Source organism: Urtica dioica, chromosome 7, assembly GCF_054948205.1.
Source record: "Urtica dioica subsp. dioica isolate 48M chromosome 7, U.dioica_male_clone48M_v1_H2, whole genome shotgun sequence".
Classification (NCBI taxonomy): Eukaryota; Viridiplantae; Streptophyta; class Magnoliopsida; order Rosales; family Urticaceae; genus Urtica; species Urtica dioica.
In genome coordinates, this window is record NC_142762.1 from 30,066,940 (window position 1) to 30,138,410 (window position 71,471).

The 71,471-nt window shown below is 38.8% G+C and overlaps 5 protein-coding genes and 1 pseudogene across 6 annotated transcripts in view; 2 read left to right on the forward strand and 4 right to left on the reverse strand.

The window, feature by feature from the left end:
* LOC149390729 (ephrin type-B receptor) overlaps positions 1-6,222 on the forward strand; it is a 10,118-nt gene extending 3,896 nt beyond the window's left edge. The window contains exons 7-22 of the mRNA XM_089618917.1: positions 227-282; positions 432-531; positions 612-729; positions 886-1,095; positions 1,710-2,046; positions 2,346-2,439; positions 2,596-2,704; positions 2,985-3,256; positions 3,553-3,680; positions 3,853-4,087; positions 4,227-4,415; positions 4,638-4,918; positions 5,028-5,241; positions 5,349-5,591; positions 5,717-5,799; positions 5,881-6,222. Coding sequence (XP_089475043.1) covers positions 227-282; positions 432-531; positions 612-729; positions 886-1,095; positions 1,710-2,046; positions 2,346-2,439; positions 2,596-2,704; positions 2,985-3,256; positions 3,553-3,680; positions 3,853-4,087; positions 4,227-4,415; positions 4,638-4,918; positions 5,028-5,241; positions 5,349-5,591; positions 5,717-5,799; positions 5,881-6,028 — 2,817 coding nt within the window. The 3' untranslated portion in view covers positions 6,029-6,222. The remainder of the gene's footprint in view (positions 1-226; positions 283-431; positions 532-611; positions 730-885; positions 1,096-1,709; positions 2,047-2,345; positions 2,440-2,595; positions 2,705-2,984; positions 3,257-3,552; positions 3,681-3,852; positions 4,088-4,226; positions 4,416-4,637; positions 4,919-5,027; positions 5,242-5,348; positions 5,592-5,716; positions 5,800-5,880) is intronic.
* A 13,653-nt stretch (positions 6,223-19,875) lies between these two features.
* On the reverse strand, positions 19,876-21,367 carry LOC149390730 (glutamyl-tRNA(Gln) amidotransferase subunit C, chloroplastic/mitochondrial-like). Its single transcript, XM_089620585.1, has 5 exons — positions 21,089-21,367; positions 20,553-20,593; positions 20,419-20,474; positions 20,286-20,337; positions 19,876-20,167 (listed from the first exon to the last, which is right to left on the reverse strand). Exons 1-5 carry the CDS (start codon positions 21,275-21,277, stop codon positions 20,092-20,094), a joined length of 414 nt encoding a protein of 137 aa, XP_089476711.1. The 5' UTR covers positions 21,278-21,367; the 3' UTR covers positions 19,876-20,091.
* Positions 21,368-24,565: 3,198 nt separating this feature from the next.
* Positions 24,566-27,057, forward strand: LOC149390731 (serine/threonine-protein kinase Aurora-2). The gene is made up of 9 exons (XM_089621171.1): positions 24,566-24,646; positions 24,967-25,083; positions 25,591-25,737; positions 25,836-25,931; positions 26,028-26,123; positions 26,201-26,297; positions 26,392-26,509; positions 26,590-26,662; positions 26,772-27,057. Exons 1-9 carry the CDS (start codon positions 24,614-24,616, stop codon positions 26,871-26,873), a joined length of 879 nt encoding a protein of 292 aa, XP_089477297.1. The 5' UTR covers positions 24,566-24,613; the 3' UTR covers positions 26,874-27,057.
* A 14,432-nt stretch (positions 27,058-41,489) lies between these two features.
* Positions 41,490-45,640, reverse strand: LOC149390732 (ATP-dependent 6-phosphofructokinase 6-like). Its single transcript, XM_089619029.1, has 13 exons — positions 45,425-45,640; positions 45,155-45,201; positions 44,972-45,011; positions 44,802-44,864; positions 44,578-44,715; positions 44,318-44,476; positions 44,140-44,193; positions 43,685-43,753; positions 43,458-43,587; positions 43,114-43,379; positions 42,725-42,773; positions 42,483-42,637; positions 41,490-42,003 (listed from the first exon to the last, which is right to left on the reverse strand). Exons 1-13 carry the CDS (start codon positions 45,530-45,532, stop codon positions 41,803-41,805), a joined length of 1,479 nt encoding a protein of 492 aa, XP_089475155.1. The 5' UTR covers positions 45,533-45,640; the 3' UTR covers positions 41,490-41,802.
* A 16,066-nt stretch (positions 45,641-61,706) lies between these two features.
* On the reverse strand, positions 61,707-62,701 carry LOC149390733 (uncharacterized). Its single transcript, XM_089620758.1, has 2 exons — positions 62,111-62,701; positions 61,707-61,970 (listed from the first exon to the last, which is right to left on the reverse strand). Exons 1-2 carry the CDS (start codon positions 62,598-62,600, stop codon positions 61,909-61,911), a joined length of 552 nt encoding a protein of 183 aa, XP_089476884.1. The 5' UTR covers positions 62,601-62,701; the 3' UTR covers positions 61,707-61,908.
* Positions 62,702-69,292: 6,591 nt separating this feature from the next.
* Positions 69,293-71,471, reverse strand: part of LOC149390734 (ABC transporter B family member 9-like) — a 4,870-nt pseudogene continuing 2,691 nt past the window's right edge. Inside the window, exons 6-9 of the transcript XR_016300140.1 lie at positions 71,441-71,471; positions 70,584-71,079; positions 70,228-70,491; positions 69,293-70,159 (exon numbers count right to left, since the gene is read on the reverse strand). The exon at positions 71,441-71,471 is cut by the window's right edge and continues 531 nt beyond it. The product of XR_016300140.1 is annotated as an ABC transporter B family member 9-like (transcript). The remainder of the gene's footprint in view (positions 70,160-70,227; positions 70,492-70,583; positions 71,080-71,440) is intronic.

Consider the following 71,471-nt stretch of genomic DNA (forward strand, 5'->3'; position numbering starts at 1 on the left):
AATAATTAACAATTCATGGCTCAATTTTTACTAGTAACTTGTAAGTTGCAAATTCGTACATAAACATCTTTCAGAATGTGGCTGCAAAATAATGTGTGTCCTACCATCTTTTTTCTTTTCCGCTACTGTGTTTTGAGCTGTGACAAGTGAATAGATCAGAGAGAATACTCTTATTCTTTCATGCTAAGCATGTTTGATAAACTTTGTTTTTCTTGTGTTCTCGAAGCTTGGGCCTGGATCCGTTCTGCGTGGTCCATTGGCAAATGCCTCTGCTGATTCTGTGTGAGTTTGACTTTTGTTGTCTTGCCAATGGTTAAAGAATGACTTTATTTAACCCTGTTTTAATTTGTGCGCTAGATGATATGATACAATGGATTTTGCCTTATTTGCATACCAGCTCGGTGCTTAAGATTCTCTCTTCAAATTTTCAGGACACCAAAATTATACTGTGAAAGTGAAGACTGTCCAGTTGAATTAATTCATCCACCCGAAGATTGCAACGTGAACTCATCACTTTCCTTCACACTTCAGGTTACTATCAAGTTATGCTGTTGGGAGTTTGAAGATTTTCCTACATAGATACGCTTGACATTTATTTTTATGCTTCTCAGATCTGCCGAGTGGAGGATATAACTGTTGAAGGCCTCGTCAAAGGATCTGTTGTCCACTTTCACAGGGCAAGAACCATTGTTGTCCAATCTTCTGGGCGAATAAGTGCAACAGGAATGGGTAATTTTTCTTCTTTTTACGAGAGAAATTTGAATCATCCTTGTTTTTCCAGTTATGATCAATTTTCTGGCCGAATGAAAGTGGAAGGAGCAGAATTTGAAATGCTTTCCTGTATGCTTCCTCATCGAGTAGAATTACAATGTTGTGTATGAACAGGATGCACCGGGGGTATTGGCAGAGCAAATGTTTTGGAAAACGGTATTTGGAGTGGTGGTGGACATGGAGGTAGAGGTGGCCCTGGATGTTACAATAGCAGTTGTGTTATGGGTGGTGTCTCATATGGGAATGCCGGTTTGCCATGTGAACTTGGCAGTGGAAGTGGAAATGGAAGTGCAGTGGGTTCTTCTGCAGGTGGTGGTATCATAGGTAAATAAGTTGATCTTCTTCCAGTGAACATTTATCTGGTCTCCTTTTCCCCCTTATTGGCAGCAATATAGCAATCATTTCTCTTCAGTTCATGCATGCGAGTAGAAATCAGGGTGAATCACTTGCACTTCTCAAATTTCTTAGGTAGGTTAGTGATTAGGGCTGGTTATATGTTTTATTTATCAAAGGAAAAAGCTCAAGGACGGGAAAGATATAGAGGAGGAGAAGGAGAAGACTCATGTGACTGCTGCTTGAGGAGTTCTTTCTATCTTCATCTTAATTAAGAGTGTTGTAATTAATAGGCTAATATCCACCTATCTGACTATTGATATCATAATTAGTTAGGATCTTTAGTATACCTTCAGGTAGATTGTGCGAGTGCGTGTTAAATATTTTAATCTGGGATTGGGCTGAGGAGATCCAGGGGTTTCTATAGTTACCCGGATTTGCTTCTGAATATTAAAAACCATTTTCTCATTTTTAAGTTTATAAGCTCTGAATACATAACTCATAACAACTAGCTGACTTTTGTGCTTTCTTCATTTGAAGATATCACATGTTTGATAGTTGAAAGTTTCACGTCCCTATTTGATGCATTCACGCTACTCATGCAGTAATGGGTTCACTGGAGCATCCATTGTCGGCCTTGTCAATTGAAGGATCAGTTACAGCTGATGGAGAGGGTGCTGAAGGAACTAGCCGAGGAAGGAAATATGCTGCTATAGATGGTCCAAGTGGAGATCCAGGTGGTGGGTCTGGTGGAACTATACTCATGTTTTTGCATACAATGGTTGTTGGAGATGCTGCTACTCTCTCTAGTGTTGGCGGGTTCGGAAGTCCTGTAGGTTCTGGTGGTGGTGGTGGTGGAAGAATCCACTTTCACTGGTCAGACATTCCGACAGGAGATGTGTACCAGCCCATTGCAAGTGTAAAAGGAAACATTTATGCGAGGTTTGTATCTGATTCTCTTGGTCCTGACTTAATGTGACACTGTATGCAGAGTAAATATCTCCAGTATATTTCAAAAGCTGGTGAACTTAATGCTTTCACTGGCGATGTTTGCCAAGCTATCTGGTTTATTATCATAAGATACTTTATCCTGTTGCGGTGGAAAAGCTTTAAGAAATATTCTATGTTATTTTCTTTTGTAAGTCTTGTTATCTAAACATGCTATTTATGCGCTTGGAATAAGAAATATTCAATATGGTCTTCTGATAGATTTTTGGCATCTTCATTTATTACTACTGTAGGGGAGGGGTTGGTGGAGGTCAGGGTGGCTCTGGGGATAATGGCACAATGACTGGAAGAGATTGTCCTAGGGGGCTCTATGGAACGTTTTGTGAGGTATGATTTTGCACATTTATGTTTCAAGGAACAAATGTATTTTGCATTGTCATGTCCCGAGGAGTCTCATTCCTTTCTCTCTCTCTCTCTCTCAATGTATTTTTCCCTCTGAAAATTCTTGCTGTTGAGTTGCATACCCTTTTGGATTCATTTCAGGAATGTCCGGTTGGTACTTATAAGAATGTTAGTGGATCAAATAAAGCTCTTTGTCATCGATGCCCTGGTCGAGAGCTTCCTAATCGTGCCGCTTATATTTCTGTTCGAGGTAATTAACCCTAGGATGTATATGCTTATGGGGAGGACTTAGAAATTGATTGCTCTAGAGTATTTTGAGTATTTGAAATGTTGATGTTTTTTTTCTCATCCTTTGTTAATTGGTATTTTGAATATTTGAAATGTTTCTAAATACAAATTTGTGTTTTCTTAGGTTACTTTATCATCCTTTATAGCTTCTTGCATATGCACATGCTATGTGCCCACAAATAATTTCATGAATTCTTCCCATCCAGAAAGGTAGTGAAATTTATTTGCTCTTATGTAAACAGGTGGTGTTGCCGAGACTCCTTGCCCATACAAATGTGTTTCAGACAGATACCACATGCCACACTGTTACACGGCTCTTGAAGAGTTGATTTACACTTTCGGCGGGCCGTGGTTATTTGGTCTTCTTCTTATAGCGCTTTTAATTCTTCTGGCTCTGGTGCTTAGTGTTGCACGCATGAAATTTGTTGGTGTTGACGAGTCGCCAGGTCCGGCTCCCACTCAGCATGGCTCTCAAATAGACCACTCATTTCCATTCCTCGAGTCGCTCAATGAGGTTTTTCTCAAAATTTCTATATTAATTTACATTGGGGGTGTTCCTCGGTTTGTTCAAATCTTTTCTGACTTGTTCAAATATTTGAATGGGGGGCTTTTTTCCTTTAGCAAAGTCACTTATTTAAAAGCATAGCAATGTTGAACTAGCACAATAACTTTGTTGTCTCTTGCATTTTATTGACTTATGGTTTCCCCTTTTTAATTTGTTTAAAGAATTCTATCTTTAGATCTCTTCTCTTTCTCTATTTTTCGCCCCTTCCCTGCTTTAGAAATTCATGGATCGGAGTCTCTTTTCAGGTTTTAGAAACAAACAGAGTTGAAGAATCCCAGACCCACGTGCATAGGATGTACTTCATGGGTCCTAATACTTTCAGTGATCCATGGCAGCTTCCCCATTCTCCTCCAGAGCAAATAAAAGATATTGTGTAAGTTGTCTGTTTTGTGGATTGATTAGAACAATAGCCGTGCTATGGAATTTTCATGGGTGATATCTTATTATATCATGCCTACCTCATAATTTATATCGTTCTTTCTCAAAGTTTATTATGTACAAAGTTCAGCATATTCGATGTTCCGCTAACTTGTTGGAGTTGGCAGATATGATGCTGCATTCAATGCGTTTGTTGATGAGATCAATGCAATAGCTACTTACCAATGGTGGGAAGGAGCTGCGTACAGTATTCTCTCTGTTTTGGTGTATCCTCTGGCATGGTCATGGCAGCAATGGCGGCGAAGATTGAAGTTGCAACGTTTGCGTGAATTCGTTCGATCAGGATATGACCATGCTTGCTTAAGATCTTGCCGATCCCGTGCTCTCTACGAAGGAATCAAGGTATTTTTCCAACTCCAAGGTTAAAATTGCTATTGGTTTTAAAACATTGCATGGTGTCTTATCCTTGTTACGGATCATGCATTCACCATTTCCAGTAATTTTTGGTAATCAGTAAGCTTGTATTTTTTATCTGCTTCAGGTTGCTGCGACTTCTGATCATATGCTAGCATATATAGACTTCTTCCTAGGTGGGGATGAAAAGAGAAGCGATCTCCCTCCACCCTTACATCAAAGATTTCCGATGTCATTACCATTTGGCGGTGATGGAAGTTTCTTGGCTCCGTTTGCGGTTCACAGCGATAATGTTGTCACAAGCCTTATGGGCCAGGTACTCTAATCATTGCTTTAACCCAATTAAAATATGTTTTGGTCCATAGCTACTTCCCTAAATGTGTACACAGTACGAAAGAGCTTAACCATTCTTATATGTTATTCCCATAGGAAAAAGAAATCATTTGCAGATTACACACTTAAATGAATGCATTATGTGAGAAAGCTCAACATCTGTTTATGTTAGTTGCTTATGAAATTTATCATCTCTTGTTTGTAGTCCGTCCCACCTACCACATGGTATCGTCTTGTGGCTGGTCTCAATGCACAGTTGCGGTTAGTACGTAGGGGACGCTTAAGAGTAACATTTCGACCAGTCCTTAGATGGCTTGAAACTTTTGCCAACCCTGCTTTGAAGGTTCACGGAATTCGTGTTGATTTGGCATGGTTTCAAGCCACGGCTTTGGGTTATTGTCATTATGGAGTTTTGGTATACTCTCTTGAAGAACAGAACAATTGGGGATCCATAATACGTCCCGATGGAGCAATTCAACAGCCAAGGTAACAGGTCTATTGATGGTGGCAAGGACTATCTTTTCTTGTACGTCTTTAATTTCACTGTAATGGAAAAGCATTGAATTCTGTTCTTTTGATCTTCTCTTGCATGCAGCGCAAAGAGCATTGTGAGAGACAATTTGTCTGCTCGCGTGACTGAAGAAACTCCATTAAATCAAATCCTCGAGGACACAGAGAGCTACACAAGGCCGAAAAAACCATATGGAGGGATATTAGATGCTAACAATTTACGGACACAAGAAGAGAAGAGAGATATGTTTTATCTTCTCTCTTTTATTCTTCATAACACTAAGCCTGTCGGGCACCAGGTATTATCTGTCGCTTCATTAGACTACTAACATTTTACCACGTGTCCCTCTCTGCTATCTTCTTATCTAAAATCTCTCTCTATCTGTCTCTTTTTTTTTTACTGCAGGATCTTGTCGGCTTAGTCATCTCGATGCTACTTTTAGGAGACTTTAGCTTAGTGTTGCTTGCGTTTCTCCAGTTGTATTCATTTTCACTGGTGGACGTGTTTCTGGTTTTGTTTGTTTTACCCCTTGGCATTCTTCTTCCTTTTCCCGCCGGAATCAATGCTCTGTTCAGCCATGGGCCTAGACGCTCCGCGGGCCTTGCGCGAGTCTATGGTGTATGGAACATGACATCTTTGGTTAATGTTGTAAGTTTGCGTTATCTTCGAACCGTTTCAATTTATGTCCTAATCCCAGAAAATAAATGAGATAACATCTTAAATTTATAAACTGGATCAGTGACTAACAAAAAACATGGTCATCTTTGCACCAGTTGGTTGCTTTTCTCTGTGGATATGTTCACTACAGCACTCAGTCGTCAAGTAAAAAGCATTCCAGTATTCAACCTTGGAGCATGTGAGTTATTTATTTGATTTAGAAATCTGAATTACCTATTTCCTCTACAAGTTGAAAAATGTTTGGTGGTTGTGATCACAGGGATGAAGGTGAATGGTGGCTGTTTCCGGCCGGACTTGTTTTGTGTAAAGTTTTTCAATCTCAACTCATCAACTGGCACGTCGCAAATCTGGAGATCCAAGACCGTTCCTTGTACAGCAACGATTTTGAGCTGTTCTGGCAAGCATGATAAGAAAGGATATTCCGGCTAAAGGATATACTACCCAAAATTAACATGTTTTTTTTTTTTTTCCTTCTTTTTTGGGTTCTTTTATCACATTGCCATTTCTCATCTGATCTTTTGAGTGTAGGCGAGTGATTAACAGCGTAGAGAGACAACTAAAGTCACCAAGCAAAAAAAAAAAAAAAAAAGTATAAGAAAAATTGGAAAGTGAGTGACATTCGTTATTGTAATCGCTTTAGAACGTTGTGCACCTGAGCTGGTTATATACGACAATGTAAATATCATCAATCAAGAAGCTACACTCTAGGAATTTACACTCAGATAGACATTCATTCTTGTAATAACTTCTGTCTACTCCTTCCATTAGCTCACCACATCAGTTTTTTTTTTTTTTTTTTTTTTTTGTATGTAATGAACGTTTCACTCCCAATCAATAACGTCGATGATTTTATATTGGATCCTTCTTCCGAGTTTCAGACATTTGTGATATTACATGCTAATATTTTAATGATCCATGTGATGCACTGAGATGTGAGAAACGTAACGTTGCCTTCATTTGTGGAGTTCCGTTCGTTGTACTTGATTGAAATGTTGTTTTCGGTTGTCATGGAATATAAAAAATTGATGGAAAACCTAACAAAAATGCCCGAAACCAGAAATCCTTGAGGCGGAAAACATAACGTAGATTATGAAGGCTTGAATTGTTTACTAGTATCCCCGAGCGCTAGTAGATGATAGAGCTTGAGATCCCGGGTTGCAGCATGTATTTTATTTTATTTTATTATAAGGTAAATGATAATAGTATTTGCACAAGTATCGTGCAAAATGAAAAAAAAAAAAAAAAAATTGAGAGAAAATTTTGAATATTTATAATTTTTTGAACTCTCAGGTCGTATATGCGCCTGTGCTTTTAGAGAATTTCTAATGCATTGCACCAAAACTCTATAAATAGAGTAAAAGCTCTCAAATGGTAAAAACTCTATATTTAGTTTAACTTTTACATCAAATGAACAATGTTGCACCAAATTTGGTGTAACACTATTCATTTGATGTAAATACTACACCAAATATTTAAGCATTATTTTAATCTAATTAATTCATAATCCTTAATTAAAAGTACATATTTTAATTAATTCAAGTTTAATAAATATGATTTTAACTGTTTGGAGCTTTGTTTATAATCCAAATTATTTTTTTTCTTCAATACCACTTAAATTAAGCCAATGATTAAAAAAATGTTGTATTATTTATGTAATGAAATTAGTTAATAATTTCATATCTAAGTTTTTTTAATGATTTTTTATTTATTCCCTAAAAAATGTTGTATTATCAATGTAATGAAATTTATTAATTGCATTTTTTTATTTTTGAATAATTATTGTTGATTTATACTATCTGTTACACATAATTAATAAATAAAATACAATAATTATATATATATATATATATATATATATATATATATATGTGTGTGTGTGTGTGTGTGTGTGTGTGTGTGTGTGTGTGTATGTAACTAGACATTACAAATAACTAATAAAATTAAGACATTTAATCTAATAGCATCTTAGATTAAAAAGGCTTGATAAAAAACATATTGGGGGGGTATAAAAATTCAAGTATTTAAATATTATTTCGGATGGGCTTTTTCCCAGCTAAAGCCCATAGTCAATTTGAAGACCGGCCCACGAAATCAATTATGGGCCTAGTTCGCTCTCGGCAGATCGGCCCAAGTCCAACAACGCTTTCCGGCCCAATGAAGAGCTCCAGCTCGGCCACGTCTTCCTGGTCAGAAGGATCGGTCAATCAAAGAGCAGACCGCGCCGCGAAGATCGGACCTCGGACGACTTCAGCCTTGGCGAGGAATGTGGATCGAATAACACGTGTCTTCGGCCAGAAGGTTCCATCTCGTCTATAAATAGAAGAGGAGATGACGATTTTCACACACGCAAGATCTCAGTCTCAGTTTCCAATTAATATTTCCTTTGTATTCTTATATTTGTGATCGTGAGCTCGACCTGCTGAGTTCGACACCTCGTCCCGTTGTAACCTCCTCTAAATTAATAAAATTAAAAAATATACATTTATTATTATAGTTCTTTATTATTAAATTGTTTCTTATACGACGTCTTTCTAAACCCTTTCAAAATATTTTATCATTTCACCTTTTATTTGTGATTGTTGATCGATCCAAAAATCGACATCAACAATTTGGCGCCGTCTGTGGGAAAATTCAGAAAGACCAATCTCGGAAGAAGCAGTTCGTAAAAAGAAAATTTTTATCATGTCTTCCACTCCGACTCATTACGAATCCGGAGAGGAGATCCCTCCGGGGATCAGGGCAATCCTGGATATGCTGACCAAAAAGATTGATGAGCAAGCCGAGACCAACCGTGCTCTTAATGACCGGTTGAATACTCTCTCGACTCCTCAAAACACCCCGGATCCTCAAGTGGGATCCGGAGATATGACCGCCTCTGAGTCAGCTCGCCAAGCAACCTCGGTTGCGCAAACAAGTTGAGCTATCCCTTCTGGAATCCGTCTGGATTTCTCTGGGATACAGATCGCCCGAGGAACAGACCAGTTTCCCATCACAAGCTTTCAGCTTGGGGGGGGCTGCTGGCGAGGTCGCGACAGAAGTCACGATCGATCCTTCCGGACTCCCTCCGCCTTCGCTCGGGGGAGCACCGTCCGGACCTTTCCCGATTGATTCGGGACCTCGCCCTCCTGCGATCTACCAAACATTCACCCCCCAACGTTTTGGCGGGATGAATCAGACCCGTCAGGGCCCAGTAAGTGCAACCGCGGTCAGTCCGGCACAATCGGGACCTCGCCTCTTTCATGGTGGCGAACCTAGTATGACCGAACTGGACAGGTTCAAGGAATCCATAACGGCCGAGCTGAGAGCTGTTCGTTCAGAATTTCATTCTGCGACCAGTTCGGCTCCCGAGATAGATCGTCTCGTAGAAGAAACGAGGCGAACTCCTTTTCGCCAGAAACATCACTGAAGTGCAACTGGGAGATACCGGAAAGGTTCGCCTTCCACGGTACAATGGCACCTCAAGTCCGAAAGCTTTCATATTGTCCTTCAGAGTCGCAATGGGACGGGTTATGCTCTCTGAAAGAGAATTAGAGGCGGGATATTGCCAACTATTCGCTGAAAGCTTGCCCGGACCCGCCTTGGAATGGTTCTCCAAACTCGAACCAAACTCCATTGATGGTTTCGATAAGCTATCAGCCGCATTCCTGAAATATTATTCGATGTTCGTGGAGGATGATCTGACCATAGCAGACTTATGGGGAATCCAATAGAGAGAGAGCGAATCTTTAAAGGATTTCATGATCCGTTACAAGGACGTACTCTCGAAAATCTCTAACGTATGCCACGAGTCTGCCATAACCTCTCTGAGGAACGGATTAAGGCACGACTCAAAACTGAAACTGGAGATGACTGTTAACCGTCCCTTCACACTAGAGGATGCAATTCATAAGGCCGCGAATTACGCAAAGGTCGAAGAAGAATTTGCTTCCTACGAGAGGCAATGCGCGGCCGAAAAGAAACCATCCTCCAATACTTGGGTGAGGCCCGTAAACACTGGGAATACCCCTCGAAGGACTAATCCCCACGACGCCGTACCTCACGCCAAAAAGCAACACGCCCCTCCTAATTATATGCTCAATGTCAGTGATGACATTAAGGAGGGAGGCCCCCAGGCTAAGAAATGGACGCGGGACCCCAATGCATTTTGCAGTTTCCACAAGGCTAACGGCCACGACACGGTCAACTGCGAAACCATGCGTAAGGCTTTAGCCGAGAGAAATACGCGAAGGGGGAACTAAAAGATGTTGATCTAGGACCCCCGCCAAAGAAGAAAGTCTTCAATAACAACAACAGGGGAATAGGCAACCCCTCCCCCAAGAGAGCGAGGCCCGAGGAGGAAGGGGAACCAAACTCCCCGCCGACTGTCGCAAAACACAGAGTTGACTTCATAATGGGCGGCTCAAAATTTTGCAACGAAACAGTTAACTCCATCAAAACTCATCAACGACGATTGAGTAACCAAAAAACCAAAATCAGATTAGAACAAGATGTTCAAATCTCGTTCTCCGAAAAAGAAGCAATTGAGACAACCGAACCACACGATGACGCACTCGTGATCACGATCGACGTGTCTAACTGTGAGGTTGTGAGAGTTCTAATCGATGGTGGCAGCTCTGTAGATCTTATTTTCAAGGATACCCTGGCAATGATGAGAATCGATGAAGACGAGATTGAAAGAGAACGAACTCATTTAACAGGTTTCAATGGGTCCACTACTCTATCCTTGGGAACAATCAGGTTGCCCGTAAAAACACATGGAATCAACAAAATAGTAGAGTTTCAAGTACTAGACTGTCTCTCCCCCTACAACATTATCTTGGGAAGACCATGGATACATATGATGAGGGTTGTGCCTTCAACCTTTCATCAATGTATTCGTTTCCCTACGCCTGAGAGAATAGGAGAGATCCGAGGTAATCAGGCAACCTCCCGCAGTTGCTATCTCACTAGCCACAAACATTGTGCCAAGACAATTAAAGAAGAGCAATAACAATTAATGAACGTGGAGTCGGCCGAGAGCGTTTCCGCACTAGAGGACCCCGACTCCCTTGATGCGCCAAGCACTGAGTTAACGGTCCAAGTACAGCTCGATGGCTCCGATCCTTCCAAGTGCGTAGGAATCAGAACTAAGCTTAAAGGTAGCATCAGGCGAGAACCGATCTGTTTCTTAAAACGAAACAAATCCACCTTCGCCTGGTCAACCGAAGATATGCCAGGAATAAGCATCGACGTCACGTCTCACCAACTTAACGTCGATCCCAGTTTTAAACCGATAAAACAAAAAAGACGAAAGCTCGGTCCCGATAGGGCACGGGTAGTCAACGACGAAGTCGAAAGACTGCTCAGTGCAGATTCAATCCGCGAAGTGAAATACCCGGATTGGCTGGCAAACACTGTCGTCGTAAAGAAAAAAAATGGAAAATGGAGGGTATGCGTCGATTTCACCGATCTAAATAAAGCATGCCCCAAAGACAGCTTCCCGTTGCCTCACATCGACCAGCTAGTCGAAGCGACCGCGGGGCATAAAATACTCTCATTCATGGACGCATTCTCAGGATATAACCAAATCCTGATGCATCCGGATGACCAAGAAAAAACAGCTTTCATCACCGACCGAGGCACGTATTGCTATAAGGTCATGCCATTTGGACTAAAGAACGCTGGCGCCACCTATCAAAGGTTAGTCAACGAAATGTTCAAGGAAAAGATAGGGAAGACGATGGAAGTGTATATCGACGATATGCTAGTAAAATCCCTAAGGGAGAACGACCAGATAGGGCATTTGGAGGAATGTTTCGAGGTACTGAATAAATATAAAATGAAACTCAATCCCACCAAATGTTCGTTCGGAGTATCATCCGGCAAGTTCCTGGGTATTTAGTTACCCAACGAGGAATTGAGGCCAACCCGGATCAATTACACGCTTTACGAGAGATGCCTTCGCCCCGTAATAGGTGAGAAGTTCAAAGGTTGACGGGACGCATCGCTGCCCTCAACCGCTTCATCTCTCGGTCAACAGATAAATGTCTTCCTTTCTATCGGCTCCTTAAAGGAAACAAGAAGCTCGAATGGGACGAAAAATGCGAAGAGGCGTTCAAAAAATTGAAAGAGTATCTATCGACACCCCCAATCCTGGCAAAACCCGTCGCGGGGGAGCCACTCTATCTATACGTCGCAGTGTCTCAAGCGGCAGTTAGTGGAGTACTCGTCAGAGAAGAGCAAGGGGACCAACGACCAATCTTTTATACAAGCAAGTCGTTAGTCGATGCTGAAACTCGATATCCTATTATGGAGAAACTGGCCTTGGCCGTCGTTTCCGCCGCGCGAAAACTTCGACCATACTTCCAATCTCACACCATAATAGTAATGACATCACATCCGCTCAGAAGTTTCCTACATAGCCCTAATCAATCAGGAAGATTAACCAAGTGGGCCGTGGAGCTGAGCGAATACGATATCGAGTATCGAGTGAAGACATCCGCAAAATCGCAAGTTTTAGCGGATTTCATCATCGAACTCCCGAGGGAAAGTCCCACCGTGACCGAAGTCGAAGGCACTTGGACACTTAAAGTGGACAGGGCATCATCAAAGCAAGGGGCTGGAGTAGGTATACACCTAACCTCCCCTCACGGTGAGACTATAGAACAGTCATTTAGGCTCGACTTCGTCGCATCAAACAACGAAGCCGAGTACGAAGCACTAGTCGCCGGACTTAGGTTGGCCACTGCAGTTGGATCAAAGAAAGTGGAAGCTTTCTGCGACTCCCAACTCGTAGCAAACCAATACTCCGGTGAATACGAGACTAGGGATGAGCGAATGGAAACTTACCTAAAAGTCGTAAAAGAACTAACAAAAAACTTCGAAGAATTCTCCCTGACAAGGATCCCTCGAGGCGAGAATACTTCGGCCGACGCATTGGCTGCCCTGGCGTCTACCTCGGATCCGGGCCTCAGGAGGATTATACCAGTCGAAACAATCAAACAACCTTCTATTACCACGACCGTCGCCGCTGTCATAACAATAGAAGGGGGGATTGGAGAGAGGAAATATTACATTACATCACGACTGGTACGGTCCCATCCGATAAGATGGCAAAACGCAAGCTCGTGCTGAGAAGCGCGAGATTTTGCATCATAGATGGAAGCCTGTTTAAAAGAAGCTTCGTAGGACCCTACCTCAAGTACGTCGGGACGTAGGAGTCTAGACGAATCCTGGAAGCCGTACATGAAGGAGAATGCGGAAATCACGCAGGCGGACGAGCGCTTGCCATCAAAATAAAGAGGCAAGGCTACTTTTGGCCGACCATGCTGGCAGACTGCGAGGCGCACTCGCGCCGCTGCGATCAATGTCAACGCCACGCCCCCAACATAAAAAGACCTGCGGAAGTATTGTCATCTATCTCGGCGCCATACCCATTCATGAAATGGTATATGGACATTGTGGTCCCAATGCCGGTCGCCCCTGGCGGGTTAAGATTTCTATTAATCTTAACAGACTATTTTTCTAAATAGGTGGAAGCTGGCGCCTTCGTCTTGATAAAGGACGTCGACGTCACAACATTTATCTGGAAAAATATAATCCGTCGACATGGAACTCCCCACGAGATCATAACAGACAACGGATCGCAATTCATATCAAAAAAGTTTAGAAAGTTTTGCTTCCATAACAACATTGAGGTAAGAATGTCGACACCACGATATCCTCAAGGAAATGGGTACGCGGAAGCAACAAATAAGACCATAGTTGACTCCATAAGGAAAAGGCTCGACGCCAAGAAAGGCGGTGGGCAGAAGAACTGCCAGGCGTGCTATGGGCATACCGAACCAGCCCGCGAAGGCCGACAGGGGAAACTCCGTTTTCCCTCGTCCATGGAGTCGAATCTGTCATCCCAATTGAGCATCAGGTGCAAACCCTTCTGGTAAAATACGCACCTGGGGATGGGCCAAAAAATGACAAAGCTCTATGCGATGCCTTAGACCTAGTGGAGGAAAAGCGAGATTCAGCCCTATCACGGTTATCCCGTTATAGGCAATCCATCGCTAGATTCTACAACAAAGATGTCAATACAAGAAGATTCGATGTAGGGGACTTGGTCCTCCGAAAAATCTTCCAAAACACTGCTGAGGCAAACGCCGGAAAACTCGGGGCAAAATGGGAAGGCCCCTATAGGGTCACCAGAGTGACCTATCCCGGCGTTTATGAACTTGAAACACTCAACGGAATCCCGGTTTTAAGATCATGGAACGTCTCGAACCTCAAAAAATACTACTGTTGAAACCAGTAAGAATTGAACTACGTCCGACTTGATCCCTGCATAAGAGTACGTAGGCAGCCTCTTACCACAAAGGCACAGTCCCCCCACCTTCTTGAGCCACGGAGCTCGCACCTCGGCCAATGACCCCGACCTCGGACAAGGCTAGCAATGCAAACGCCTCACGACTCTGGCGAGAGCCGACATCTCACAGCGTCATCAGAGATCGCACCCACGTGGTTTGACCTCGTCCGAAAATATTAAGGGAAACTTTTTAGGTCCACGACGATCTAAAAGACTTAAAATTTTCACCAAATTTGATTACGGACTTCGGTTTCAAATCTATAAGGGAAATGCTTCGGACAGGCGATAGTCCGAACAATTTAATAGATTTTTTACCACGAACCAATTCATAACCTCAGCCTAAGGGAAACTTTTTAGTTCTTTAGCGATCTAAAAGACTTAGCGAATCATTTGAAACTTTAAGGGAAACATTTTAGGCCGAATACAAGCGACCTAAAAGACTTGAACATATTATACTGACCTGAGCCGCCTCAGGAGCAAACAAAATAATGATATTCAGATCGGCAGGACGGACTGAATAAAAGAATAAACATCCATGCATTCATAATAGATTTTGGCGAGCTAAAAAACTTGGCAAAAATTAAAAAACGAAATTGCATAAAATAGTAACGCAAATTCAAATAAAATAGGGGTACCGAAGCCCCCTATAATTGTATCAAAAGCAATAAAAACTTCGCCCAAAACACACGGGCCCCCAAAAGATAAAAATAAAAATAATACAAAAAACACTTTATTGAACTCAAAAAAGAAAAAAATAATAATAGAGACGGGCCGAGAAGACTCAGGCTTGGTCGCGGGCCTCGACCTCGGCATCTCGATGCTCCGGAGCAGGCGTAAGCACCGCCGCCTCTTCGTTCCCCTCAGGGATAGAGTTAAGGACCTCGTTGACACGACCAAGCATTGAGCCGTTCTCGTTGATGGTAGAGGCCTCTCCATCGGCCGCTGGTGCATCGACGGGAGATCGGTCCGAGTACGGAGTGAACGGGACGTCATCGACCTCAGGAATGACGACGGCCCCATAATCGGCCTCGTACTGAGCGATATCGTCCTCAGTATCCTTCATCTCGGCCGCCCAGTCCGAGATCTCGCCCTTTAAGGCCTCAGAGATCAACTCCTTGTTCCCCCGGCACTGCTCGACCTTCTTGAGAATAAGGACGGCTTCGTCCATCTTATCTTTCTGCACACGATGCTTAAGTATCTGCTCCTGATACTTCAGCGAAGTCGCCCTCCTCGCCGCGCGCATCGCCCGATCTCGCTTCGCCCTCCTCGCCGCGCGCATATCGCCCGATCTCGCTCCGCCCTCTCCGTCCTTTTCATCTGGGCGATCTCCTCCAGAGCATCCTTCAGCTCTTTATCCCGCGCCTCAAGATTGGCCGCTAGCGTGTTCCTTTCACTCTCAAAGCCGCTGGAACGAGCTGCCCACCCTTTGATCTTCTCCTTCTTGTCGTCGAGGTCGACGGACAAGAATTGACATTTACCATTGAGGCGCTCGATCTTGCGGTACGACTTCTCCAGTAGGGCTTCCTTCGCCAGAAGATCGTCCTGGAGAGTGGCGATCTTGTCATTCATCCCCTGGAGTTCGGCCTGCAGAGACTCCGTCTCGTTCTGAACCTCGGCGAGCTTCTCCTGCTCGACCTTGGCATCATGAAGGCACTTTTCATAGCGAAAAACACCTCGGTTTAGTTGGGTGGACAGCTGAAATCAACCCAACTCTCATCAGTTCGACCACAACAAAAAATAATCATTTTTCGCAAGTATAACATATCGGTTATATACAAAAAAAAAAAAACTCACCCCGGTTATGGCCGATGCCATCATCCTGTACCAGTCCGCTTCGGTGAGATCAGGAACCTTTGGCAGGTCCATCCCAAAACACGTCACCTGACGAAGAAGTCCCGCTGAGGAATAAATATCGTCACACAGTAGGTGATCCCGAGCATAGTGAAAGTTGACGACATGTTTCTTCTTCCAGGTCGCGGATGGGGCGCAGTCACCTCGGCCCCCAGACTTCGACTTCGAGGAAGACTTGCTTCCTTCAGCGGCGGCTTTGTCTTTGTCCGCCCTAGTCGCTACGGACACGGGTGCCTCAGGGGTGGGTTCTTCCCCATCCCGGCCGACGAGGTCAGGAGCCGCCTCTTTCTTCTTCTTCTTCCTTTCTCCGGGAGCACCCCCCTCAGGGACTCGGTTCGCCGGCGTCTTCCTTTTTTTGGCCGCGCCAGCGACCTTGGCCCTCTCGGGGACCCGAACTCTCTCGCCCCCCTCAGGGGAGTCATCCTCAATCCTGGGGACTTGATCTTCCTCGGCCTCAGGAACCCCGGCTTCCTGAACGCCTGTTGGAGCGTCCTCGGCCGTCTCGGTTACCTCGTCGGAAGGCACCAAGACGACTGGGATGTCGGATACGAGACGAACCCCGATCACTTCGACCTCGGGAGTATCCGCCTGAAGAGGAATCGGGGCCGAAGTCGAAGCAGCACCCCCCTTCCCCTGTTTCCTCGCATCCCGGGCACTGATCGGAGTGTTCATATTATCTCCAGCGACTAAAAGAATAATAAATAATAATAATCAAAATTAATAACAGAGAAGATAATGTCGAAATCGTCGAACTAACCTTCTTCCTGGTGCTCTGAGAAATTTGGTGGGAAATGCCAAACTCTGGCCGATATGAATCAATATGGAGTGAAGCTCGACCACTCTGTTTCACCCAATTGTAGGAGCGTCAACTTCTCGGCGAACTCGACCCCCTGAGATGGCGCTTTGATTTTCTCTACAAAAAAAATCCAAAAAAATAATAATAATAATAAATAAATAAATAATGAGTATATATTTCACTGCAGAATATAAATGCAGGCGAACTGAATTCTTATGCATACTCGGCGAGCTCGCCCATTTTGACGAGAAAGAACGAGCTCGGTCCCCGAGTGAGTGCTCATTCACGGCGAAGTAAAAGTATCGCCTCCCCCAAAATTTTTCCTTTGAGGGTAGACCCGAGATCACACCCTTGCATGCGGCTTTCGAAAGGTAGAAACACTTCGGATCGTGTTTCGAATTCGCCTTAACCACACAAAGACGGACTAAATCCATCAGAGTGAGTTCGATCTTTTCCTCGTAGGCCACGACTATCAGGCCCATTACCATCCTAACGAAGTTTGGGCACATTTGGGGAAGGGTCAACCCTAGAGTCTGGGCGAAGTCGAACAGGAGAGGGTGGATAGGAAACATCAGCCCACATTTCTCTAGCCAGATCTCATATACGCAGCAGAAACCCTCCACTACGGTATCGGCTATAGCCCCAGGAGGAGGAAGAAGGATATTAATTTCTGGGGGGATCTGGTATTTTTAACGGATCCTCCTAAGGTCGATCGAGGTCACAGCAGAGGGTAATAAAATATCCTCGTTCCCTAGGGGTTGAGACCCCGATGGACAAAGTCCTGAGTTCGACATCTAGTTCTAATGTGTTATACGGACGAAGTGTTTAAATCTATGAATACGTTTGAGTTCGCTAGTCGAACTGATAGTTGATAATAGCCGAAGTGCAAGAAAGCTAAAGAACTTAGAGAGAGAACTCGAAGTCAGAAAGAAAGCGAGAAGTTTGAGAAGAAGAATTACATTTTTAATCGCGGATGATGAGAATATAAATGAAAAGAAGCGACTCTTCGGTCGGCTTATTTATATGTTTCATAATTACCCAAAATCCCGAAAAAATCTAATGATTTCGGAAATCAAATCGAATCAAATCTAAGATATTTCCCTCGATATCTGCAAAAGACAACAGATTCTCCGACTCTTCGACTTCGACCTACGAAATACAGTTACAACGCGCCACGTGTAAAGAAGACGTGCTCTCACATGACGCCACGTGGTCCCAAATCTTCGATTTCCCCCTTTTTATTTGAAACAATTCGAATTTTTAGCGCTGAATATTTTCAAAATATCTGGGGGCTAATTGTGGGGGTATAAAAATTCAAGTATTTAAATATTATTTCGGATGGGCTTTTTCCCAGCTAAAGCCCATAGTCAATTTGAAGACCGGCCCACGAAATCAATTATGGGCCTAGTTCGCTCTCGGAATATCGGCCCAAGTCCAACAACGCTTTCCGGCCCAATGAAGAGCTCCAGCTCGGCCACATCTTCCTGGTCAGAAGGATCGGTCAATCAAAGAGCAGACCGCGCCGCGAAGACCGGACCTCGGACGACTTCAGCCTTGGCGAGGAATGTGGATCGAATAACACGTGTCTTCAGCCAGAAGGTTCCATCTCGCCTATAAATAGAAGAGGAGATGACGATTTTCACACACGCAAGATCTCAGTCTCAGTTTCCAATTAATATTTCCTTTGTATTCTTATATTTGTGATCATGAGCTCGACCTGTTGAGTTCGACACCTCGTCCCGTTGTAACCTCCTCTAAATTAATAAAATTAATTAATATTCATATATTATTATAGTTCTTTATTGTTAAATTGTTTCTTATACGACGTCTTTCTAAACCCTTTCAAAATATTTTATCATTTCACCTTATATTTGTGATTGTTGATCGATCCAAAAATCGACATCAACACATATTATTAAAGTATTCTTTTTAGTGTAAGATATAGTGTAACACCACTGGAGGAAAAAAAATATTTTGTGTAAAAGTTACACCAAGTTTGGTGTATGCATTGGAGATGTTCTTAGTCCGTATTTGGAAGAAAATCTTATACAGTGACAAACGTGGTCTGAAAATTAAAGTTGGAAGAGACTTAACTTCTTATTATTTATGTTATAGATAAAACATACAAGATATTTAACTCTTTATTATCTATGCTATGGATAAATTATACATAGAAATTCTATTTCTGAGTTTGATATATGTTTAATTTTTTTTTCGTAGTCTTTTTTTTTTTTTTTAGTATTTAATGCCTAAAAACAAACTCATTTTCACACAAACTATCCATCGAAATAACTGAGCATAAATCTCTCTCTCATCAAAAGCAAACTGAGATTATACCACTCACCAATCCAAGCATAAATTATAAATTTACCCGTCTATTATTCTTCTTACAGATAGTAAGGGTAACAAAGAACCACCAAATTAAGAGGATTTTGTTAAACAACAACCCGAAACGTGACGAATGGCAAGGAGAACAACGATGAATTTTTCAATATTAAATTCAATGAGTAACAAATTTTTCAATCAGTTTATATATATATATTTTTTTACTGATTGAACTTTTAGGGCAAATATTAAATTTTAAGTGCGAATATTATTATAAGAATCTGTAATATTTGGTTTATTAGTATAATAATCAGATCATAAAACAATCTCACTGTCTAATATATTTGTTTATTCTAAGAGTTTTTAGAAATAAGCTATATTAATCACAGATTTTTTATTATTTATATATTTATTTATTTTTGTTTAAATAAGTCACGTAAGCTATATTCAATATGTACACAATGAAACATTCACATGAGTCAAAGAAAATTAAGTGAGGTGATGGAGGTTTGTAACACGGTATAAACTGAGGGGAGAGTTGTAACATAATGTCGACTGAAGTCAAACCTGTGAGAGACGAGAGAACAGAGCGATCGGATTGCAGAGAAACGAAACGCCAAACCAAAATCGAAAAAAATAAAGAAAGCATCAACGATGAAGTAGAACACGTCGAAGGAGAAAGAAACCATTAAATACACAAGGTCAGAGCGACTGGGAAGAAATTGTGCTGAGAAAGGATTCGGGAGAAAAGATTCAGGTCTAAACAAAGGACTAGAATTGCTCAAATGCAAAATAATAGTTTTGAATATTAAAAATGAGAAATGCTTTTATTCTAAAAAAGATTAAAAGCTTTGAGTAAGGTATCAGGTTTAATTTCCAAAAAAAAAAAAAAAAAAAATACTGAACTTAGCTTGATTATAGCTTTCATCGGTCCGAATCTGAGTAGCTCGCCAAAAAATCGGCCTATTTTCAAGCCGTTTGTCAATTCATAAATTTAGTCCTCTCAAGCTCAACATGTTCCTAAAAACTAAAGAGTTTTCTCCTCATATACAATAAATGCAATGTATAATTTTGAGGTACATCCTTGTTGATGAACAAAATTGTAAAAAATAGGGAAACAAGTACACAACATTGAAAAACATAATGAGTTACACAACACAACCTTATTCATTGTTTAGTACTTTGGGAACTCTGATATGTGGCTCCTCATACTTTGGTACTCCACCAATCATGGCATCCCTGGTTCACAATTACAAAATCACCTCAAAATTTTCAAGTACCAAAACTTCTTCATATCGACTGTGAAAATAAAATAAAAAAATCAACAATACACCCACAAAAAAGTTAGCACATAGACCTGTTCTCAAACGCGAGCGGAACATCATCGCGCAAATTGTCATCTTCAGTATCTGCATAATTAGAGGATGCGATTTTAATTGTTTTCTCGGTGCCTTAAAATTTGCGCACAACACAGTCACAGTCTCGCTAACCTGCTCTGATAGAGGGCTCAATGCTCTCAAGATCAACCGCCTGAAGTTGTCCAAACCTGAAAGCAATTACTAAATTCATTAATCCATGAAAGATAATAAAAGGAACAAAAAAACATGACGAATCAAAGGCGTACCAATCCACCACTTGTTGGATTTTGGGAGCGAATTCTTCGACCTGAAACGGATATAATCTTTTATGGAGTAATCAAAATGGAATCACAATAATCCCAGGAATCCTGATTTATTACTTTTAGCTGTAAAAAAGATTAACTTTCTAATTGTATTCCCAATAATGATGAATTAATAAGCTTGATAATGTTGTTGCTCATGTATTGAAAGTAACAACAAAAAGTAAACACATCAACGTGAAAAGAAATTGTTAGGCTTTAACAGTGCCTTTTTTCTTTTCTTTAAGAGACAAAAAATGAGTAATGTAAAAGACTCGGAACGTGATATGAGCACAGAACGAAAATTATGATAACAATAGGATAGGGAACATTAAATAACTAGCATTAAGATCAATAGATAAGAAAAATGCTTATAATCCAAAAGATGCATAAAAATGATAAGGCTGCTCATTCAAATCAGCTTGTACATATATATGTATCTATATATATATATATATATATATATATATATATATATAGAGAGAGAGAGAGAGAGAGAGAACCTCGTCAGGGGAGAGAGAGATTCGAGCGGTCTGAGCCAAGTGAGGGACGTTAGGAGGTTGCAGAGGCGAAGAGGATGAACATCGAAAGGCGGTTACGGAGTTACGCTTCACAGTGGTTCCATGGTATTTCAAGAACGCCAAACTCTTTGTGATTATTCCATTCCCCAATATCATTCCTCTGCTTCCCATTTTTCTTCCCTCACGCGATTGCAGATATGGACTTGATAAAAATAAATAAAAAAGATAGTGTTTATAGAGGCACAAATATCCAATATTTTTTTAATTGATACTCCTTCTCGCGAGAGTTTACCGGATTCTCCGAGAAAGAAATCCGCGTACTTTCAATAATAACTAAATATAAAATATGTTTTTTGTAATTTTATTTTTATGAAGTTTTTAACTAAGTCGTGGCAATCTTTTGCACTATGAGATTTTCTACCGATATTGACGTGGTGAATCCCGATTTATTGGGTATTTCACGGTTTTGTACGTTTCGTTACCGGGATCTGACGGTAAGCGATATAATGACCGGTAATTCACCAAACGTTAATTCACTCTTTTTTAGAAATTTTATCAAACACATCAAGTGCATAAACATATTTCAAATTAATTGTTTTTTATGCCAAACCTATCGGTAAGACTAATACCTTTTATATTTTACAAATACCAAACATTAATTCATTCTCTTTGTTGAAAATTTTATCGAACACCTCAAGTGGGGAAACATTTTAACAAAAATTCGATTTCTTTAAAGTCGTCTTTAAAATCTTGTTTGAGTCAGAACTCTATTTCTCACAAAAATTAGGTTATCTCTAAATATAGAGTTTCACTATTCACCAATTCAACTCTATTTCTCACGAGAATTAGATTATATTCAAATATAGAGTTTTACTAATCACTAATTCTGTATCTATAATAGAGTGAATACATAATATACTAAATTACTTAATATCAATATGATTAAAGACAAATTAGTTGTGAATATCGAAGGGCAAGAAATAGAGAGCTCGGGTCAAAAATCGTATGCATGTAGAGAAAAGATAAGTGCAAAAATCAGCCACCTGCTCTAATACTTGTAGCCCTTAAGGATGGTCGATGAGCTCCGTTCTTCAGGGATACGTCACGCTCCAGAATCGGACTCCCTTCAGTAGTTTTTTGCCACGAATCACGTCTGAGCTGGTCTTGGACGAAGGGTTGATGATATCATGCTTTGACTGGTTTTTGGCGTCCATGTCTTTAGGTAGCCGTTTGAAGGAATACTTGTCGGATCGTGCCGAGCTAATATAGAACTAGCTCGTGAAGATTTGATGCGAGCTGACATGTGGGAAGCTCAGTCATCTTTTATTTACTTGGATTGGGCTGAGACTCGGAGGCTTAAGTTCGATGTTTTTGTCATGGGCCGCTAATCCGGGCTTCAAGATTGCTTGTTGGGTCCGGACCAAATCACCTATTTGGGCCACAAGTACAATGTTAATGAACGACGAAGTCCAACATTAACACTTATCACTAAAAATTATAACAATTGCTATAAGTTATAACCAAGAGAAATTGGGACTCGCACACAAAGATTAGGGCTCAAGAAACATCTAAATTCTGAAGAGACGTCATCATAAAAAGCATTTGGTCCTCTAGACAAGGCCCAAACAAGACTCCCATGCCATCGACTGCTTACGCATAAGGGGGCCTTGGCTTTATCGAGCCCTCGACCTTGCCCGATCCCACCCAACATTTGACAATGATCAGGGCTAGGCCTCTCACCCTGCCGAGCCAAACCCCTCGACCTTGCCCGAGCCCAGCGCTCGGCAAGGGCCAAGGCCAAACCTTCTAGTCACGAGGGCTTGGGGCCTCAGCTATGCCTAAGCCCAACGATTGGCATGGGTCGAGGCTATCCACAACCGAATGAGCCAATGGCCTTGGTCATGTGGGCCAGCCCCATCATTCATCCAAAGGCCAATAAATACACACATCGTCTTCAAGGAAATATCATTAATTCTAAGCTCTCCAGGAATCACTCTGAAATCCTTTATCTCTCGATTATCTCAGCGTCGGAGAGCGCGTCATGCCCCAATAATTTACTTTATTTTCTTCTTATCGCAGGTTGCTATAGGGACCAAGGACACTCAAAGGAGCTCAGAGCTTAGGTTCCACGGTCAAACCTTGATCGAACTATTTGAGCTCTTCAATATTGCTCGAAAACAAGCGACAACAATGTCTAATTTATACTATAATTCAAATAGACCATATGCATAAAAGGTATCACAATACAAGCGATTTAACAATCCTTAGTAATATTGGGAAAACATTTGTTGTAGCTAAAAATTTTTCAAGAAAAAAATGGTATATCATCATTATTCTTGATGGTAATCTTATTACTCAAGAATTCCATATGTGGTACCAAGAAAATAAAAGTAAATAAATAAAGGCTTGAGTTGGGGTAGTTATCAACCTGGACATTCGGTACGGAAGTTAGCGGAAGGAAAGCTACCGTTTGTTTTTTTGTGCCTCACGGAAGTACCGCTTCCGCAGCTAACGGTATCGGAAGGAATTCTTCCAATAGCGTTTTGGAATTGGAAGAAGGCTATTAGAAGACATTCATTTCGCTAATTTACATTAGTCATTTGTATTTTTATTTTTTAATTAATTTTTTTTAATCGTTGATAATTAAGCATCTAGTAGTTGATATTATTTATCCCTTATTAATTAGATTTTATTATCAAATATTGCCATTAAGTAAAAAAATTGCCTAACAGAAATACCACTTTTGTTAACCTCTTAAAAAAAAATTTGTCTTAACGAAATTGACACTTCTGTTAAACAATGAAATTCACACTAATGGATAAAGAAAAAAAAATTCGATTAAAGAAAAAAAAATGATTTAAATTTTAATCGAAATTATTCGTACGGTTAATTTTAATTGAATTTTCGATTAAAATTAATCGTACGGTTAATTTTAATCAAATAAAAAACAATTAACCTAGGTTAATTGAAAAAAAAAATAATAGTTTATTGTAAAGTTGTTTGTTTTTTCACGGAACATTTACAAATTGCTCACTTTTCAGTTAAAACAATTAATTGCAATTAATTGTCCACTTTTCTATTTTGGTTACCAATTAACAGTGAGCAAAAAATTTAGTTATTGGTTACCAATTAACAGTGAGCAAAAAATTTAGTTAATGGTTAATTGAAGTTAACCGAATTTTCAACGTTAAGCTTCAACATTAGCTCAACGGAAGTGGTATTTTGACTCACTTTAAAAAAAAAAAAAAAAAAAAAAGTAGGTAGGACCCAGTACTGACCATCTAACGGCCATGAAGTCCAGTCAGTCACCAACACCTATGAAGAGGACAGAGACGAGATCTAAAAAAATTTGAAATTATTTTAAGAGCGGGGCCCTGCCACGTGGCGGCTCCTCCTCAATCGACCGTTGGGAGTTCTTCTTTATTCATTCAAAGCTCTTCTCTTCGGACCCTTGTCCCCTTCTCAAGGCCATCTCTCTCTCTCTCTCTCTCTCTCTCTCTCTCTCTCATGGCGATTTTAGGAGAAAATCAACAACAGAAGGTATTTCTTTCGTTTTTCCGTTACGATTTTCGTCCAGTTTCAAGATCTCTCAATTCCGTTCATTGTTTTGGGTTTTTTTTCAGAGCGTATTAGGTTTTTTTAGGTATCTTTGATTCGGAATAAACATGATTTTTTTTCCTTTTTAATTAAAAAGTAGTAAAGAGGTTTGGAAAATTGTGAAGGGCGATCTCTTTGTTGGTGTCAACTTCTTGGGTTTTCGGGATTCGAAAACTTGGCTGTGACGTGTGAATGGTTCCTGTATATGGTATCGAGTTTGATTTTTCATTTAGGGTTTATGTGGATTCGGCTCGTTTATGCAGATTTCTTCGGAGGTTACAGTTTCAGAGAAGAAACGATGGACGCTGAACGATTTCGATATCGGAAAACCTCTCGGGCGAGGAAAGTTCGGTCATGTGTATATGGCCAGAGAAAAAAGGGCAAGTGTTTCTTTGAGTTCAAATCTATGTTCATCAATAGTTTGGTTAGTTTAGGATGGATTTGGAGGGTAATATCTGGTTTGATGATGAGCATGTGAAAAGAAGGAATACTTTGCGATATGATATGCCATCAGAAATTACAGTAATTTTATGGGAAAATTCCAATAGAGATTTGAGCTTTGTCTTAAACTGATTGTATCTTTGTTTTTGAGATGGATAAAAGTTTAAAGCCCCCAATTTATGATTTGATAGCAAATGTAAGAAATGTGATCTCATACCCTTTAATAATTTTATGGGAAAATACAATCAGAAATTACAGTAATTTTATGGGAAAATTCCAATAGAGATTCGAGCTTTGTCTTAAACTGAATGTATTTTTGTTTTTGAGATGGATAAAAGTTTAAGGCCCCCAATTTATGATTTGATAGCAAATGTAAGAAATGTGATCTCATATCCACTTGTGTATAAATAACTTTTTTTTTTTCTTGTAATGTTTGATTCCAACAGAGTAATCACATTGTGGCGCTTAAAGTTCTCTTCAAGAGCCAACTTCAACAGTCACAAGTTGAGCATCAGCTCCGCCGAGAAGTGGAAATTCAGAGTCATCTAAGGCACCCCAATATTCTGCGTCTCTATGGCTACTTCTATGACCAGGTATTCATTTGCAAAAATGCCATCTTTCTCAAACAATTTGTACCTCATGCCCTTTGGGAAACTAAAATCAAATGGCTATTCTTGTCCACTTGTTGCAGAAACGAGTCTACCTGATACTAGAATATGCAGCAAAAGGCGAACTATACAAAGAGTTGCAGAAGTGCAAATACTTCAGTGAAAGACGCGCAGCTACTGTAAGTTATCTTTTGTTTGAATGCAGGATTATTTGTATACCTTTGTGCTCGGTCGCCCCATTTAGAGCTGACCGTTGTACCGTGATTTGTGCACAGTATGTGGCATCGTTAGCCCGGGCCCTCATATATTGTCATGGGAAACACGTAATTCACAGAGATATCAAACCAGAGAACCTTCTAATTGGCATACAGGTAATTGACTTTCTATCACACATGTCCTCGCTTGTTTCCAAGCCTTTATGTGCTAATTTTTGTGTGAACTGAACCAGGGTGAGCTCAAGATAGCAGATTTCGGGTGGTCAGTCCACACATTCAACCGCAGGCGAACCATGTGTGGCACACTGGACTATCTTCCCCCGGAAATGGGTAAGCTTGATGTGGCGAATAGGCATTGATTTAACAAGCAATGTTGCAATCTTTTGGTCGAGAATTTATGTGGTTTTTTGGTTGCTGAAAACAGTGGAAAGTGTAGAACACGATGCCAGCGTCGATATCTGGAGCCTCGGCATCTTGTGCTACGAGTTTCTCTATGGGGTCCCTCCTTTCGAAGCAAAAGAGCACTCTGATACATACAGAAGGTAATTGGACGGAGAAAAGAGCACTCTGATACATTTTCGTTTCACAGATGTTTTATATAGATCTTGTTCGAAAATTTCAGGATTGTACAAGTTGATCTCAAGTTTCCTCCCAAGCCAGTCGTATCTGCTTCTGCCAAAGACCTGATCAGTCAGGTATTTTTTTATCCTGTTTATAGTTGTTATTATATTTTTAATCTATTGCTCTCCTTGTCAATCAATGCAAAGGTAGTATTAATATTATTCTTGCAACTTTGAATCTTAGATGCTCGTCAAAGATTCCTCGGACCGCTTGCCACTTCACAAGCTACTGGAACATCCTTGGATTATTCAAAATGCCGAGCCCTCTGGAATATATAAGTATTAAAATTTCATTTGTTGATATAATCTTTAAATATTTGAACTCATTCTAGCAGTTCTTAAAGCAAATCTCTTATCAGACTGTTCCCATGTAACAAAAGTTTGAGTTGATCAAGTTTGTAATGGGAATCCTCAATGTATTCTGTGATAAATAATATTCATTCAATGAAAGTTACTTTAGTGTGCTTGATTTTGTCATGTGTGTCATCCAAGGAATCCAATTCCATGCAGTCTCCCAAAAGAGTAAATAAATAGAGTTTTATAGAGTAATTTTTCTTATGGTTTAAATGTTTTCTTGTTTTCTTTAAGTAAAATTACTGCTTACAAAATTTAATTTTGCCACATCGTATATATTTTCAGGTCATCGGCGGTGTAAATACTTTAAGTTTTTTATTTTATACATTTTTATACAACAATTTTTTTTTCTGCGGCAAAAATACTAACGTTATTAATTAGCACCATCTTTAACTTAAACACATTAAATGTCCATGTGGACTCGCAGAACTTAATAAATTTCCAATATTTAGAATCCAGGTTTAATAAAAACCACGAAAAGAATTCAAAATAAAATTAAAAGAAAACCCTCTAATCCAAAATCCCTAGAAATTCCTAATTCTCGTTTCTTCGTCTTCATGTTTTGTTCGCCCGTCGGCTTCTGCACAAATGTCAACGGTATGTGGTAGTGGGAGACGAGTTGGAATCGAAACTCATCTCGCACCAGCTCAGCAAGTCGTATTTTTCGAGGCTCGTCAAGTGGTCGCGAGTTGTGCAATTGTGGAGTGCAATCCGTTGAGAGTACCTCGTTGATAAAGTTAAACACTGGTAGAAGGTTCATGAATTGCTACAAGAAAAAAAGGGAGTTCATCAAGTCAAAATTGTTCATTTTGATTCGTATGTTCGAGGCTGCGATGTTAATTTTGATATATATATATATATATATATATATATATATATATATATATATATATATATATATATTAGTCTGAAGGTGGTTACAAATTTTTTCGTGGATTGATCCATATGTGTGCGATAGATCAAAAGAAAAAAAAATCTCAGAATTGCTTAGACGAGGCAATCAGCTAGAAGTTGAGATGTCATTGTCGTCTAAAGAATTGAAGATTGAAAAAAAATGGAGTGTCTAAGATGTCACTGGAAATCAGTTGTGGATACATTTTTTTTTATTGTTTTGATTCTGTTTGTGGTTGTTATTTTGGATATAATGGCGATTTGAATATATGATTGTATTGTGGCATAGTTTTGGTTGTATTTTGGCTCTGTTTGAGATGAATTCGAGTGTATGGTTGTTGAGTGTATTTTGGTTCTTGTTTGAGTTGAATTAGATTGTATTTTGGCATTGTTCTTGTTTTTGTTGCTTAATGTAAATTGAAAATGAAGCATACATCTTGCACTCAAACATAGCATAAATCTTTCACTATTTCATTCATATTGTAATTATTGTTTGCAAAAGAATTACATCCTTTTACAATTGCAAAACAGACAGAAAAGAGTTTCTATCATACTAATACCCAAAAACTGAGCTGTAACAAAATCATATTTAAACATAGCTAATGCAACCTTAACTTGGCTGTGTTTTGATTCCCGCAGTTATTGTCTTCTTCTTCTTTCATTTCCTTGAACTGTTGCTTCATATGGGTTATTCTTCACTGGTCTACCCCTTTTTCTTAGCTGTCTAACATGCAAACATGATAAACAAAATCTAATACACAAATACATAATCTACAATCAGATATGACTTGCTACAATCAAATATGACAAATATAATCCAATATTGGAATGATTCATATATTTAATACATATTCATATTACACAAACAGAGTCTAAACATATTTAATACACGTACCTCGACAACATCTTGATTGTGAAAAGTTTTTTTTGAGTGCCTTGCCTATTGCACTTGCTACAATGAGTGATTACACCTTTTTTGAGACTTTTGTTGCATGCACTGGATTTGGTCCAAACCATGCTGCAGGTTCATCGTTGCTCCAGTTTCTTATAGTCTTTGGTCTACCAGGTTATGCAACGTCTGGTGGTGTTGTCAATGGTGCCCACAAGAACAGTAGTAGTCTTTACTTATGTACATTTGATATAATAAAGTCTCACGAAGACTCTTGCTTGTAACTGCTGAATCATTAATAAAAGTTGAAACGTTCATTCGTTCTTCCTTGTCTGTTTGAAGCTATATGATAATCTATAGTCTTTAGTCCTCAAACAAACCTAACAACATATGAAGAGACAAATGTAGATTTGCATGAACAAACTCTTCATGGTTTGCTTAAAACAATATATTCGCAATCTAAGGATCAAAGGACTATTGATCTCAGTACGATTGTTAGGAGAATCTATGATGTCTGGTTATGGGACATCGAGTTGGAGACTCTATAGTTCTTCTAGATATCTTCTGAAGGTACTGAATTGACTAGTGCACTTGTAGAGACAGAATAAGAACAAACCATTTAACCTCGTACGTCTCGAAGTCACTACGTATGAATTGCATCATGCTTACCTGAATCCTGAAATGAGACATGTCATTTCATAGCTTACGTATTCTCATTTGAGAAAGTCAGAGTTCGGATTCACTATGTGATTCTGAACATGACCTATTGGTGAAGTACTAAGTTATGAAGATGTCATGAGTAACTTTGTGAAGATCTCATAGATATGGAATTCATATACAAGATTGCTGAAATGCAATGTATATCACCTCATGCTTTGTTCCTTGGAATGTGAATAAATAAACTCGCCAGTGTTCAAATTGAGTCATGACTCCTTTGGATGAATCAATATGACTTGTTAGCTCTTCGTCAATACATTGTTTCTAACTTATTCACAAGCGACAAAGGAGTTGAGGAAATAACAGTTAGAAGGGTAAAATGGTAATTTTGTAAATCTCATCTTGCTGATGATATTCATGAAGGGTAAACATAGATAATATTCAGTGGATCCATTCATCACAATTAAGTTGAATTCTTGAGTAGAAATTAAATTCATTTGAACCGAGAGATGTTGGAATTGATCTAGGGTTAAGAAAAGATTTAACACTTCGAGCAAGCGGCAGAATTTATAAATTTTCTTTTAAACAAATAAAACGATTTTACTAACCTAGACAAAGGGAAAACACATGTTTATATTTAAATTAAAACTATTAAAGAGCATTACTCGTTTACTAATCTTTGTGAAGCTTGAACATTGAGAAGCCCTAGGAATTACTAAAGACTATAGATTATCATAAAGCTTCAAACAGACAAGGAAGAATGAATGAACGTTTCAACTTTTATTAATAAATAAGCAGTTACAAACAAGAGTCTTCGTGAGACTATATTACATCAATTGCACATAAAAAGACATTACTACTTTTCTTGTGGGCACCATTGACAACAAGAGATTCTCAGTGTCAGCTCTTTAGTGGAGTCAGTTGACATTAAGCTAAACTTGGAAAAGGTTTGTGAACTTTTGAGTCCAAGTATGTTAGCTCAAGCTTTGTTCATTTGAATCCATGAGGTCATTGTCACAAGTCATTTCGAGTAGGATTATTTAAACTGGAAGCTAAGTCAAAACAATAACTATACAAGTTTTACGAAAATTGTCTAAAGGGTATTTGTGTCATTTTGGACATGGGATGGTATGAATGTCAATAAATAAGTTTTTTGACATTGTCATATGATGACAATTGAATTGATCCACACGCCAACTTAAAGAATTTGAGCCTTAAGGATTAATCTCATTTCATAGAATTTTACTTGAAAATTCTTAATGGGCTTTTCTTATGTTGTCATGAACAAATGAAGAAAAATCTAGAAGCCCCTTCTAGAAGGTGTTGCACGTCCAAACCCAAGGAAAGAGAGACTAATTTTGTGCATTGATGTATGAAGATACTTGCCAAAAGAAAAAGAGGAAACAAATTTCCTCTATGAGGAAAGGAAGTGGGCGACCAAGGTAAGAGAGGAAGCAAAAGAAGAAACAAATCCAAGGCCTTCTAGAAGACTCTTGGCCGTGTAACATAAGGAAGAGAGGGCAAATATTTGCTCATGAATATGTGATATTCTATAGAGAAAAGGAAACTACCTTTTGAAGGTAATCATTCTCCTATAAATAGAGCCCTCATTCTCATTGTTTCTCCATCCCAAAATTTTAGAGATTGAGAGCTTCTCTCTCTAGAATAGCCCCCCCCCCCCCCCCCCCCCCCCCCCTTCTCTGTCTCTGTCTCTCTCTCTCTCTCTCTCTCTCTCTTTCTCTCTCTCTCTCTCTTCAATTTTCGTTGTTGTTTTGGCACCTAGGTCCACATTTGACTTAGTGTTTTTTTAGCTCTTCGATTCTAAGACTTGTTCTTGAGTTGTTGTGTTTGAAAGTGTCCACACACTAATTCCTCCTTACCTCGAGTGATTTATGTGATAGAAACTTTCGTGGTTTCTCGAATTCCCGAAGAACGAAGAAAGACGAGTTGCGTGGGGGAGACGAGCGATTCAACCTCCACAAGCTTCTGAACGATCAAGCTTCATAAAGGTTGGTAAACGTGTAATCGCTCTTAGATAGTTTTAATTTAAAAATAACATGTGCTTGCTCTTTGTCTAGGTTAGTAAAAATCGTTTTACTTGTTTAAAGAAAATTTTTATTTTCCGCCGCTTGCTAGAAGCGTTAAATCTTTTCGTAATCCTAGATCTATTCCAACACGTCCAAGTTTCCGTATTTTCCTTCTCAACCACTGCCCATGACATTGGATATTGGGAATTGTTTGCATTAATCCCAAAAGCAGCCAATATCATTCGCTTGCAACTTCCCTTAAAAAACAGCCATCAAATCCTAGTATATGTCTACAGCCTTTGTTAAAACCATCTTTACATGCTTTCAAACTTATTTCGCTCAAATATTCTTTTGCCACATATAATTTCAACACAACATTGGTACCTGGATTTGTGGTCATCAATTGCTTGCAGTAATCGGCCAAGACTGCATATTGATCCTTGACTGACCCCTCCAATATCTGTCTAGTTTTTTCTTAGCCCTATAGAAAGTGATCTTCGACATGTTGCTGAACTTCTTGACATAGTTATTTCTCTGAAGCTCTGGTAATCCATGCTTGGATTCAATTTGAACTACTCTAGAAAGTGCTTCGATAGCCATGAACTTGTTACGTGCTTGTTGCTTAAAAAAATACCACAATCAAACTTATCTATAAGAGTATTAATCCTCACCATCCTATTGTCTTAATTTTGAACTCTTCCGTAAAGCACCCACTTACAGCCCAACCCTCAACATTTTTCTCTGAGTCTTGTTTGGTCGTTGAAGACATATACAAGCTCTTGATCACCCTTTATAAACTCTTCTCTCAAAAAATTCCTCAAGTGGTCCATAGAAGAAAAACCAATCCGTCGAGCTTGACTGCGGGTTGTACTCGTTCCAAGTCGTCTTGCTTGATGGCTTGTCCATGTCTCTACACAAGCTATCTAGGTCACTGCGTAACTCCATCAGATTTAGCGTCGCCTCTCTGTACATCAGTGCACACCTCATTTACCACAGAGCAACAAAGTCTGGGACTCGTCCATTTTGTTCAGTAAGTCATGTTCGTGCTCTCCTTCGTTGTTATACTCATCTTCTTGCAGGTCAAAATCTTCTTCGTCACTCCCTTACTATTGTTCGGCCATTATCGTTGGTTATCGTGAATTTTAGGGTTCACAATTTTGGGTATTTTCGTAGAGATGTAAACATGCATTGGGAATTTAGGGTTAGTGAATAATAAGTCAATAGTTTCAGCTTTTAAAACTGATATTCTTATATTAATTACCTAAAATCATTAAATTTTTTTTTGATATACTGAGTATTACGTGGGCATTTAACGTGTTTAAGCTAACGATGATACTAATGACTAACGTTAGGTATTTTTGCCGTAAAAATACAGTTTGGGTATTAAAGTGTATAAACTCGAAAAGTTGAGGTATTTATCCGATAATAACCCTATTTTTTTTTTAAGAGAAATTGCCCTATTTGCCACCAATTTCATAACATTTTTCCACTTTCCACCAAAAGATTAATTTGGTCCAAAATGCCACCATTTATGTCAACAATGTTGACATCTATTTTCATGAATGTCAATAATTACAGGTTTATATTGACATGAATGTCAATAATTACAGGTTTTTATTGACATGAATGTCAATAAACACAGGTTTTTATTGACATGAATGTCAATAAACACTTCTGTTTATTGACATGAATGTCAATAGGAACCTGTAACTATTGACATTCATGTCAATAAACACCTATAATTATTGAATGTCAATAAACATCTGTAAGTATTGACATGAATATAATAAAAAGACATGTGTATTTACCTGAGAATGCTTGTCATTACTCGTCGGTGACACCTTCGAGGCTTCTTTCGCTGCCACAGTGGATTTCATTGACTTTTTTTCACGACTTTCGACAATTCTTGCTTTCGCCGCCACAGTGGATGAGCGAAGTGGAGTGTAAACAATCTGGTACATTAATTCAAGAATATGATGAGTAAACAATGGTGATACATTAATCAAATGACATGTTACTAGATTTACTTGCGAGCTTGAGAAATCGATTTCTCGCATCTTTAGCGCAGAAACCTTAAACGTAGATTTCCATCGGAGCATGAGAGGAATGACCGTGTCGGAGACTTTGTGGAAGATTTTTTGCTCTGAGAGGATGGGAAAAGACTCGAATGCCCAAATTTGAAGAGGCAAAAAGAAACCTGGCAGTCTCACTTTACTTGTGTCCCTCGACCTTGACTTCTCAATGAAGGTTGTAATCTTTTCATGGAGGAAATTCCAAGCCACATTTCCCCACGGGTATCGGTTGAACTCGTCCAAGCTATCCACCAACTTGACATAGTTCATGTTCGGTACCTAAACAAAACACTATCAAGTTAGACATACAAAAAGGTTTATCGAAATGCAATACTCATAATTACTATCATTACCAAACAATTCGAGTTGTCGGAGATGAGCACGTTCAGCAAAAAATACAATATTTTAAACTTCGCCTTCTTCTCAGTCTGCCATTCTTCGCTCTCAGAGACCAATGACTGCACGACGTCCCTCTTATTTAAGGCACCCTTGTGGAAGGCAGTTTCGTAGAGACCATCCTTAACAACTTCCGAATAAGAACATTTAGTGTAGTCGTCAACAAACCGTAAGCCGGTGATCTCCGCAAAATTCTCCTTACTGAATGACCGAGGTTCACCGCCAATTTCAAAAAACAAAGCATCAGAAGATGAGTCCTTGTATTGTCCAGCCCGCGAGATAATATGGTTGACTATCGCCGAAGAATTGGCTATCTCGGGGACGTCAAGGAAATGCCCAAAACAAGACTGCCTGAATATATTGGTCTCTTCCTCGGACATTGATTTCTTCATGATCTCATTGAACTTTTGAATACCGCCCAAAAAGTTGAACGTAACCCCGGCAATTTGGTCATCGTCCAAGACTCTGCTCCATCCCTAAATGAAAAAAAACATTACTTAGAACATGATAACGTTGAAGTACCAATGTCAAACCTGCCGATTTATTGACATCAATGTTAATAAAAAAGACGGTTTATTCACATCAATGTCAATAAACCAGACAATTTATTGACATCAATGTCAATAAAACAGACGGTTTATTGACATCAATGTCAATAAACTAGACAATTTATTGACATCAATGTCAATAAACCAGCTACTGCCCGGCAACACCAAACACATGAGAAACAACAACATTGTATAAACACACATTTGGGCGCCAAGAGTTAGAACTAACATCAACGTCAACGGATTAAAACTATAATTAACATATCACATTTGGGCGCCAATGATTTTTTTCAACAACATAAAACTATAATCAACATCAACACTATAATCAACATAAAAAATAAGGATAAATTTCACTTTTGCCCCCTAAACTTGTTGACGAACCACAAACCTTAACCCAACTTTCATTTTGTTACAACCGGTCACCATATAATTTTGAAACCCTTTCACGTCATCTCCTTCCGTCAAGTTGTGGTGGATTCTGTTACCATTTAGACCACGTGTATTGCACGTGTGCCCATTTCAGAGGGCATTATCGTAAATGCTTAAGAGAATTGAAATCCTCTAAAAATGGGTCAGAGAAACGAAAACGCCTAAATTGAAACCCTAAATTGAAATTCTGATACTCATTCAAACTGAGCGATGACGAAGAAGAAAACACCTCCGGGAAAGAGAACACCGAAAACGCCAACGCCACCTAAGAAGAAAACACCTCCGAAGAATAAAACACCTCAGAAGAAAACCCCTGCGAAGAGACGTGGGAAAAAAACTCCGACGAAGAAGAAATGTTCGTCGACGGAACCTCCAGAGAATGTTGGAGACGGAATAAGAAGAACAACTCCAAACTATGGTGAGTAAGAGTATATATAGAAAAGTGTTAAAGCTTGTCTCTTTATTCTCGGGACCACATTGCACGTCTATCTTTTATTTTGATTTCTTGCTCGAATCACATGGGTAGGGACCACATCATTGAATTTTCTGTTTGTTGGTTGGTGATACATATTTAATGGTGCATTGTTAAGTATTTTTTTGTCTTGATATCACAGTTTTGTCTAAGCGTAGGGAACATATGGCCCAACATCGTCCTTTTTTACTATATATTCTATTTGTTTCAATACTGAATGAGTTTTTTGTGTTTCATGTTTTACAGCCCCTGGATCTGGTTTTTTTACCTACGTGGTTCACCATGGGGGTGAAATGGAGTTCAACAATCGTGGTTGGAGGTACGTAAATGGTACAATATCTCATGTAGACTACTGTGACATAGATAAAAGCTCTGTGGTTGAGTTGGATGGTATTCTGAAGACAGACCTGGGGTACCCGGTCGGCGCTGTTTACTATTTTAAGTGTCAAGATAGTGATGATGTAGGATATATTTTAGATGATGTCACTTTGTTGCAAAGGATTGGGGAAATACTTAAGACAAGTTTTGAAGTTGAAGTATGGTGTGGTCACCCGAGAATGCCTAGTCCTCTGTATCTTACGGGGGTAGATGAGCCTTGTGTTGCTGAGACTGGTCAGACTAGTGAGCCTTGTTTTGCTGAGAGTGGTCCAACTAGTGAGCCTTTAGTGGCTGAGAATGGTCCAACTAGTGACCCTATAGTTGCTGAGACTAGTTATGTTAGTGAGCCTCGTGTTGCTGAGACTGGTTATGTTAGTGAGCCTCGTGTTGCTGAGGCTGGTACAGAACATGGAAAAGGGAGTGAACCAGGGGTTAGAGAGGATGATGAGGATGATGCTCTGCCTGATGTTGAGGTTGATACTGAAGAGGTTGTTGCTGAGGTTGCTACTGAGGCTCCTAATGATAATCAAGAGTCTGATAGAGATGATGAAGATGAGTTGGAAGAAGAAAGCGGTTATGAGGCTAGTGCAGATGAGGTGGAAGTGGATGGGGATGGTGTAGACACAAGTTTACGTGGGGGAAAAGGTAAGCAAGTGGTAAGTGATAATGAGTTAGAGGAAGATGAAGGAAGTGATTATGAGGATGAAGATAACATGAGGATACATCAAAACTCTTCAAGCGAGAGTGGAACAGAATTAGAAGACGAATTTGCTCCAAGCTCATCAAGAAAATGCAAGAAAAGGAAGAATGTGTTGCCTGACTTTCCGGCATTCAGAGAGGACACCGATATGGGTCAAGATTGTTTCAAGTTAGGATTAGTATTCCCAAACGCTAAGGTTTTTAAAGATGCTGTTAGGGAGTATGCAATTCGTGCTGGAAAACAGATATACTTTAAGAAAAATGACCCAGAAAGAGTCAGGGCTTGCTGTAGAGACCCTAACTGCAATTGGGTTTGCTATGCATCAGTCATAGGCCACACTGACTCGTTCTTGATAAAGACATATAGGTCAGAGCATACTTGCCCGAGGACTAACACCAACAGGTACATGTATCTTTCTATATTAAGAAAAGCTATGGGTAGTACTAAGTATGTGTTTATTTATGCTTTTATTTATGTGTTTATATATGTATTATGAAGGTTTGCAACTTCAAGGTGGTTGTCAAAGCATTATAGGAATCAGTTCCAAGATAATGAGAATTGGTCATGTGGGACTTTCATGAACAAGGTGCAGCAAGACTTCATTCTGAATTGCTCAAAGATGAAAGCCTATCGTGCCAGGAAGTATGCACAAGATTACCTAGAGGGGACATACAAACAACAATATGCATTGCTTTGGGACTATGGAGCTGAAATCAAAAGATCAAATCCGGGATCCACAGTAATGTTTGACACAACCCTCGTAGATGGAAAGCCAGTTTTCAACAGGATGTACATATGCTACAAAGGGTGCATGGATGGTTTCAACGAGGGATGTCGGCCTGTGATAGGCCTAGATGGCTGTCACATCAAAGGCCATCAAACCGGTCAATTGCTCACTGCAATTGGGATCGATGCTAACAACAGCATGTTCCCAATTGCTTTTGCAGTTGTGGAATCTGAGTGCAGGGATAGTTGGACATGGTTTTTGCAGTTTCTACGGGAGGATGTGAAGATCCACCACGGTCTACACTGGACATTCATAACAGACAAACAGAAGGGACTTAGAGAAGCATTAAATGACATGTGGGTAGAAGGTGCGATACCAGCTGAGCATCGACATTGTGCTAGACATTTGAGGAGTAATTTTACCAAGGTAAGTATAATCCCAACTTTTAATTATCAGTAGCTACTCAATTCCTAACAATTTACTATATTGTCATCAATGCATAAGGTATTCAAGGGGCAATTCCTAAAAACAAAAGTCATGTTTGCTGCCATGGCTTACTCAATGGAGAAATATTTGGCTGAGATGGAAGACATCAAGAATGAAGATGTGAAGGCTTGGGAATGGCTGATTGACAAGGAGCCTCGTCATTGGGCACGAGCATGCTTCAGAACGACTCCTAAGTGCGACATTGTCTTGAACAATCTTTGCGAATGCTTCAACGGGACTAGGGCTTTATTGATGGCTAGACAAAAGCCAATACTCTCAATGCTTGAGAGAATCAGGATGTATTTACTACAGAGATTCACTAAGCAACGGGTAGCAGCAGATAAGTGGCATCGAGACATAGGTCCCCAGATTTCGAAGATCCTAGAGAAAAACAAGTTACTCAGTGCACAAAACATGGCCCATTATTGTGGCAATGAGCAATGGCAAGTCCAAAATATGTATGGCAGCATGTACGCGGTGGACCTCAGACACGGGACCTGTTCATGCAAAAGATGGGACTTATCAGGTATTGTTCCTTATCAAGCTTGCTCAACTCGCTCAATAGTTTTCATTGACGTCATTGGTTTTCATTTGTTATGCAGGGATACCTTGTGGACACGTGATCAGTTGTATTTGGAGTAATAATGAAGACCCTGAGAAGTACGTCGCTGACTGTTACAAAAAAGAAACGTACATGAAGGCATACCGACACCAAATCCATCCACTGAACCCCATTGAACAATGGCCAAAAACTGGGACGACACCAATGGAAATGCCTCCTAACAGATCAAAGCCAGGGAGGCCTAGAAAACTGAGAAGGGTCGAGCTAGATGAAGTTTTGCCCCGTCGAGGAGCTACAACATTGAGAAGATATATCCTCATCAAGTGCTCAGCTTGTGGAGAATATGGCCATAACATGAAGACCTGTTTTAGAAGAAAACAACATAATTTGGTTAGTGATCTTAACTCAATAATTATGCCAAGAGCTGAAATGAGAAGTAATCCTATTTTTTTTTTGTTCTGCAGAGAGAATCAAAGAAGAAAGCTAGAGATGGAAGCCAACGCTCTCAGCGACCACGTCGCCAATCTGGAAGTCAACCACCTAGCCAACATTCACACGCAGGTCCCAGCGTAGGTTCAAGTCAAGCTGCAACTCAAGGGCCAAGTCAAAGTGCGAGTCAAGCTGCAACTCAAATTGCAAGTCAATGTCAACCTCAACAACTTAGAGTGAGCGATTACAAACAAGGCTTCGTGAATTTCTAAGTTATTAGTTACACACCCAATATTTCTAATACATCTGGACTTGTTCTATTTACAGCGCAGTCCGAGATTCAAGACTGTTGATGATCCAGACAGGCTACAGACTCTTCGGCCAAGAAAATTATTCAGAAAGAATTAAAGCATGTTGCCAGGGCTTTTTGAATATGTTTATGTTGTTTATTATGTGACCAAACATTATTTCCTAGGTCATTTACTAAGCGTGTATTTGCATCTTTTGGTTTAACAACAGAATTTAATCATGTTGCCCACATTTTGGAATCTGTTTATGTTGTTTATTATGTGACCAAACAATAGTATTTTGAAGGTCAATAACAGAAATTGATTGACAACAGAATTTAAATACATTTTGGTACACTGCAAAATACATTTCATTACAACAGAATTTAATTACATGACTGCAAAATACATTCACATAAACCAAATGGATCCACTGTCATTCAGCCTGATGTCATTCACTGCATTACTTATAGGGATATCCTACTTATAAATTACTATAAAACAGAGAACAATTACAATCACAGATAGCAGAAACTTCAAAAATTTTCCTTCACGTTGAATCTGTTGACCAAGGTTCTTCAATTCATCGAGAATGGCATCACGACCATTCTGCTCATCGTCGTCATGAGTTCCATAATTGTAGCCGCCTTCATTAATCTTTCTCAGCAAGCCTGGAATAATTTCAACTGACCTACTACACATTTCAGGGTCGATCCATTGTAAAAATCCACAACCTGTATCTTTGTTTTTCTGCAAAATGTCAAACTTGATTGAGTCCAACAAAATTTATTTTCAGTTCAATAAAACACCTCAAGATCTAGCCCTCGGAAATACCAAACTACGACGAAAAACCAACAATTTTATTCCCACTGAAATAAAAAAAACCTTAAAATCTAACCTTCGGGAATATTTAAAAACCTTCTACCAAAAACCTAACACATTCTCAGTTAAATAGAAAATCAAAGGAAATTGATATGTACCTTATATTGGGGACAACCAAAAAACCTTCTACCCGGATTTAACGATGTCCACGATGTCTTCTTAGAGCAAACCAAGCCACAACTGCATCTCGGTGTTCCACGATTCTTGGTATGGGCTTCGTCGTTCCCGCCTGAAACTCGACGATTCCAAGAACCACTCGAGCTGTAAGTTTCCATGGCGTTTTGGTGAACTGGATTCGCGATTTGTTTGGTGACCGGTTGTAACAAAATGTAAGTTAGGTTTTTGAATCGAACTGGATTCCACGACGAGGCCAAACTGATTTGGGGATGAATCGAACCCTAAATCACAATTTTGGGTTTTGGGTTTTTGAATGGTCTAACAATTGACGATATCAAAGGGCAATTCAATAATTTTGCTCTGAAATGGGCACACGTGCGACACACGTGGTCTAAATGGTAACAGAATCGACCACAACTTGACGGAAGGAGATGACGTGAAAGGGTTTCAAAATTATATGGTGACCGGTTGTAACAAAATGAAAGTTGGGTTAAGGTTTGTGGTTCGTCAACAAGTTTAGGGGGCAAAAGTGAAATTTATCCAAAAAATAATCACTAACCTTTTGTTTTTTATTGGATGACTTTGTGATTCTGGGCTTAGAGGATGGTTTTTTATGACGAAATTGTCAAAGGAATCATCTTCGGCTTCGGATACCACATTGGTATCTATTTTTGGTCGCTTGGCCGGAGACTTCGGCGACTTTGAGATGGTCATCTTCCTCTTCTTCTTTGCAACACTCGGCTTCTTCTTCGCAGCGCTCGGATTTTTCTTCGCCACGCTCGGCTTTTACCCATCGGCGCTGGGATGGGAAACGCGAGGACTTCTACGCACCACCGGGGGCGATTTCTCAGGCGAGGGTTTGGGTTTCTTGGTGGGGGATTTCTTCTTCGGGTTTGAGTTTGGGTCCGGTATTTGGGTTTGAGTTTCGGCCAAAATGGGTGCGGTTTTAGGGTTTTGGTCTGGGTGTTCGTCGTTAGGGGTCTGGGTGTTCGTCATTTTGGGTGGTTTTTGCCAAAGAAATGGAGAAGAACTGGAGAGAGAAAGAGAGAGCGAGAGAGGCGCGATGGGTTTCGATGAGGTCTGGGTGAGAGGCGTGGTGGGTTCGGCCGAAGAAATGTAGAAGATGAACTGGAGTGAGAGAGAGGTGACGGTGGGTTTGTTTAGGGTTTCGGTGAGAGAGAGCGAAATGGAGAGAGATAGTGAGCGAAATGGAGAGAGAGAGACCGACTGGTTTTTGGACGCGAGAGAGACAGATGGATTTTGGACGAAGAAGAAGAAAAGAAATTAGTTTGGACGAAGAAGAAGAAAAGAAAACATTTTGGACGGTTTCAAATTTTAATTCCAAATAAAATTAAAGAAAAAGGTTTTAATTTTCTTATAAAGAGAAATTAAATTGAAAGGATATAAATGTAATAGCTCAATTCATGTAGTCATATTTTTGGATTAAATTGGACTTATTTGATTTTGGTCCAAAATCATTGTATAAGATAAGTGTTCATCCTTGGATATGAACATATATAATCAAATCTATTGGTTCAAACTTCAAAGTACCATAATAATAAATAAATAAATAATCAAACGTTCTCTCGGGAAGAATTCTTACAAAAAGATACTCAAGAAAGAATTTATTTTAACCCCAAGATCTGTGCCAAATGAATGAAAGTTCACCTCACATCGAAAAAAAGGAAAAGAGATGTGAAGTATAGTGATGAGATATTACCAGCCAAAAAAAAAAAAAAAACGCAATGGAAGTCCTAGAAAATGAAAGCCAGATATCTGTACGGTCAATAAACTTTGCAAATCAATCAAGACTGTGTTTAAGCGTAGTTTCATCTCACAGCAAGCAAAATTGAAGATTCAGTAAGTAGAGTTTGTGAGGGGCTAACATATTTTCTTTTTCTTTTTTTATTTAAGTCAAACTAGGAATGTCTTTGGTGATTGAGTCGTCCGTGGAATTCTTTTTGTCTACAGACGGGGTCGGGGTTGTACCGTCATTCTTGACAATACTGAGATCTCTGGGACTTGCAAAGCTCGGCTGGTTGGTCGAAGATAGAAGCCTTGCCCACATTCTGTCTGTGATCACCACCTGGTTCTGGCTCTCATTGATGCGCTGCAAAACAAAGTGGGAAAAATAATTAAGTAAAAAAAAAAATAAAAAAAAAGTTGAGTTGAACGAAAAAAGTAAGAACCTTTGAATTCCATTGATGAAACTATAATAAATAAAAAATAATCGGGTCTGTCTTCAAGAGACCATAAATCCCCCAAAATCCTAAGCTTCACTCCAGATTCAAGCATATTAATTACCCCCTAAATGGTTATAATGTATTACAATTACAAATTATTCTTGAGTCACCCCTTGGCCATCTACTAATTATCACAAGTAGTCCACCTCCTAAGATCTCGAAAAAAAGGGTTTGAGGGTATCACGATCTTTTTATTTCCTTGTTTACCAAGAGAACTGTTAAGGCCTGCATGGTTCTTTGTTATTTTCTTTTCATTTTTTATTCCACTAATTTGCTAGGCTCGTAGACTGTTAGGCAAAAAAAAAAAAAAAAAAAAGTAGAGAGCGGGATAGAAATGAGTTATTACGTTGAAAGGAATGTATGTCTGATGACCATTCACGAGGCCGCTAGTGAAGCCTGTGTACCCGGCCATAGCTCCATGTACGGCACTCTGAGCAAGCAAAGTGCAATAGACATTGTCTGATGCGTTGCTTGGAACAGCACGGATCATGTACGTGGGATCTGCAAAACAAAAATATGATTATGTGAAAGAAAGAAGTGATGATGCTATACGCAATCTGAAAATAAAATAGTAGCAGTACTTTGTACCTATGTATTTGAGATTGATTGGCATTCTGTTCAGTTTTGCAAAATGATCCTGCAAAGAATAAATGAAATAGTAAATCAACCAACTAATAATATAACAAGAAACAAAGAAAGAGGATAAACAGGGAGGAGAAACGATACTAATCGAAAAAAGTGAGGCGAATAATAACCATAAAAAATAGATACAAACCTCAAAAAGCCATTGATGATGAAAAAAAAAAAATACAAGATCGTTACAAGCTTTTGAGATGCTATCCTCTCCCTACAGGGAATCATCCCCAATTTTCACTCAATATTTTCCTATCAACTTACTTCACTCTTCGAGCATTAGCCTAAGATTTCCCGAAAGAGCACAGAAAGTGAGAATGATCAGGAGAATTTGGAATCTTCACCTTGATCTGTTGAGATATCCAGAGTCCAACGTCTTGCAGCAATTTGTTTCCAGAAGCATCTTTCTGGCTCATAGACTCCAAACACTCTGAAAGAAGTTCCTGCCCAGCCCCCTCGGCAATCACAATAACCATGTGACTGCTTTCTTTCAAACGCTTTTCTATGTACTCAAAAAGCCCGCCTTTTCCCTCAAGATAGAACGGTGACTCCGGTATCAGACAACAGTCCACATCTCTGCTCGCTAGAGTCGCGTACATAGCTATGAAACCTGCATCACATTTATTTTAAGTTATAAGCATGGTTTACATTAGATAAAATAAAAAAAGGGCCAAAAATGAGGATTTACCGCTGTACCGTCCCATCAACTTGACAAGACCAATACCATTCTCTATACTCTCTGATTCAACATGTGCTGCGTTAATTGCACGTTGAGCTTCTTCAACTGCAGTATCAAAGCCAAAGGACCTGTCGATGACCTGAACACGAGGAGAGAAAGCACTGTAGTTAGCACCAAAACAGAGAAAGGACTGGAGAGAGCTAAACTTAATAGGATTATCGAAATGCGATGAGTACTGGAATATCGTTGTCTATAGTTTTTGGGATTCCTACAACCGCAACTTTTAGCCCCCGCCGTCTAATTTCCTGAAAATAGCATGTATTAATTAACTCACAAGATGAACTATAAAAACTAATGAAAGAAAAATAAATGATTATTGGTGTAATCAGAATCAAGTACAGCAAGTGATGAATTTCATCTTTCTGAATCAAAAGCAGCTTTTCCATAAAAGCAGACAGATAGAGTCAGGCAAATTGTATAGGAAGTAGAACACGCAACAGAACCATGTTTATCTTCTCCAATCGAGCATAGAACAATATGTAAAAGTGTTCATAACAGAAATGTCATATTTTAACTTTCCTTCGCAAATGAAACCGTCGGGTCATCATGTCGGTTGATATAGTCAAATCGAGATATATCAATTCAACATATGAAGTGAATTCGCAATCCAGCTATAAAACTCTATAATTACCTCATATATGACAGATGCTCCTCTCAGAGTTCCATCGCCTCCAATAATGTAAACCTGGATCATATTGGTAACAAAAAATCTATCACCACTTATTCTAGGCCTTAGACAAGTATGAACTTGTGTCTATGATTCACACAGAAAATTACTCAAAAAAAAAAAAAAAACCACTCTCCGGTACCTGATTTATGCCGCGATCCTGGATGCTATCAACTATCTTGGAAGTATCATGGCCTCCTCGTGACGTACCGAGAATAGTACCGCCACGTTTGTGAATGTCATTGACAAACTTGGGTGTTAAGTTAACAGTATTTCGGGAATAGAACCCCCTATATCCTCCCTGAAGACAACACCGAATAGTCATACATAGCAATGCATAGCATTGCAAGGTATAAAGAACGATTGAGCGAGATAGAGATAGAGAGAGAGTTGTTCACTCACATCTATTCCGAGAATTCGGGTGACACCATACATGTGATTAAGGCCACAGACGATTTCCCTAATGACCGTGTTAAGGCCTGGGCAGAGACCACCACATGTCACTATGCAAGCGTGCACTTCGTCGGACTCGAAAAAAACCTAATAAATGCAATCGGAAAGAGTGAATTCTAAAAGCTCACGGAATCGAATTGCTTTACGAGTGTTCAACCGGTAAGTTTGAGTACCTTTTGACGCGGCCCCGCACGACGGAAATGTACCCCTCTTGGATCTCCATTGTGGACGATGACCTGTACACGATTACGAAAGAAATCGCATATTTACATAAATTTATTTCTTCAAAAACCTTGCTCAAACGGCTAAAGATTTATATTTATATAAAACTCAGAAATGTGACCTTTTGGGGAACAGTGTCATCCTCGTGAACAAAATATTGCCTGAAATTGAAAAAAAAAAAAAAGGTAATAATATAAAAATAATTAGAAAATAATGAATTTTCTACAATCAGTAAATTCTCAAAAGGGCAATTCTTAAGTTTGGTTGGTCTATTTTACAAAAAACTGGGAGGAGAGTTACTTACTTAACCACTGAATAAGCAGGATTAGATCGCAACGGGTTTGGATAACTCTGTAAAGCAATCATAAAACAAAAATAAAAATAAAAACCATAAAATTTGTCACATTAAAACTGCATAAAGCAAAAGCCTCGATCTTTAACAATTAATTTTACAAGGACAACTTTGCACCAGCAACAAATTACGAAACGTAAAATGAACGAAATATAAGATAATTTCAATCGATTCGCATAATTTTATATATAATAACAATAATATAGGGAGAGAATTACTGACAGTAAGGAGGTCATTTATATAATCTGTTAAGTGAGGGACGTCTTCGAGAATATAACCATCTTCGCCATGGACGATCTTCATCTGAGATTCACCAGAAGTGACCGCCATTACTGATTCTGATTCTGGAGTCCAGGAGAAGAAAAACGATTAATATAATACAACCTGGTATTATTTACTTTGTGGTAATTTAGACAAACATTAGGGATTGATTTATAATATCCCGCCAAAGAAAACTATACATTATATTCTTTGGGTCCTACTATAAAGTGGACCACGATTCCAAAGCGTGTAATGTGATGATATTTGCTGAGATCAGGGAAGAAAGAACGCACTTGTGATCTACACGGTGACCTTCTATTCTGATGACTTCCGAGGCTATCGTACATTTTGAACGGGTTCAATTGAAGGTTGTAGGAAACGTAGTGTGAATGGCGCCGCAGGAGATAAAAATATGATTCAGTCCTAGGTTGGAGAGCGCAGGTGGCGAGATGGTATTGGCCATCGTCGAGAAGGCAATCCATTGGCCAGCAAAACCAGTGGCGCAGTTGTAATATTTTATTTTTTATTTTTTGAAGGCCGCAGTTGTAATATTTACTGTGTGGTTTCCAAATTTTATTAATTTTTTATTTTGTTGTTGGTAAACTTTATTAAAAGAGGTTAAATTTAAAATATTAAGCGTTTTCAAATGAGAAATTTCATTAATTGGACTTTGGATCAAGCGGCTAAATGGTCAAATAGAACTTAAGGATTTGTAAAATAGCCAAAATTTATCAAGTATAAGCAAAATAACCAAGCTGCGATTAATCCAGCCAGGATTAAATTTAATCTAGACAGGATTAAATTTAATCCAGGGATTTTATTCAGCTCTAAAGTTTAATCATCGACCTTCTCCGATCTCCTTCTTCTCCGACCTCCTTCCAATCACCGCAATCGCACAAATCTTACCTCCCGTCGGACTCTCCGTCACGGCGGCGAAGGCAGGAGATCGACGGAGATTCGGGACTCTCCGTCACGCTACGGCGACGAGGAGGGCTTCCTCGCCGGAAAGGTTCGTCGGACTTTGCCTCCGGCGGCGGTTCTGGTGTTCTTCTTCGGAGTGACGAGTCCGAAGTTGCAGTCCTGAGAAGAGCTCTCGGAAAAATCTACAGACGGTTTGAGCACAAAGAGAGAGGGATTCGGATCTCCCGTACGACTCGTTTGATGTCATTATGTGGATTATCGTTTTTTTTTCTTCCTATTGGAGGTGGCTATTTTGCCTAACCTAATGAAACTGTGGCTATTTTGCAAAAGTCATAGTTTGAATTGGCTAGTTCATGCCATTTTTCCTTAAAAATAACTAAAATATGAAATTTAGATTTTTTATTTCAAAAATATTCAAAAATGGACTTTTATCTCATAAATAGACAATAAAACCCATCAGACCAATTTTTTAAATTTTTTGGCTCAAGACCTCATAACCCTCTCTCTCTCTCTCTCTCTCTCTCTCTCTCTCTCTCGATCATCGAAAATACTGAGCTTTGTATGATTGAATACGACATTGTACGGTGGTGTACGACGGAATACGGGTTGTTACGATGGCGTACGATGGTCCCTCTTCGAATTTCGGCAGTGATGGACGCCCAAAACCCAAACTCTCAAAACGACCAAAACGGTATAATTTTTTCAAATATTTTCATTTTAAATCTCATCGTAGATGGTTAGAATTGTGATTACGAGTTCGTATTTATAAGGTTTTGGTTGATTTGGATTTATTTGGGTCGGATTTGAAAAGTTATTAGGGTTTGAATTTGTGAGTAAATACAATAGGATACAATGAACCTCATGTGTTGTACAATACAATACGATATCGTACGAGGATACGATAGGATATGATACGATGCCATACAATGAGTTTTTGTTTTTTCAATTTTTTTTTTTGTTCGTACGATGGCGTACGATGCCTTACGATACCGTACAATGATATACGATACAATACGATGCTACACGATACAGTACGATAACTTGCTATTCTGACAGATTTTTCTTTTTTTTTTTAGGATAATTTGAAATTCATTTTCAATGTGCCTTTCTCGGGTCGAATCACGTACGGTGGGACAAGTGTCTTGAAGACCGCCAACAAGAGATTTGACGATCTTAAGATCAAAGATCGATTTTCGGAATGCCATTCAAACAATTTTTTACGGAGCGCGATCTCAATTTCTCCCCGGTTCTCATACACGCTCTTCTTCAACGTAAGATTAAGGCAACGGCACGGAGAGAGATACACTTTGGATTAGGCGGTAAAAGAAAAGATTTGGATGCCTCAAATACTCTTTGATTTGTGGGTTGAGTTATGGAGACGGTCCGCCCAAAAATGAACAATACCAACGCACAAGCGATAGGTTGATCACCGAGCACCTGAACGGCGTGGATGGTTGCAAGTTCAGTGCATTGGTAACGACGTTCGATATTTTTCAGAATCCGGACGATGCCTTCAAGCTCGGTCTTTGTGTCTTCATTTTGGGCTATCTAATAGTTTTAAACTTCATAAAAACATAACAAAAGTTTTCAATCCATCCAAGTGTATGTCTTTCTGTTATGTCCCCTACCAATACATCTGTCGCATTTTCGGTATATTACAACTTTTTCGCCTTGAGATCGGTATCAATTGACCCTTTACCTTCCTTATTTCTTCAGTATATCGGGTTGTTTCTTTTCAACTGGTTCCGCAACCTTCATATTTTTTATCTCATCTGAGACGTTCCACTGTTCTTCATTCTCAACCGGATATATGACTTCCTTGTACATTTCAATCCGAGTCTCATTCAAATAGAAATGAATGCATACCGAGTAAACGTCGATACCACGATGTTGGGCAGATGCGATGGCATGATTGCACATGATGCCTAGTTGTAGTGGTAGTCCGCAAGTGCATATCTTCGCCATCAAGTCTACATCGAAATCACCTCTTACATCTTTAACATGACACTCAAATAGACCGATTCCATATACGCATTGAAGTACGGTGCCTTATTATTTAAGTCGTACGTACCTATACAAAAAGAGCAAATTTTATATAATTAACAAAGTTATAAAATTAAGAAAAAAAATTCATATCGACAACCAAAGTGGTAGAGTTTTACCGTTTTCCATGAAAGAACGCTCTGGCTCACTGATCAAAACCCACTTCTAAAGTTAGCTTTAAATGATTTTTTGCTGAAGGCGTAAGCATCATCGTACAGTTCATAGCGACAATGACCGGTCTTGAACTTATGTTGGACATTCAGTTGTAAATGATTGTAGCATGCTCCATGAGGGATACTATGGAACACAACTTCGATACCATGTAATGATGCTAACATATCAATTGGATATGAACGTCAAATCAGGTACGTCTTCACCGATAGCTTCTCTCAATTTCCTCAAAAACCAAATCTAGGAAGCATGAGACTAGCTGTCTACAACTCCAAATGCAAGTGGATATAACTGTGAATTCGCATCTATTGCAATTGCGCAAAGCAACTGCCCACCATATTCTGTCTTAAAAAATGCATAGTCCAATGATATGATCGGCCGATATGATTTGAACCATCTACGACACGGCTCAATAGAAAAGAAACCGTACTTGAATTTGTCAGCATCTCTCACAAAGTTAGTCAACGTCCCAGGATTTTTTTTGCAACATGTATAGCCAAGACGATAACTTCTGATAGAATTGTTCTGGTGTACCCAATAGCTTGCAGATACGATATATTCACATCTCATCTTGTCTTGACTTTTTCTCTAACATTATGCACTGAATACTCCGCCATAGAACTAATGGAATACTTATCTTTAAATACGTGACCAATGATCCATGGTGCAGCTCCTCGATGACCCTCTGTTCAAACGACACTTGTCTACTCTCGTAAGATGTAATCTCCCACATATCAGACCCCTGCACGACACCCCTAAATTTTCACATGCATTTCTCATCTTTGCATAAAACATACTATCTCTTTTTCGAAGAAGATTTTAGTTGGGAATTATTATCCCTATAATCGTGCAGAATATAAATAATTACGATGTTGGTGATTATTGTACATTGATAACCATATTAAGTGCGGAAAAGATTAATTACTTTAACAAGAGCTAATTAATATTATGGTTATCTAACAAGATCTAGATTTACTTATTAATTATTCATGAAAACAATGTCAAGAAACCAATAAGAGCTAGGTTCAGAGAATCAGAAATACTTACATGTTTTGGATCAGCCACTAAATATTCAAGCTTTGACTCCTCCGTCTTCAGTCTTAAAAGACTATCTTCAAGCTTTTATCTCCTCGACGCTCTGAACTCGTCAGTGATGACACCGTAATCTTCCGAGACGAATAAGAAAGATGAGTATGCACAGTATTTATCTCACTACGATCTACAATAAGGTGTTTAGATCGCACCGTGTTTATGAGATTGGAATCACGGAGTTCCAAGAGGGGAAGAGAGAAGAGAAGAGACATTATCTTATTTCCTTATAAATATTTTTCTCTCATAATATTCATGAGAGATAATAAAGTAAAATATCTTATTTTATTTTAAATATTATTCTCACCTAATATTCATGAGAGAGAATAAAAGATAATATCTTATTTCCTTTTGAATATTTTTCTTTCTCCTTTATTTAAACAACTAAAGAGAAAATATTGATAAGTACCAATAATAGCATGGACGAATATTGGCACACGGCCAAGGAGGAATTTGCACAAATCTTGTGCCAGGATCCTCAAAAAATCGTCTACCTCATTATGTGCAAGGCTCAATTGCTTAAAGCCCAACTAATTATTTATTTACTTGATCCAACAATAAACAAATAAGTAATTTATTAATTATTTACTTGATCAAACAATAAATAATTAATACTACCATAAATAATTATTTAATTCTGCAATTACCCATATTTCAGAATTAATGTTGACAATTACAATTATAGCTAGTGAGATTATAATAATGAAAACATTATTATTCGAAAGTTCCTATCTGCCTTTATCAGAGGCATCGGGGACTATAGACCTAATATTAAAAGCTTAACAAATCCGATGAAAAGACGAAAAAGTTCTTTCTCTTTTCTACATCGATTTGTCTAATCTTGGTCAGACTCCACCTTGCAAGCCAAGACTGAATCTTTTTTCGTACTAGAATTATATTTACTCATCGTGACGAGTGTCCACTGATATAGTCAGTTCGTGATCAAGATCCTCCAGGTTCAACCCGTGTCGAGAAAATACAATTGTTCCATTATACTTTTCTTGACACCTATAAGCCCTAAGCATTGTTGCTTCCCCAGCGAAAGATTCTTCCGAACGTACAAACTTCGAAAGTGCCCGCAATCTATCGGTTATGGAATCAACCCTTATGTGAGAGAACATTTACCTTCTTTCAGGAAGGCTGGATTCCATATCTGTAAATCACTTCCCACTCGAACCATGTTCCGCAATGCTCCCAAGACATATGTAAGCTGTGATTAGCATGATAGTGGCCTTTTAGCGAATGAGTCAAAGACATATATGGATTGATGAATGTTTGATAAATCTCAATATATAAGAAATAACGCTTTCGATTCAAATAACTTATAACTGTCAAAACTTTATTTCATTAATATTTTAGCAGAATTTACAACAGTATCTTCTCATGGGAAAGAATTCCTAACATACGCTACTAGAGTAAATTAATTAAATGATTATATTAGTGATCTAGATTTTCTGATTGAATACTAACAAGTCGAGAACAATTTTAACCAAGTGATGCATAAGAGATGCATGGATATTAAGAATACTTACGTGTTTGGTAATCAGCTACTAACAACTTTGTTCGAGTTCTTCATGAACTACTTCTGAGCTCTAATTACTCGATCTTCAAGCTTTAATCATTAGTCGTGAATTTTCGAGTTTTTTGAATTTGGATCGCCTTTTGTCAAGTGGATCTCCAAGGATGACACCGTGGGTTTAACCCGAACGTGCTAACGAGGGTTAGTCAGGAACATAATACACCCTTTTATGCCTATCGTCAGAGACCCAACATTATTATTGGAATCAGAAAAGGCCTTTCTATTCAAAACGTTACACATAGCATTCACGAAGAAGAGTTGCTGACACGAGGCGTTTTCATCATCACGGTGTTGATATCAATGTTGGAGGCCTAGTAATTGACTCAATATAGTTTTAGTATTTGAATTTTCTTAACATTAATTATTAATCTAGGTGATGCACTTAGATTTACTAATTCATATTAAAAACTCAAGTGATTCTAAACTACCCTTAAAAACCAAGGTTTTGATATAACTTAGTTATTAGGTTTTCGTGACAACTAGTCTTCATTAACCTAATAGGATCCCTTCACGAGAAAGCTTCCAGTAGGGAAGGTAAGACCTAGAAAGCTTAGCCTCCGGGCTTATGTCGTGATTCGTTGGTACTCGTTCGTCATGAGTTGATAGTTACGATCACGGTGCATCATTCGTCGGATTACAAACAACAATAATTTTTCGAAAAAAAGAAATTACATAAAACCTATAACCATTTAATTTCGGGTGTACAATAAAGTCTAGAAAGCGAGAATATATAATTTATGATCAAAACCGAAAACAATTTGCGTATTCAAATATCGAATTGAACGAAAAATATAATCATATATAATTTCAATCAAACCATAATAATATAAGAGCATGAACGGATAAAAAAAAATTAAGCAAATCAAATAGCTCTGATAAATTTTTTTAGGAACTATAGCTAATTAATTAAACGATTATATAAACGATCTAGATTTGATAATTAGATACTAACAAGTAGAGAGAAATTTTAACCAAGTGATGCATAAGAGACGAAGGGAAATTCAGAATACTTATGTGTTTGGTATTCAGCTACTGAAAACTTTGTTCGAGTTCTTCATGAACCAATTATGAGCTCCAATAACCTCAAGCTTTGATCTTCAGTCTTGAATCTTCGGGTTTTCTGAATCTGTATCACCTTTCTTGATTCTGAAACTTTGGGAACGACGATAAGACTTTCGTCGATTGGATCTCCAAGGGTAACATCGTAGTCTTCCAAGCCGTAATCTCCGGATGAATAAAGAATACATTGTGGTCTCACTCGTTATCTCACAACGATCACCAAATTAGGAGTTCGGGTCATGGTCGTGTTTTTTTGGATTGAAATAATGAATTCCACGGAAGAGGGAGGGAGCGAAATTCGGCTACTAAGGAGAGAGAAAGAGGGGCTGAAATTTTGCTCTGTTTCTTATGTTTTTGGTTTACTCATTTGCTCCTATTTATAGTGGTAGGAAATAGATATTTTAGGAAAGCATTCGGTTTTCTTATTATCATGTATTCTTCGTATTATGTAGTCAATAATGAACCATTAGATCTTTGTCTATTAATCCTACTTTTTCTCTCAATCATCAGAATCTATGATATTATATTTCTTTATTTTTTTCTAGATTTAATGAAACTAGTTATAAGAGAATAATAATGACAATATCTTATTTCCTTAGTTATGGTGAGAGAATATCTCAACCATTATTCTCTCATAGATATTAAAAAAAATTATTTAATAAGGACAATATCTTATTTCATTATTTAATTAAGAGAGAATAACTCAACCATTATTTTCTCCTAGTTATTAGGAAACTAATTATGAGAGATTAATAAGACAATATCTTATTTCTTTATTTAATGGAGAGATAATATCTCAACCATTATTATTCCTTCTCTTTATTATTTAGTTACTTGATTTCTTTTAAACAAATCTATCAAGTAATTAAAAGAAAATATTGTCATATATAGAATATTTAGTTATTATTAGGGATTATCTGATTAGATACATAATCGTGTATATATATATATATATATATATATATATATATATATATATATAGTATTTTATTTTATTTCTATTATGTATCATTCATTGTAATTAGGGAAGAATTCCTCCTCTAATTACGGAGCTAATTCATTGTATTCAGTCTATAAATAAGAACGCATGTCTGCTTAGGTTATTATGCAATTACTCTAAAAAAAATTCTTTCTCTCAAATCTCTCGTATGGTATCGGAGCCTACTTTGGCATTCTCTTAAAAAAAAGTTTAGCCGTGTCGAAAACTGACTCGGTTAAGCAATCAGATGGCTTGAAGCCACAGTCCCAATCCATTCAACCTTCCTTCACTAAGAATTCATCACTGCAAATAACCCTTCACAAATTGAACGGAAAAAACTTTTTGCAGTGGTCTCAATCAGTGTTTCTTTCTTCGCGGCAAAGGCCGCTTCAGCTTTCTAACTGGCGAATATGTAGCTCCATGTCCCAAGAACCCCGACTTTCGTCAGTGGGATGCGAAAAATTCCATGATGTTGACATGGCTAGTCAACTCCATGGAGATCGACATCAAAATGACGTACTTGTTCTATCTAATTGCAGCCTCACTATGGACAGCCATAAATGAAACATACTCCGACCTCGACAACGCATCTCAAGTGTTCGAGATCAAATCCAAACTCAGAGATCAACGTCAAGGAAGCCTTCAGGTAACCGAGTATTACGATATATTATGTACTTTATGGCAAGAGTTGGATCTGTATTACAGAAATGACTGGAAATGCACTGCTGATGTGACCATCCACGCAAAATGCCTCGACAAAGAAAAGGTATATGACTTTCTGTACGAACTGGACATACAACTTGATGATGTTCGTGGTCGTGTATTAATTCAAAGCCTCTTTCCGAGCATGCGGGAAGCCTTTATTGAAGTCCGGCGAGAGGAGACTCGTCGGAAGGTGATGTTGTTGGGGATGATTCCCCCATATAACCATATTAATGCGGAAAAAATAATTAATTACGTTAATCATGAGCTAATTAATTCATTGATTATATGTCAAGATTTAGATTTACGTTAATTAAAATTATACGAGAGCATATATGTCAAGCAACCGATTTAAGAGTAAACGAATACTTACATTGATTTTCGGTTCAGCTACAGAACGCTCCTAAACCAATCGTGTACTCCTTGCGTCGTTTTCCGAAACGTAGTCTCCGAGACGAATAAGAAAAATGAGTGGACACAGTCTTTATCTCACTAGATCACGAAACTATGTGTTTCGAGATCTCACTCTTATTTTACTAAGAATGGAAACGAATTTCCAAGGGGAAGAGAAGCAGAAGTGCACGGCCAAGGAAGGCTAGAATGCACGAATTTTTCACAAATTAATTGCTTATTTTTGCCTTCTCATGAACCCCTATTTATAGTAGTAAAATGAGATATTCATGGAACCTTCCAGAATATTTTATTTCCTTTTATTGTGTTCACACTAGTGGATTAAATCTAGGCCATTGGATCTCAACAAGTGAATCCTACTTTTTCTCCCATCCATCAGATCAATATCTATGAGATATTATTCTCTATTTAAATAGAAAATATTTTATTTAGTGAGAAAATAAAGGAGAATATATTATTTCTCTTTAAATATATTCTCATATATTCTCCTAAATACTTTCCTTTAAATAAGGAGAGAATATAGGACAATATCTTATATTATTCTCTCTCCTTTATTTAAACAACTAAAGAGAAAATATTGGTAAATACCAATTTTGAAATTTTCGAACTTGATGGCACACGGCCAATGAGATTTGCGCAAATCCTAGTGCCATAAACCCTATTTCGACTTTTTCATGTGTGCAAGGCCCAATTGCTTAAAACCCAATTAATAATTTATTTACTTGGTTCAACAATAAACAAATAATTAATAATTGTTTATTTACTTGATCAAACAATAAATAAACAATTCTACCATAAATATTTATTTAATTATGCGAATACCCGTTTTACAGAATTAATGATGTCGATCATAATTACAGCAAGTGAGATGAATAATGATAAACATTAATATACGAAAGTTCTTATCCGCCTTTATCAGAGCCGAATAGGGGACTATGGACCTAGTAATAGAAGCTTAACAAATCCGATGAAAAAGACGAAATAGTCCTTTCTCTTTTTCCATCGATTTGTTTAATCTTGGTAAAATACTTCACTTTGTAAGCCAAGACTGAACTCTCCTTTATACTAGAATTATATATACTCATCGTGACGAGTGTCCACTGACATAGTCAGTTCGTGATCAAGATCCTCCAGGTTCAACCCGTATCGAGAGAAGTCAATTTATTCTGTTATACTTCCTTTGATACATATCAGCCCTAAGCATTGTTGCTTCCCCAGCGAAAGATTCTTTCGAACGTTACTTACTTCGAAAGTGCGCGCAATCTATCGGTTTTGGAATCAACCCTTAGGTGAGAGAACATTAACCTTCTTTCAAGAAGGCTGGATTCTGTATCTGTAAATCATTTCCCACTCGAACTATGCTCTGAGAAAACTCTCAAGATATAAGTTGTGATTAGCATGAATAGCCTTTTAGCGAATGAGTCAAAGAGCTCAGTAACATAACCCAGTGTCCATGATCACTTCAGGATTTAGATCAAGTCTCACTGTGACCATCATAGTGGCCTCGGTTAGTGTGTCGTAACGGTCCTTAAATGACACATCTACACCAAGACCTGTCCAAGCCGTACACTTACCACAAGTGTAGAATGCTCCCACATAGTGATCAGTCTTCACCTATCTATTCCACATATATACATATATGACTTTAGATATAGTTTTCCAGGCGTATATCAGTCATCGACCATGTTTTAGCACACCGCCCGAACTCAGGTGCCCAACACGTGACTCAGTTAGATACGGAGGCTATGTAATAGTGAATGTTTATTAAATCTCATTAAATAAGAAATAACGCTTTCAATTCAAATAGATAATAAATGTCAAACTTTATTTTATTAATAATTTCAACTAGAATTTACATAAGTATCTTCTCGTGGGCAAGAATTCCTAACAGGTGCTTGGTGGATCTCGAGAGTCAGAAAGTGACTCAACATCACTTGCTGCTCCAACCTACTCCAACAAATTATAAAACGACAACTCATCTGGAGACTCACGTCCAAACTCAAACCGACCGTGGTGCGAACACTGTAAAAAGCCCGGTCATGTCAAAGATACTTGCTGGAATCTTCATGGTCGTCCAAATAATCGCAATGGAAAGTCGTCGAAGTCACGGGGATATGTTGCTGACTCATCTCGGGCGAGTACACTACCATCTTAGGCGAGTGCACAACCATTCACTGGTGAACAAATTGACCAGCTAAAGAAGCTTCTCAATTCAGCCTCTAGGACCTCCAATGCCCCTCAAACATGCATAGCTGTCTCAGGTACACATCAATAGCACTGAATACCCACAAAGACACTCCAACCATAGATGAGTGGGTAGTAGATTCTGGTGCCTACGATCATATGACCGGATCCCCACGCCAGTTTACAAGCTATTCACCATGCTCAGGTAATCAGAAGGTTCGGATTGCAAATGGCTCTCTTTCATTCGTAGCCGGGAAAGGAACTATCATGTTGTCTAAGAAAATTCAGCTATGCGATATGCTTCACGTAACAAATCTGGCGTTTAACTTGCTATCTGTTCACAAGATCACTAAGACGCTTAAATGTGAGACACAGTTGTCATCTCTCTCTTGTATTTTTCAGGATCACTCTGGAAAAATGATTGGGACTGCGATGGAGTATGACGGGTTGTACTTCATCAAGCCGGACCCTGTTGATCATGAGCAAACTCATCCATCAGCCTGTTCAATTGTTTCAAATTTTGTTAGTGAACTCTTGCTATGGCATAGTAGACTAGGTCATCCTAGCTTTACGTATTTGAATAAATTGTTTCCAAACCTCTATATAAAAAATTGCAATTTTTATCATGTGATATTTTTAAATAGCAAAGCACAATCGTGTACCTTTTCGATCTCATCCATACAATGCATCAACTCAGTTATCACTAATTCTTATGGACGTATGAGGTCCCTCTCGTGTTCCTAATCTAAGTTCAACTAGGTGGTTTGTCACTTTCATCGACGATCACACCCGAATGACTTGGATTTACCTCCTAAAGGAAAAAATTTGATGCACCAGAAACCTTCAAAAAAAATTCCATCATATGGTCTCTGCACAATATCAAGCCAAAATTCAGGTTTTAAGATTAGATAATGGTACATAATATTTCAATGACACTAGTACAAAATATAGCATCATGTGCGACTTTTTTCGCACCTGAAAGTGCAAAAGTCGCACCTGAAAGTACTTTCAGGTGCGACTTTAGATGCGACAAAGTCGCACCCGAAAGTCCGCACCTGATAATCCTCTTGATTATCAGGTGCGACAAGTCGCACCTGAAAGTCTTCTAGTATCAGGTGCGACTAGTCGCACCTGAAAGTCTTGACTATCATGCACCTGATGCTCTTTATCTTTTTTTAAAAAAATTAACAATTACTATTATCAGGATCCTGGAACAGACGTGAATATCTAATCAACAATTACTATTAAGAGAAGATTGAAAATCAATGATAGAAGAATCAACATTTGAAGAGCTGAAAATGTCAAATCTCTTATTTCAGAAACAGATATGCATAACATCAGCGTCTACGGTTTCCAGAAACAGATATATATGCATAACATCTCTGATTTTCATATTATCGAAATTTATCGGATGGTCTATATTAATTAACATGTCGAACATTACCCGAATGAAGATATTTTTTAATCTTTGTGGTGCTAAAATAACTTTATAAAACATAATACATGAGTAAAAGTTAAAATATTTTTAAAAAATTAATTTGTTATTAAAATAACAGCCAAAATAACAAGGCATAGGAAAAGTAGCAGATACTACATAATATGTTACCTGTACTTTGTGTAATGCTATCTGAACAAGACACAACAGCAAGCATAGAGAGTTCAAGATGGTAATCAACACTACAGACATTTTGCACCAGCTTTCCCTTTTGGGTTAATCCATTATTGATAGAGGTGTTGGGTTCTCGGCTGATCTCAATATGCTGAAGGGAACCATCTGATGTCACAACTGTGAAGCTACACCTGGATAGATTTTTGTTTAACGTACAAGCAAGTAAAAAAAAAATTCGAGTCAAGTTTTGTTTCAACCCAGAGTAATGACCGGAAATCCACAAACACAAATAATTATTAAAAATACTAATTGAAAGAAGAACAACTTACAAACAAGATGTATGTACATCAGAATCCTCATTTGCAAGGACCTTTATGATTGGCGAAGAGACTTTTAATTGCCTCTTCGTAATCCTAACTATCTCGTCCCCATTGGCTTTGATAAAATACAGAGTGTCCGTATCATCAACTACTCCAAGAACCCCATGGCTTTCTGGCCAAGTCCCAGTTGGAAACGTAACAAGGCTGCGAGCTACCACAGTTTTTACTCGTCAGAAAATAGGGTTTTTTCGCTACCGAAACCAATCAACACTTGTCCACATAATACATTCATGAATCCGGGGAAGGGTTCGAGCTTCTTTATATATTACAATATATAATCAGCATATTAAAACTAATCAAAACTAATTTCATTATATTCCTAATTGATAAATTACAATATATCTTAATTTTAATTTCATTAACTAATTACAATTCCTAATTGATAAATTACAATATATCAATTCTAAACTAATCACAATTTCACAATTTAATCACAAATTCTAAACTAAACACTAACCTGACCCACTAGCGCTTAAGCCATCATAACTCGAGCTACAAAACTTGAAATCGATTGATTCTAGCGGCAAATGAAAGTAGACTCATGTAGCTTTCTAACGAGATATTACAAGCATATATACGACAAGAATAGCTATCTCAAAAACAGCCCGTAATTCACTGTTACAATTCTGGAAATCCCGTTTTACTGCTGCGAAACACAAACTTTGGAAATTCATAACTCATTCAATACTCCATGGATTTACATGTTCTTGGTCATTTTAGAAAGCTCATACAGTCTACTATCCATGAAAAATATCCACAAAAATTATCTCAGACCATATCGGACTGTCTACGTCCGTTTACAGAGGCTCTTCAAACAGTTTATCAAATCAAACGAAAATTCGAGAAATCATCACAACTCATTATTAATCCAAGTACAACGACCAAGAATTCAAGTCCAATCACATAAAAAACACATCAAAACAGCTCGGAGAAGGAAAGCCCCAATTCAAAAATAAGAACCCTAATTTTCGGATTCAAAATTTGGGAAAAAAATCAATTCCTCGCTCACCTTGAATTGAAGATGGTAATACGAGCTTAAATCCTTCTCCTTCGACCTTGTACCACTCCGAGAAGCTTCAAGGACAGCAAAATCGAGAGAGAGAAAAAGAAAGAGATTCAAATCCTTGATCTTCATGTATGGGTTTTGAAGATGAAGAGCAAAGAAGTAGACAAGATGGAGAAGATGACGAACGTACACTTACCTCGAAACCAAGATCCGGTCTTCGTTTCTTCTTCCCCGAGCTCTCTCTCTCTCTCTCTCTCTCTCTCTCTCTCTCACTTCTGATCTCCCTCTACCTCTCTCTTCTGCGTTTTTTTTTAAACTGGAGTTGTTGTTAAAACTGAATGAAAAAATGAGGGGGAGAATTCGCCCGGTTAAAATTTTAAATAATCAGATGATAGTCATGCGATCGCACCTGATACTCAAAAGCAAAAAAAAAATTAGCGAAATTTTTTTTATATTTCGGATTGACAATCTGGTGCGACTAGTCGCACCCGAAAGTCATTTAGATGCGACTAGTCGCACCTGATAGTCATGCGCATCAAAAAACCAAATTTGTAGTAGTGTGAAAGCCTAGGCACTTTTCTTAATCAGCATGACATAAATTATCAAAGCTCGTGTCCCGATTCACCTCAACAAAATGGGGTGACGGAACGAAAGAACCGTCACATCTTAGAAATGGCTAGGTATCTTATGTTCATCATGAATGTTCCAAAATTTTATTGGGGAGATTCCATTCTCACAACGCCATACTTGATAAATAGAATGCCTTTGAAAATCCTAAGCTTTCTCAAACTCGAATATTTGGTTGTTTGGTGTTTATTCATATCCATAATCATAACCGGTCCAAATTCGATCTTAGAGCAACTAAGTTTATTTTTATTGGGTATTCTTATACACAAAAAGGGTATAGGTGCTATAATCCTCTTACAAATAAAGTGTTTGTTTACATGGATGTCACTTTTAATGAAACACAACCTTTCCATCCCAAATCTTCTTTTAAGGGGGAGAATAGAGAGGAAATTCAGTCTTGGGAAAATAACCATCCATCAAACCCAATCTATCTAACCACAAATCGCCCAATCAACTTCACACCTATAACCTCACATCAAAATCCAGAAACCACAAATTCTTCTATGTGCATTCCATTGACAGAAAATGAATCAATAGAATAGATTGGTGATCACTCACAACAGTCAACTCCAACAACACCCCTGACTCCTCAATCATCTGATCCGAGAGGCCCAAATCAAGAGCAGCAAGATGGTACAGGTATGAAACTTATTTCAGATAATGATTTATCCCAAATCATTGGAGTTGTTTTTGGTCAAAAGTTAGCTCATAATAATGCGAAGAGATGCTCAATTAAAATATATTTTATAAAACAAAAAATTAGTCAAATAATCCACCGAAAGTCTAAAAATTGTTAGATAGCCAATTTTTTGTAAATAGCCACCTCAACTTATTTACGACGCTAAAAAAGACAAAAATAACCAAAAATATTCTCACATATTTTAGATTTTTTTTTTGTCTTTTTTAGTGCCGTAAATAAGTTGAGGTCATTATTTACTGAAAATTAATAAAAAGTTAGTTATTATTCAAAATGCTATAAGTCAAATGGCTCTATATCTAAAAGCCCAAATGTATCAAAATAAACATTCCATAACATTGGGCGTGCTCTTATGAATTTGTTTAATATGACGTGGCCGGTGGTGTTACACATTGAGACGTGGTCTGTGCTGTGGGTATAATAGTATTTATACTATTATGTCCCTTATGAATTTGATGGTTTTTTTTTATTCAATGACTATCAACTTGTTCTTATCAATATAATTTGACCGCCTTGAAAAGAAAAGAAAAAATCCAATAAAGTCGATTGGATGCCACTGTTACAAACAGTTAGAAATTCACGGGAAGGCAAACAATAGTTCATTGTAATTTATTCGTATCTTGTTTCTAAGATTTGCATTTGTTTAGGCTCAGCAATTTAATCTAATATATAAGTTATTTTGTGACACTTGGATTGGATTGCACTAAGATAAGGTGTAATTCTACTTTCAGCATTTGCATGGTTTTCCTTCGATTACAATATCATTCCTAACTAAGAAAACACACATAGAAAAATTATACACTCTTATATAGTAAAAAATGAAATAAAAACTTCAAAGGTTAAAAGAAAAAAAAAACATTTACCAAAAATAGCTACAGACTATGAGCACACACATGGACTAGGATGTCACAAACATATATAAGAGCATCGACAATCAAATAAAAAAGAACACCAAATCCTATGTAATCTTTGGATTTTGTTTAATGGCCTAGTCTTTGACAATAGAGTTAATCAGAAAAGAGGCCTCGGTGGTTGTGGGAACAGCATCATCTGGTCACAACAATATATATACCAGAAAAGAGTCAGAGTAACAAACTATATATGTACATAGTTTTGAATAATTTTCATCTTTGAACTACAATATCTATCACTCTCATTTTTAATACTTCGAATAAATGATAAAAAGATACCTGGAATAGATGTTGGAAAGTGAGACACAATGCTGTCGATGAAACCTCCTTTACTATGACCATTCTCTTCTTGAACTTCTTCTCTTCCTTCACCATTATCATTGATCTTCTCTTCCTCAATTTGTTTCCCACGATCTTCACTCTGATGAAACAAGTTGGAGATGATTTCTTTCATGACCCCACCACCACAGCTTCCCAAATCCTGGCTGCCATTATCTGAGGAAAAATCCCCTGCTTTGGGGCTCGCCGGAGATACAAAGTTGGATATGACATGGCTTATAATCCCACCTCTCTTCTCTTCATCCTTGTCGTTCTCTCTTTCTTCTTCAACTTCTTTCTCACACGCCAACTTGGGCAAGAAATGGTTTATGAACCCACTTGATCTCTCTTCACCGTCTTCACTTCTTCTTCTTCTTGTTGAACTCTCTTTTGCTTCTTCTTCTTCTTGTTCACGAATCTCTTTCCCTGTTTCGGGCATCATTTCGTCCATCTTTTGATTCTCTCTTTTTATTGGGGTGTGCTTGTTTTGAGGCACTGATGCTAAGGAAACAAACCTTTGGTGCAACGCAGCTCTAAAATATATATACAGAGTTACTAGACCCCAAGAACTAGAAGAGTATTATTATATATTTCTTTTAGATCAAGAAAGCCTTTACTAACACGTATTTCACGGCTGCTGTCTCCAGAGCAAGATAAGCCAGTCTATAGTCAACACGTTACACACTTAATCGAGTATGTGTAGCTACTTTTTTTTTTGTTACATAAGTGAAATTTAATATAAACTTTATCCTATTGGTATTGGAAATCGAGTCGATTGAGCAATCCTACCCTGACTGAACCGACTTACACCGACTTTATTGGAGTTAACCGCTGGGCTTTTGGACTATTTTGGGGAAATGTATTTATTCAGCATGAGAATTAATTATATGGACAAATTAAAATTCTTAATATACCATATAATCAATATTATATGGTAAGCAAGAGAATATAAAAGGGTAAATTACGTTTGTCTTCCTCCCTCCCTGAAGCATCTCACATGTCCCACTTTATTCTCTTATTCACAAAATTTAACGGCGTTAACTATTCGCATTCTGATATAACAAATAAATAAAAAGTAATTATATAAAGTGTTGTATTTTGATAATTTTTATTTTATTTTATTCTTAATCATGCTCCAGGCCTATAGCGAGGTGGTTGAAGTATTCATCGTCTCTTGCAACAAATTCTCTACAACAGCCGCTCAAGAAGAAGATTTGAACATGTCGAGGATAACATTACCACAAAAACATAAATAGACTCCGCTAAAAACTGTGGTCTATTAGACCATGCCCGACTGAATATACCAGACCAAACGGTATAACTTTGATTTGGTGTGATGAACCACTCCAATCGAACGTCAAACTAGACGCTAAAATAGCGTGAGGTGCATTTGATTTATTGTGTTGCGCTATATTTGATGCAGTACTATTCATTACGTCAAAAACAATTTTTATTTGTTATTTAGTCCTTACAAAATTTATTATTTACTCAATTGTCACTGTTTTATAAAGTTATTTCATATTTATCTAAAAAATTATTTTTATATATTAAATATTTTAAAATGAAACATTAACATTTGGAGTTTGGATAAAACTAAATTGACATTAATATTAATACCGAAACGAAATAACATTACAACGACATCGAAATGCAAAAAAAAAAAAGTTAAAATAAAAAAAACATAATACAACAAAATAAAATTGAAAATAAAATTATAATACATAAACTAATACTTGAGAAGATTAGCGTCGGATCCTCCGAGACCGGTGTGCGAATATGAATCGGAATTAGGAAGTGGTGTTTGCGATTGTTGTTGTACGACTCTCTTTTGTAAAACCTTGGCTTGTTCAGCTTCCCAAAATGCACGAACATGAGGATCGGATACTCTATTTAAATTCATTTTCATTATTTTATTTTCTTCTCTGATTGTTTTCAAATTATTAGCCTTATCTATACTTTCCAAGAGGCGTTCCCTCATATCACTCGTCTTCTTCAGCTGCTCAAGAAGTAGTTTATTTCATTCATCAACCTTGGTAATGGAGGACGCTACTTTGTCATCCGTTTTCATTTTTAGTTTGGCTTTTTTCACTCCAATCGGTCGCTCAGAAGGAGATGGTTGTCTAACGGACTCTTAAGTTTGTTGTTCGGACTCCGAAAAATAACACGAACCTCGAGATGTTTTTCTGCCACTTGAGGCTCCGTCTTGAAATTTTTCAAAATTCTTAATGATATTCCACACATGATCAAACTTCCAACCTTTCTTGATTTTTTCATCATCTGCGAGCAACACTTTAGCTTGATCCATCTGCAAGTCGATATAACCAATTACAATGAAGTAAAATTAAAAAAGAAGATAAAAGTTGTTGTCGGTCGTTTTCGGAAAACCCGAGACGCCGAGAAGGCACGTCGCTCAAAGGGCTGATGGTCAGGCCGGAGGTCCTGAAGAGTGGCAAGCCTTCAAGCCCTCGCCCAAACTCTTGACTTCTTGAGTCGAGCCTCGCCCCTCGAGTTGAGACTTGATTCAGTCTCCTCGAGTCGAGCCCCGCTCCTCGAGTTGAGCCTTGAGTCAGTCTCCTCGAGTCGAGCCTCGCTCCTCGAGTCGAACCTTGAGTCAGTCTTCTCGAGTCGAGCCTCGCTCCTCGAGTCGAGCCTTGAGTCAGTCTCCTCGAGTCGAGCCTCGCTCCTCGAGTCGAGCCTTGAGTCAGTCTCCTCGAGTCGAGCTTCGCTCCTCGAGTCGAGCCTCGATTCGAGTTCTACCCGTCAAATAGCTACATTCATGTCACAAACCCAAAATGCAAAGCCCACAATATCTCAACGGGCCCGGAAGGACAACGGTCGCGAAAAGCCCACGAAGGACAGCCCGGAGCGCGCCACGCTGGCCATACTGCGCGCCGCGCCCGGGCAAGGTCGCGCCGCGCGTTGAGCGGCGCAGACCGCGCGCCGCGCGTGGTGCGCTGCTGCCTCTTGTGCGCCTCCACTGGAAGAGGGGCGCGTTCCTAGTCCCACATGGACGCCAAAGGACCTCCTTGGGGTCCTCAAACACCTATATAAACCCCCTCTCACTGAGGGGGAAGCCATCCCTTCATCTCCCATCGATACGCTCGATTTCTCACTCTTCTCTGCTTCTCTTGATGCCATATTTGGCCTGAAGCATTCTCACAAGTCTCCCTCGTTCTCAGAGGTTCCGAAGCACTCACGGGAACTTCCCGGACGTCGCTCCCTCTGACCGAACGCCCCCCGGTGCTCAAGCACGCCCCTAGGGTTCTCGACTAGAGTCCCCTTTACGCGTCTAACACGCTAGACGCGCACGCGATCTCCGAAGTTCTGAGACGTCACCGAGGACTCCTCCGCGCCTCGTCTCCTTCGTTGAGCACGCTTCTCCACCAAGGTTCGACGCCTCATACTGCGTCTTACACGCTTGAACTACGTTCTGACCTGATCCCACGCACGGGTACGTAGGCAGCCGACACTCAAGGTACGGTCACTCCTCCTCCTTACCCCTTTCCTCTCCCAAGAGGCGGGTTGATCGGAGAGAACCTAGCTCGAGACTTTCGAGTTCACACTTTTGTCCCGGGTGCGATCACTTGGTTCGGCCTTGGATCGAACCGCCCGAGGTATATAATAGTTGTTCATTTTCGTGCGACAACAAAAGTAGCTAAAATACTCACGATATCTTTAGTTGAAGAACCGCTCAGGTGTCTATTCTCAATTTTCCAAATGCATGCATGCATTTTCCTTATAGTTTTCTCAATTAATTGGAGAAATCTCTATGTAAACTCGACAAAGAAGTCGGTCTTCTTCATGAGAGTAATCAGAAGCTCGGCTAGTCATTTTCTTGTAATGTATCTTACTCAAAAAAATTTTGGATGAAAACACAACTTATGGAAGATACTATTTATAGCAAATAAAAATCATCAAGAATCGCACGCTTCCCGATCCGGGTCTGACGTGATGTGACCATTCTATGCCAAAACTCCTCAAGAATCTCACGATTCCTGATCCAGGTCTGACGTGATGTGACCACTCAATTCCATCACTCTTACAAGATTCTCATGCTTTCCGAACCGGGTCTGACGTAATGTGACCACTCAATGCCATCACTCTTACAAGATTCTCACGTTTTTCAAACCGGGTCTGACGTGATGTGACCACTCAATGCCATCACTCTTACAAGATTCTCACGCTTCATGAACCGGGTCTAACATGATGTGACCACTCAATGCAATCACTCATCAAGGCTATCACGCTTCCCGAATCGGGTCTGACGTGATGTGACCACTCAATGTCATCACTCATCAAGACTCTCATGCTTCCCGAACCGGCTATAACACTCAATACCCTATAAATAGTCTAAGTTCAAATGAATTTTAATTCACATTCTCTCAACACACTTAATCTCTAATCTCTCATCTCTCAAAATGAATTTTAATTCATCTTCTTCATCTTCTTCCTCTGATGACAATATTCTACTTCAAATGGCTCAAATTGATGAGCAAGAGGATGCTATATGTCATCAAATTATCCAAAATAATCTCACGATCATGCAAATTCTTAATCAACATGCCGCCGACCAAATCACCGAGCGCAACATAGGAGGCTCGATTTCAGGACATGCTTTCATCAATCGGGATCGAGAGAGTGCAGACCGACGACTGTTCAACGATTACTTCTCATAAACCCCGTTGTACGATGAGATCATGTTCTGTCGGAGGTATCGAATGTCTCGCTCTTTATTCTTACGAATAGTGGATGCCGTTAAAAGTCACGACAATTATTTTGTACAACGGGTGGATCGTGCTGGCAGACTTGGGTTGTCACCACTTCAAAAAATAACTGTTGTCTTTCGGATGCTGGCCTACGGTCTTCCAACAGATGCCACAGACGAGTACTGCAAAATAGCAGAGTCGACGACAAATTGAAAGCCTAAAGAGGTTTTGCCGAGCAATGATGGAGATATTTTCTGAGCAATATTTAAGATCACCAACTCCTAATGACGTTGCTAGACTTCCCCATATAGGTCAACAACGTTGCTTTCCAGAAAGATTGGAAGTTGAAAACTTGTCCTACCGCGTGGATATATGACAGTTTGGATTGTATTCATTGGAAATGGAAAAATTGTCCTACCGCGTGGGCCGGACAATATACGGGTCGTAGAAAATACCTACAATTATTCTAGAAACTGTAGCTGATTATGATCTTTGGATATGACACGCTTATTTTGGCCTGCCGGGAAGCAACAATGACGTCAATGTGTTAGAGTCTTCTTACCTATTTTCCAATCTCACTCAAGGTATTGTTCCTCCCGCTCATTATGTCATATAGGGAAATGCGTATAATATGGGTTATTATTTGGCTGATAATATATATCCAAAATGGTCTACTATTGTTCAAACTATTCGAGAACCATGTGGCCGAAAAAAATAGTATTTTGCAATGAGGCAAGAATCTTGTAGAAAAGACGTAGAACGTGCATTTGGAGTTCTCCAAGAACAGTTTGCAATTGTGGCGGGACCATCAAGATTTTGGAGAAAAGATGTTTAAAAGATATAATGACTACGTGCATAATTATGCATGACATGATAATAGAGGATGAGCGTGATCTTAGCGTGCCCATTGAAGTTAACATAGAAACGCCACCATTGGGGGCTAAATTAGCCGAGAATGATGATACACGATTTCAAGAGTTTTTCACTCGCTACAGAAAAATAAGAGATAGAAATGCACATATCATGCTTCGAAATGCATTGATCATCCATTTGTGGGAGATATATTCTAATTCGGATGTATAATTGTACTTTTTTTATTTTATTTTATGTTATTTGTTTTGTATTGTATTTTTGTTTTAATAAATATTAAGTTTAGTTTGTGTTAATTTGTATTTTTTTTATGGAGTAATATTTTATTATTAAATAATGAATAAGTGGTATAATTGAAAGATATTAAATAAATATAAGGGTATAGAAATAAATAAGAGAAAGTTGAATATAAAATTAATATTTCAATTTGATGTAAAAAATAGAATTCGATTGGAGATGAGGTAGTGTTTGATGTGACATATACTGCAAAATAGCGTATAAAATGGTGTAATCGGGTGGAGTTGGTCTTACACAAAAAAAAAAAAAATAATAATAACCTATCGTTATTTTAGTGTAATCTTTCTTATATGATATACTACAAATTTTCACCGTACCGTAGTCTAATTAATCTACTAAACCTATTAATTTTTATTTTTTTATTTTTTATCATACTACAATTTTCAAACGTAGTCTTAGCTTATAAATTAGATAAAATTATAATTTTAACTGTTGTCATATCTTATGGTTAAGATATTTTAGACTACAATTTTTAGCTGTAATCCCATTGTATTTCATTATCCACAAACATACTCTTTTTTAACCATTGTTTCAAAAAAAATCAAAACATATTATATATGATATCCTATTTAATGCAGTTATAATAACCATTCTTTCAGAGTTCCATCAAAGCTTTTAAGTCACATGGTAAAAGACATAATACAAGCAAAAGTTTAATACAAAAGACATATGCCCGAAGACGTAGACTCGGATGAAGAGTTATTTCAACAATCCAAATATGTTGACAAAGAGGTGGAAAATGAGCTTTAGAAACTCGACGGATTCACGAAAAAAGAGAAAGCTTCCGGATGTTCCACAATATCAAAAAGAGATTGTTATGAAAACTCCGAATTTCAAGTAGGAATGATACTTGGAGATGGATCAGTATTTATCAAGGAATGAAAAACAAGAGTTAGAGCAAAACGTCAAAAGTAATAATTGTCCATGGATAATATTTGCTTGTAGATCTGATGAGAGCCTTGCATTCATGTTGAAGTCTTTTGTTAATCAGCACGACTGCTCAAGGACACAGAAAGATTGTCACATTAATGCAAATGGTTGTCAAGAAGAGTGCAATCTACGAACTGTGTCTATTAATCTCGCACCATTCAGCTGGAGTTGCCATGCTTGTATTAGAGCAAGTGACCATCAAAGTGCTGCATAGAACAACCTAACCACCCCAAAAGAAATAGAAATGAAACGGTGTCTATGAGAAACAATTATCAGTGCTCTTTTTCTTTCAATATTTGTAGTCTTAAACGGTTTGTTGTACTTGTTCTTATGCCAAAATAGATAAAAAGAGATATGTTTAGTTGCTTTACAAGTACAACATAGACACTTTGTTATGTGAATTTGAATGATACTTTTTTCTGCTCAATGTCAGGTTTTAATGACTCCACTTCAGACAATTTACGCAAGTTTCTCTCAAACAAGTGTTATCTGGCAAATTATTCTAAATAAACTAGTACTAGAACTATACTGTCCCTGTTAAACATAAAATCCGTAGAGGTCAAGATCTGGGGCTGTGAAGCGCCATGAAGGAAGCAAAAGCTCCGTCTTTGATATCCATCAACTCGTTGTGGCCGCCCTTTTCGATGACGACTCCGCCCTTGACCACCGCGATGATGTCAGCGGCTTTTATGGTGGTGAGCCTGTGGGCCACCACCACAGTGGTCCTTCCTACCACCAACCTATCCAGTGCCTCCTGAACCACCCTCTCCGACTCCGCGTCCAAAGCGCTCGTGGCCTCGTCAAGCAACAGAATCTTCGGGCTCTTCAGAATCGCTCTCGCAATGGCGATCCTCTGCTTTTGTCCCCCCGAGAGCTGAGACCCTCTCTCCCCCGCTGACGTGTCGTATCCCTGGGGAAGCGACGAGATGAACTCGTGCGCGTTCGAGGCCTTCGCGGCCGCCACGATCTCGTCCTCCGTCGCGCTTCCCTCCTTATTCCCGTACGCGATGTTGGCTCGGATCGTCTCGTTGAAGAGGATCGGCTCTTGGCTCACCAATCCTATCTGTTGCCTCAGCCAGCTCAGCCTGAACCTCTTTATGTCCACCCCGTCTAGTGTCACGCGACCCTACAGAGGGTCGTAGAACCTCTCGATTAGCCCTATCACCGTCGATTTTCCGCTCCCGCTCTCTCCCACCAACGCAACAATCTTCACGTGTACGAAACATATATCATCTATCCATTTTGTGTATGAAAAATAGGAGGTTTTAATGATACCTTTCCGGAGGGGATGTTCAAACACAAGTCTCGAAATACGTCGACATTCGGTCTGGTTGGGTATCTGAAGCTGACGTGTTCGATGTCGATGTCTCCTACGATGCTCGGCAGCGTTGTGCCCTCTTCGCTGCTCGAATCGATGCTGGGCTTGCTATCCAGAATTTTGAATATCGAGGCCACCGAGTCCCCGGCTTTGGAAATGTTCGGGGTCAAGGCCATGCTTTGTGAAAACATGGCTCCTGAAACCGTCAATGCAAAGAAAACCTACGAGAAAGAGAATTGATTGATGTCAAGAAAGTAATAGGAGCCAAAAATTCCATAAAAAAATTAAAATAAAAAACACATGATATGAAGACCTTGAGAAGCTCTGCGAATGTGGCCTTCCCAGCCTCGATGCGAAGAGCTGCGACGTAGTAAATCAGCGCGTCTATGCATATGATTAAGAATTCAGAGAATCCGAAACCGCTTGCGCTTATCACTCCCAAACGAATCCCGGTTCTCAGAGGAGCGTCGCATTTCTTCCGGTACGTGTCCATCACCTTGTTCTCCGCGCAAAACGAAGCGATGGTCCTTATGCTTCTGACTGCGTCACTCGCGATCTGGCTTGCTTCTTCGTACATGACCTTGGCGTCGGCGCTGAAGCCTTTCAAAAACTTGGACTCCAAGTAACCTTGGAGAAGCATTAATGGAAACAAGAAGAGCATTATGCCCGCCAGGAACCAGTTGGCCATGAATGCTATGACCAGCCCTGCTATGACCGTCACCGAGTTGAGGAAGATCAGCGACAAGATGTCTCTGACGATATCCTTCAACATCGAAGCATCTGTGTACAACCTTGCCCCGATCGCTCCACTGCGAAGCATACTCTTCACCATATCAAACTTGTAATATAGTTTCTCAGATTTGGAAAACCAAGGTTCTGTCCGGAACTGCTTATGTATGCCAAGTACAAGCTATGAAATGATGATTTGGATGTATGCAACGACTTCATTATGTGGTAAATTAGTTGAAAGTATGAATGGAAAAGAGCTGTTTATGTATCAAAGCTAAGAAGGTTGAAGCAAAAATACATGAATATACAAGCGGGAAGTACTTGTTTGAAAATGTCTTAGCCGATCTCTTTATAAAATCAAGTCCAAAAAACATGAACGTAGGAACTGGGATTTGTGTAGTATTGAGTAAAAAAATTCGTTGAAGATTTCTTTTGGTGTACCTTGAATTTGCAGGGTCGTCGAACCAACTGA

Coding starts and splice junctions, on each gene's coding strand:
- LOC149390730 (XM_089620585.1), bottom strand. CDS start 21,277: ATGGGAAGCAGAGGAATGATATTGGGGAATGGAATAATCACAAAGAGT. Junction 20,594..21,088: donor TCTCTCTCTCCCCTGACGAG/GTTCTCTCTCTC, acceptor TATCCGTTTCAG/GTCGAAGAATTCGCTCCCAA. Junction 20,168..20,285: donor CCGCTCGCGTTTGAGAACAG/GTCTATGTGCTA, acceptor ATTGTGAACCAG/GGATGCCATGATTGGTGGAG.
- LOC149390731 (XM_089621171.1), top strand. CDS start 24,614: ATGGCGATTTTAGGAGAAAATCAACAACAGAAG. Junction 25,932..26,027: donor GTGAAAGACGCGCAGCTACT/GTAAGTTATCTT, acceptor ATTTGTGCACAG/TATGTGGCATCGTTAGCCCG. Junction 26,510..26,589: donor CACTCTGATACATACAGAAG/GTAATTGGACGG, acceptor CGAAAATTTCAG/GATTGTACAAGTTGATCTCA.
- LOC149390732 (XM_089619029.1), bottom strand. CDS start 45,532: ATGGCGGTCACTTCTGGTGAATCTCAGATGAAGATCGTCCATGGCGAA. Junction 44,865..44,971: donor ATGACACTGTTCCCCAAAAG/GTCACATTTCTG, acceptor AATCGTGTACAG/GTCATCGTCCACAATGGAGA. Junction 44,716..44,801: donor GTGCGGGGCCGCGTCAAAAG/GTACTCAAACTT, acceptor TGCATTTATTAG/GTTTTTTTCGAGTCCGACGA.
- LOC149390733 (XM_089620758.1), bottom strand. CDS start 62,600: ATGGACGAAATGATGCCCGAAACAGGGAAAGAGATTCGTGAACAAGAA. Junction 61,971..62,110: donor CTTTCCAACATCTATTCCAG/GTATCTTTTTAT, acceptor TGTTGTGACCAG/ATGATGCTGTTCCCACAACC.